At 49.9% G+C, this 51,348-nt stretch overlaps 5 protein-coding genes and 1 long non-coding RNA gene across 11 annotated transcripts; 4 read left to right on the top strand and 2 right to left on the bottom strand.

Annotated features, from left to right (window-relative positions):
• The first annotated feature begins 10,006 nt into the window (after positions 1-10,006).
• On the top strand, positions 10,007-11,172 carry LOC122376719. The gene is made up of 2 exons (XM_043356655.1): positions 10,007-10,089; positions 10,526-11,172. Exons 1-2 carry the CDS (start codon positions 10,076-10,078, stop codon positions 10,932-10,934), a joined length of 423 nt encoding a protein of 140 aa, XP_043212590.1. The 5' UTR covers positions 10,007-10,075; the 3' UTR covers positions 10,935-11,172.
• An 878-nt stretch (positions 11,173-12,050) lies between these two features.
• On the top strand, positions 12,051-32,035 carry LOC122376717 (ciliary rootlet coiled-coil protein 2-like). 6 transcript variants are annotated; one of them, XM_043356653.1, is made up of 2 exons: positions 12,051-12,101; positions 29,247-32,035. In XM_043356653.1, the coding sequence occupies exon 2, from the start codon at positions 29,308-29,310 to the stop codon at positions 31,639-31,641; it is 2,334 nt and encodes a 777-aa protein (XP_043212588.1). In that variant the 5' UTR covers positions 12,051-12,101; positions 29,247-29,307; the 3' UTR covers positions 31,642-32,035. The 6 variants fall into 6 exon arrangements, with proteins under 6 accessions (XP_043212588.1, XP_043212584.1, XP_043212585.1 ...); XM_043356649.1 differs by lacking the exon at positions 12,051-12,101 and adding an exon at positions 12,193-12,211; XM_043356650.1 differs by lacking the exon at positions 12,051-12,101 and adding an exon at positions 27,459-27,493.
• Positions 14,465-18,462, bottom strand: LOC122376718. Its single transcript, XR_006255689.1, has 2 exons — positions 18,278-18,462; positions 14,465-15,775 (listed from the first exon to the last, which is right to left on the bottom strand). It is a non-coding gene; the product is annotated as an uncharacterized LOC122376718 (long non-coding RNA).
• LOC122376720 (uncharacterized protein K02A2.6-like) lies at positions 20,794-24,068 on the top strand. The gene is made up of 3 exons (XM_043356656.1): positions 20,794-21,111; positions 21,361-23,760; positions 24,030-24,068. Exons 1-3 carry the CDS (start codon positions 20,794-20,796, stop codon positions 24,066-24,068), a joined length of 2,757 nt encoding a protein of 918 aa, XP_043212591.1.
• A 1,044-nt stretch (positions 32,036-33,079) lies between the features above and the next one.
• On the top strand, positions 33,080-40,738 carry LOC122376721 (ADP-ribosylation factor-related protein 1-like). Its single transcript, XM_043356658.1, has 6 exons — positions 33,080-33,212; positions 36,965-37,079; positions 37,230-37,400; positions 37,770-37,851; positions 38,366-38,537; positions 39,554-40,738. The coding sequence occupies exons 2-6, from the start codon at positions 36,987-36,989 to the stop codon at positions 39,642-39,644; spliced, it is 609 nt and encodes a 202-aa protein (XP_043212593.1). The 5' UTR covers positions 33,080-33,212; positions 36,965-36,986; the 3' UTR covers positions 39,645-40,738.
• LOC122376722 lies at positions 34,882-36,198 on the bottom strand. Its single transcript, XM_043356659.1, has 4 exons — positions 36,151-36,198; positions 35,828-35,980; positions 35,411-35,530; positions 34,882-35,220 (listed from the first exon to the last, which is right to left on the bottom strand). The coding sequence occupies exons 2-4, from the start codon at positions 35,837-35,839 to the stop codon at positions 34,951-34,953; spliced, it is 402 nt and encodes a 133-aa protein (XP_043212594.1). The 5' UTR covers positions 35,840-35,980; positions 36,151-36,198; the 3' UTR covers positions 34,882-34,950.
• Positions 40,739-51,348: the final 10,610 nt, after the last annotated feature.

The following is a 51,348-nucleotide window of genomic DNA, read 5'->3' on the forward strand; positions in this document are numbered from 1 at the left end:
GCCATACTTGCCCAACCATGCATGGGAAGTTTCATCACGATCCATCAACCGATGTCCGTACCACCGGCAGGAAACCTCGGGCGTTGGCACTCAGTTTGTGAAAATCCGGCCGGAGGCTGTTCCCTTTGTGACGTCATAACTCCGTGACCTGACATGACCCGGTCAAATTTTTTTATCAAAAGATGCGCAAGGTTTGCCCCATAAGGTACCCAAAATTTGGCGGCGCTGCGCGCCGCCGTTTTTGCACTATTTCCGAAAAGCTTCAGGGGGGGTTGCACCAACCCCCCCCCTACATAGGCGAGGGTTAATAATTGCTTAGCTGACTTCCAAGATAAGGAAGTGGCTGGGCATTCGGTATCCAGAACCGCAGTCCAGGCGAATAGATCGTCGGGTCAGTTCAAAAGGTCATATATGAATCGGATCTATAAATGATCAATAGCGCCTTTACATAGAGATTGTTGACAAACAGCAACTTAGTGAGACGAAATACCTTTCAAATGAAACCGTACGGCATCGAATCCGCAATCAGTTGGTCTGTTGTGCACCTTTAACCCGCGCCCTGCTGGGGGGGGGGTGTTTGAACACCCCCCCCCCCCTTGTAGTTTTTCGCGAATATCTCAAAAACGGCGGCGCGGAGCGCCGCCGTTTTCCTCATTATGTTTGACGCTCTTTCGAACGCCGCCTTCCGCGTATCGCTACGTGGCACAGGAGCCGAATTAGAAGGGGGGTGTTCAAACACCCCCCCCCCCCCCCCCCCCCCAGCAGGGCTCAGAAATCCAGGACCCCCAGCCGGGCTCGGGTTAATCGATCGCATGTTTCTGTTATTAAAAAGAGAAATATCTTTTATACTATTTGTATTTGCTTACGAATACTGAGGCAACCACCACCTGAAAGTCCTGCACAGGCTGCAGACACTGTGAGGGACTTATGTTGCTACGAATTATATTCAAGGTCAGGGCACGACGAGAGTAAGGTGCATGCTCAAGGGGCTCTCGAGTCTACTTCTTCAGCAGCGGCATAACGAAGGCGTTGTTTCTGAGAATGCTGGACCTCAACGGCATGCTGTACAGGATCGTTGACTCGTCGGCACTCTGGTCAGCGATGAGATCCCTCTTCTTCCTCCAGAGAAACGGCGAGTAAATGCTGGAGCTTATGGGCAGGGAGGAGTATACAAGCAGCGCGGGATCAGCCTGCTGGTCCATCTCGGCAGCGCCGACATCCCTCTTTCTCCTCCAGATTAGCGGCGACTGGACGATCGGCGACTGGACGATCGGCAGGCCGGCGAGGCCGACCGCCGACGGCACGGCTGACGAGTAGAGCAGTAGGGACGGGTCGGCCCGCTGGTCGGCAGAGGACACCTGTCGACGGGCGCGCGGCAGCGACAGCGTGCTGGCCGCCGACGCCGCGAATAGCACGCACAAAAACTGAAATAAAGATGCGAATGGGTCGTAACAAGTCGATATTCTAACATTTACAGTAGTTACTTGACCTGTAGCTTTACAATCAAGAAGAATAGGTAATTACAGACATAAAATAATCATGTCAGTTGAGTAGTAGCTGATATGGCAGCTGATAAAAAAAAGTGTTTATAGCGTCTAGCGACAAACTGCATGGACTGCCGATAGCACATTTCATTTTAAATCACATTTCCCGGGAAGACCGATAATATGAAAACAGCCGATTTCTACTGTTGAAACCTTACCGCGCTCTTCATGCCGCTGTCGTTTTTTTTTTTTTTTTTTGCGAGATATAGTACGACTGTAGCTGAGAAGTGCGGATACTAACTGCATCTGGTCCCTTTTATATGGGTCTGCTTCTTAGCTATGGGTGTGGCCAGGCTCGGACTTCATCACGAAAACTGAGCTGTGAACGGAATCATCCTCTTCTGTCCCCTCTACCGACCGGTCTGTGTGTGGGGGCGGAGTTTTGTGTTATCTACCCATCTCACGTCAGACAAGACACAGACAGGTTTTCGTTCGGCGAGCTTGTTTCGTACTGACGACCGGGGTCTCCCGGGTATATCCGTGGATATTCGTGTGGTGAATGAAGAGTTTTGAGCCTGGCATAGTTACAGGTGATGCAGATTTACACGCAACCTGTTGGCCGTTGGGGGAGGTGGGAGGGCCCCTGTGGTTTTTCGCAGGTAAATCAGAAATGGCTGCGAACTTTGACTTTAAACTTTTAGTAGGTATACTTCTCCAAGCATCAATTTTACACAACCCCTCAAAATAGGTCCTAGGTCATCTCAGATCACGAGTTATAGAGTTCAAGCTAAGGTCATGTTTGACCATTTTTTCGTCGAAACAGTTGGTTACGGAGAAAAACTGCAGAAAATCAGACTTGTAATCTAGAGGCTCACAATCGGAGGTATAAAAAGGCATGCCAAGCAAAATGCTATCTCGAAATTTCCAAAATATAAACACAAGATCTAGAGATTTTCTAACCAAAAAAATATATTTCTTGAGATATTTCTAAAATTTGGGTACCTAGCAAAAAACCGGAATGAATGTCAGAGAGCCCCTTACTGGCCTTACACATGCCAAAAATCAACAACATATCTCTAAAACTGCCGGAGATATAGCCAATGAATGACTAAAAAACATCGACTTTTCTTATGAGTTTATGACGTCACCTTTTTTAGTATTTGCGCTTAAAATCAGTCTAGGGTAATATGAATGATACTTCTACACCTCTTCCTTACTGAATATGATCTTTTACGTTATAAAGGTCACTTGAACGTAATAAAATATTTTTCATTGTAAACCGATACGATTTGACCTTTTTACCTCCCTGTGACGGCATAGGTCCAAGAAAAATGGTCAAGGAGGTTGCTGTGGATGTATAATGTATGACATACCTTCATAAATACTTGAATATTCACGCCATTCAGCATGCCGTTCCCTACGATTCACGCAAGTGTCTTCTGATTGGTCGAGGCTGACCTCTCTTGTGATGTCATAGGTCATCATCCATTCAGGTGACTATCCATGTGTCAGATCTATCATATCCATCATATCTCAGCTCATTTTAGAAATCTAGATTTAGTTCATCACCGACTTCTAGTCATTGTAAATTGGACTGATTTTACTTTGCTTGACCTTTCTGCGACGTCACAGGTCAAATATCGAGGTCATTGATACCGTAGCTCGCACATCACAATGAGCGCTTTCGAATGCCGTTTGATTTTTTCCGACCCGAGGATTAGTTCCGGAGATACGACGAGGGCCCTTTGGGCCCCAGCCCAACAGTACGTGGAACCTGCCAGACCTCAACGGGGCGTGAGTTAATGAGACTTTGGTCACATATTATGCCTATGCTTATGTGACCACATTCGCCGCCACTGATCCGGATGACTGGGGCCGTTTCCATGGGCAAACCCGGTACTGACCGGGATCAGTGAAAGAAGGGCTCACGGCCACTAGTGATCGGCTTCTATTAGGGGAGACGAGTATTGCGCACTTCGACGATTAATAAAAACAAGCATGGTCATGCCTACTTTCAGAGTTTCTGAAAAATGAGTTCTCTTGGTTATTTTAATGTGCCCGCCTCCCCTGACATATAATATCAGCGCGAATACATCAGTTTATCTGCATAGTGCACTGCACACCTATTACTTACATTGACGACGCTCAAATGTGTAGTGTTGAATGTGATTGAGGTATATGGTTATGAATAAGTAGGTGCGATCAGTTGTGGTTCTGTATAAAGGAGCGTTTCCTGCTTTTCATGTAAACTTAAATAAGTATTCTAGTTTTCAATGCTATTCCGAGGTGTCCTGATCTTTTAAAACAAATAAAAAAGATACATGCCTGACATCGTGCTTGTAAACGATCTGTCATATTAAACATCATAGCAATCCATTAAACCATAAATATGTATGCACACGTTTATCCTTGTATTGCACATCAAAGACGTGTTGAACCACCACATATGGCTTAAGGTTTTATATTGGGGGGGGGGGGGGGATTTCGAGGCATTTCCTATGTGTAAAAAGTCAGCCATAGCTCAGTTCGAGTCCTGCATAGTTCCTGCTTATTGCTGCCTTTATCACAGTACAGCTGTAACGCGTGTAGTTCAGACGCCGATGCCGATTCTGACGCACGCGGGCGTAACACCCTTAGCGCCACCAACTCATTCCGCAATCAGGCAGGCAAGATTTTATTGGCTAAAGCGACGACATATCAGGGTACGGCGATCTTCCAGACGAAGTTTGCCGTAAATCTGCTACTTTTTATAGTGTTTAGTATTTACTACAGTGCTTTAGATATTATGTATACTGCCCTGTGAAGATTCAGGTAGTAACTGTACATACGTGTCCTACGAGGTAGACCTAAGAGCTAGGGTGAATAGGTCAAAAACGCCCCCCTTAAGCGCGAAACCTTCTGACACTCAACCCAACACAGATAACTTAAACCTTTGGGCACCATCGTGTAGCTCATTCTTTTTACTACGCTTTGAGACCAAGAAAAGACACCTGCGTGTGGTATTAACCCTCGCCGGCCGAGGGGGGGCGGGTGCCGCCCCCCCATAGGGTTTTTTCGCGATAGCTCCGAACACGCTGGCGATAGAGAGCTGAAACTTGGCATACCTGACCTTTGATCCAAGCCGCATCTTTTGACACCAACCGCATTTTTGGGTCAGGTCAGGTCACTGACCTATGACGTCATAAGTGAACCTCTGCACGGTCTTCAGATGTCGCAACTTCGCAACGCCCTCACTGCCAGAGGAGATGTCACAGGGAAATGAAACTTGCAGGATCTAGTATCCATTATGAGTCTCACAACTTGTATATCTCGGATTTTTCCTAAAGGTCATATGAGGTCAGGTCATTTTCGTGACCTCACCATTATAAGTCAATGGGGAAAAATTCAAACTGCTATTCTGGCGCCGGGAACGATCTCCAACTATCTCAAGCACACAGAATCGTGATTTGATGCACTCCTTGCAAGGTTAGATGCGTCACTTTTGCAATGTTTACCTTCCGTGACGTCATTTATGACGTCATCAAGGTCATATTAGTTTTTCGTCAATAACTCCCGATCAAATTGAGCTAGCGAGTCGGGAAAGCCACCAATGGACTCAGGAAGACCTGCCGAATCGAATGATATGCGACATGACCTCTTTCGACCAACTTCGTGACCTGGGGGTGCTGACCTGACCTTGACCTGAGGTCAACACCCTAAGTTGACCTGACCCGAACAAAAAGTATATCATTCGACGCGCCTGGTCAAGGCGAACACGATGCTGCCAAAATCGCGGCTCTGCGGCCGTTTTTTGCGAAGTTATTCACCAAAAACTGAACCGTACCCTGGGGCACTTGACCTGACCTCAGAGGTCACCGGTTGACCTAGGACCTTAAAATCGGGTACTAATCTCTGCGTCTCGTAACGGCGCACACGCTCGTTTTTTCCGCGACGCGCTAGCTCCACCAGGGGCGAAACGGCGAGGGGGGGTCGTACCCGCCCCCCCCCCCTCGTCCGGCGCGTATGTAGAAAACCAATAGGTCCGGCGAGGGTTAACCCCCCAAAAAGGTTTTCGCATACCCTTACAAAAGGGCGTTTTGCCCCATACCCTGGGTAATACGCCCACACCCATGTGCAAAGCGCCCCCACCCCATCCATCAACAGAAAATGATGAACATGGCAGAACTTGACGTCATTCTGACGTCATTTGTGGTCAACCTATCATAGCCTTTGGAATAAAATTTTGTTGCAATATGTAAAATGGATGCCCGGAGGAGTCCTGAAAGTTTGGTGACGATATCTGCAGTCGTTTAGGATATATCAGCAAAAAAGGACAGGGAGAGGCCTTTTCGGCCCCGACCTACAGGGCGCTACCCTGCACTCTCACCACCGTGCAAAATGCCCCCCTTTCAGAAAACTGGGGGCGTCTTGCCCCATGCATCGAGTAGGCGTCTTCCCCCATCCACTCCATTTCCGGTCAACAAAATATTGACAAAAAAAAACGCGCCACTAACGCCGCAGCATAATACATTCAACAGAATGACAATAAAACGCAGTTTTGAGTGATGTGCACAATAGCAAGTTTTGTGATATAAAGAGGGCATCAAAATCTTAGGAATCTTCTGTAAAAACAACAAAAACAACACCCAAAACCAACATCAGCACCTACCCATGCTGCTCCTCAAGACGCAGAACCGGAAATAGAGACCTACGTAAACAAGCAGCTGACTGTTCTGAAAGACAGGATAAAACACCTATCCGTCGATAAGAAATACGATTTTTTAGGGGAGGCGTTTAACCCAGGGGTGCGTTTTCCCCACAGTTACCCTAAGAGCTAGGACAGACCACAGGGACAGACTAAGATCTCGTAAGTCCGCTTCTACAATAACCCATGCTTAAACTAACTTATACCATATGCTCTCATACTACATAAGCTGTTTCAATAAATATGACAAAGGTAGTTCAAAATTAACCAATTCCAGCTTAATTTTTAGCATAAAGCCAGTTCAAAACGAATTAAGCTATAAAAGGCTGGACAGGAACGTCACAGACCATATGCTGCAAAGCGTACCCCGAGTTTAAGTCATAATTAACTTCCCCGACGTACAATAGTTTCTTCTGGACTCTTCCAGCAGGTAGAACCACAAAGAACCCTACTCCTTCCGTGAACTCTGCAATCGAGAACGGCACTCTGGATCCATTTGCATTCAGTGGCGACAAATTGAAAGCCGAACGTCGGACTCCGATCCATTCTTCCGTATCCGGACGTGCTGGGTCCTCCCATAGAAAATTCAACTGGTTGATCGTGAAGATACTGGCCAGGTCACCTCCAGGGAGAAGCACGCCACAGTGGTAGCTGGCTTGTTGGTAAGTCATGGGCTCAGGAGCGGTGATACGGCGATAGAAGCGGTTGTCGATGATTCTCCCGAAGGAGTTTTGAGAGGAAAGAAGGATGGGGGTTGTTGTGGTTGTTATCGTTATTGTCGTTGTCGTTGCTGTCGCTGTCGTTGTTGTCGTTGTGGTGGCGTTGACAGAGGTGATTGTGGTGGAGCCTTCTATTTCTTTTCCTACATCAGCTGCTAGGCCCTCCAAACTTCTCGTCTGATTTGCCATGCTGATAGTTTGATTTTCCATGCTGAAAGTTTTATTGTCAAAGTTGATAGTTTGATTTTCCATTGCGGTGGTTGGGTTTTCGGCTGCGGTTGTCTGGTTATCAAGGTTTGTCGAGTTTTTGACGGAAGCTGTTTGGTTTTCGGTGGCAGTTGGTCGGCTTGATGTGCTGCTTATGCTTGTTGTTGGATTTTCTGTGGTCATTGCTGGATTTTCAGAACCCATTGTTGAGATCCCGGACGTGACTTCTTGGATTTCAAGGGTGTCCGAGTTCCCTGGGACAGTCGTTTGATTTTCCATGCTGGTCCTTTCAGTTGCTGTCTGCTGTGCTTCATAAATACCGGTCGTACTGTCCACCGTAGGTCTTGCCATGGGCTTCGCCGTAGTTTCAGTTGTGACAGCTCCCTCACCATAACTTCCTGCAGGCTCTCCATGATCTCCAACAAGACGTGTCCCTTCGTCAACCACTTTTCTGTACATATCAACAGGCTGAGTGTCTTGAGAGTCGTTCCCAACAACCCCAAACAATATACACTCGTTCTCCCAGACCAGTGATCGACATCCGGTCTCCCTAGCACAGAAGATAGCACAGAAAGTGACCGAACTTGCTGAAGGACTTGACAGAGCAGTCGTGGGCAGTGGAGACGTCACGAACTCGAATCGATCCTCAGCCAGTGAACATGGGATGGCCAGCAAGGACATCAGCTTCACTGACTTCATGATGGAAGGGTTGGTGGAGCTTCTGGAGAGCGTGATGACCGACGGGACGGCTAACTGGAATGTCAGCAAGGTGTCCAACATCGTGGGTAACATGCTGAGCAACATGTTGAGCAGCATGCTGACCAAGATGCTGAACCAAACGTTGACTGCTAGCTAGCTGGGCTGCTGGAAACAAAAGGCTCGGTATGGATTAGCTGAAGTTTGACCACCGAATGAGGGCCCTTCAAGGTTGGCGGGGATTCAAATACTGGTTGCATGTAAGGATCAGGGAATGGATGCTGGGTACTCCAAATCAACTGCGATGCATACTCATCGCTTTGTATACAAATGATAAATTCATGCTCCATTTCATCAAATACCCAAACCCATGAGCCGTTACTTGCAACTTATATAGTCCCCAAAGAATGTTGCAAGCATTGCATACCACCGTATTTCACATTCGCTCATGGGCAACTTGCCATTCACGGATTCACAAGCTCCCCTTTCAACCCTCTGAGTGCAATGTTAATGGATGATCGGCAGGCCGGCGAGGCCGACCGCGGCTCGCCGGCTCCTGTATAGTAACAATATTGTTACTATGTGGTCCGCTTTCATTGGCAGCCTTTGCAGCGTACAACTGCAAATAAAGATTCTCAACTCATTTTTCAACTCAACGAGACAGATTTATCATTCAGCAAAGAGCTAACTAATAGGCACAAATTATGACCTGAGAACTACTGTGAGTACTGCCGCTAACGCAAGCCAATGGACCCCCTGAAACACATCAATAGTCGCCGGTTGGAATTGCGTCTGAAATACTCCAATAGACGAAACAGCTGTAGGTCGCAAAGTAGGACTTAAGCTTGGCTTAAACATAATGATGAGTAGGTACCTACTGAATGAATATTGGATATCGACAAAAGATGCCTGAATTTTCTTGCCAATAAAGCGATGATTTTTTATCTTCATTAGCACTATTTGTCATACATATATGAGCTATGAGCTATAGTATAGGATCATAAATCCTAACTCCTACAAAGGGGATTTTTGTAATATGATCTGCATGATCCGTGTATGAACTATGTGATCTGTAGGGGAGAGTGGGGCAAGACTCCCCCTCGGACGTAAGGCACCCAGCATAACCCTCTAGTGTCAAAAGTAGCAACGTTTATGTGTTTTTCATGTTTCTGCGTAAAGCAAAACCAAATATCGGTTGCTTATCAAACGTCTTCAGTGAAATTCGCGACGCGGATGGACAAAATGTCTTTTTGCTAGATTTGTATTTTATTTTGTCCTATGATATACAGCAATTAATCGTTCAGTAAATTGAGTACCCTTTTTCTTTGGTTTTGTAAGTGCATGTAAAGTGCTGTTGTGGTTTTGTGCATCTTTTCTCACGGGAGGCATTTTTGGTCCCTTACAGTGAATTTATGATACTCTCACAACCAGTTTTTGCTAAAACGGATTGTTATTGATATTTATCTTTTGGCTGACTGGCTGAAATATGGGCCATGGGCGGGTCGGATTCTGAAATTCAAAGACTAAGACGGATAATGGGCGAACCTGGATATGACTTGCTGGATGTGGGCCGGGCTGGATCTTGAAAAGCCTATCCGTGAAGTGCTCTATGTCCCGTTACTGTGAGCCGAGGGTAGATTCAAGATTATTGAAGGATTAAATACAGCACGCTCATTGACGTTCTTTATTTAACATGATACGCACAACGTATGTATGTATAATGTATATAAACTATACGGGTCGGTATCATCAAGCATCCTGTCCTTATAATGGGTATTCACTTCGTCGGTAGCCTATGAGTGCTAGTACAATTTCATTAGCCTATTTTAAAGCAATCAATTTCCATAGGCACGGATACCTATGATGTAGGCAGGAAACACATCAGACACATTTTCAATAGATTTTACTTCGGACCCATTCTGTGACAAATCATGTCCTTGAAATGGCGTGCACGGTTCAAACTTGCAAAATCTGCATCACAGTCTTGCAAGTTGCAACATTTATTCCCTTGCCTTGTTCCAGAGACTGGTTAGGTAAACACACGCACGAATCAATGCAAAAATGCCTCCTATAGTTGTCTGGCGCTGCAACGGGGGTGCAGATGAAAACAAAGATGTTACGAGATAAAACCAGTTTACACCACGCCCCAAAAGATGATCACTCGGTGTCACGTGACCTGAGCACGTCCTCTAATTTCGTATAAAAGGGTGCATAGGATATCAGGAGACGCACCCGGACTGCAGTCGCAGGTGTGTCTGTTGACGCACCAACGACGAACAAACGCCATGAAGCTGACGGTAAGTCGTCTGCGGGACGAGTTTTTGGAGTCTTGGACCTTCAGGGTGGAGAACAGAAAGGTGATAACTTATGGATTATTTTCGAAATTTGCTGACCGAGCGTATCGCCAAAGTGTCGCCAAAGTATGGACTGGAACATTAATAGTTTGGCTTCAAAAATTAATTGTGTAAAGAAATAATCATAGAAACTGAATTGATAAGCGTTTAACAATTGATAAGCATGTGAACTATTTCTCGTTATCGGTTGTAGCATGCCTACCTCTTTATCGAATTGAAGTTTTCTGCAATCAGTTGCAATCACCAATCACCTGAGAGGGACGGCACGGTTAACCGTCAGCAGTGATACAAAAAAGCCAACGAGTATATTTAATGTCACTGCCAGAATATCCTATCTCGTCACGGGGTATTTTGTTACGACCCATTCCCATCTTTATTTCAGTTGTGCGTGCTATTCGTGGTGTCGGCGGCCAGCACGCTGTCGCTGCCGCGCGCCCGTCGAGAGGTGTCCCCTGCCGACCAGCGGGCCGACCCGTCCCTGCTGCTCTACTCGTCAGCCGTGCCGTCGGCGGTCGGCCTCGCCGGCATGCCGATCGTCCAGTCGCCGATCGTCCAGTCGCCGCTAATTTGGAGGAAAAAGAGGGATGTCGAGATGGACCAGCAGGCCGACCCCGCTCTGTTGGTATACTCCTCCCTGCCCATAAGTTCCAGTATTTACTCGCCGTTTCTCTGGAGAAAGAAGAGGGACATCGGCGCCGGTGAGCGCAAAAGACCGTGCCGAATTCTGTATAGAATGCCGCTAGGCTCCGATCTCCTTGCAGACAATGCGTTCATGATGCCGCTGCTGTAGAGGAAGATTCGTCCTGGGTCGGTCACTCACCTATCGCTAATATAGTGACCTAAGAGCTGCTGAACGAAAGGAACGGCCGACTCACGAAGCAGTGCATGAAGAGATCGGGAGCATTCGCAAGATGTACCGACTCGCATTATTCATTTTTGTTTTGCTTTGTTTTGTGTGTACGGCATGATTTTTTTTATAAGATGCAGAACAACAAAGAATACATCAAACATACGCCGACCTATAACAAGTGTTTGTAAAAAGAGCATTTTCTCGTAGTAAGGTGCTCAGCTTTCTAGACCTGCCGCCAGGTGTCTTGCAGTTGGAGCAGGGTATATAGAACAACAGTTGGAGCGCGGTAGCGGCAGTGCACGCTACAGCACGCACATAACCGCCTATACGGCCCGTCCCTGTCACTGACCTTTGCTGGCTGCGGTCTGGCGGCAACCACAACTATACCAGCCAGAAGCCTCTTAGACATCGAGCCTCGAACCTCCTCGGACTTTTGTAACCTGGAAGTGTGCTCTCACTACACTGCACGGAGTCCAGTGCTCTACCTACTGACTGAGCTAATATACCTACCTGCCTATATATAGGCTGGTAATGCGTTATAAAAGATGATGAAACCGTGATGTCGAATGCTTACAATAGGACAAGATTTGGATATATGAGCACTAAAGCTGTAGAATACCTAATGAATATTGAATACCTATGCCTAAAGGTGAGGTAGAACGATGTCACGTGACCGATGTGACCTCAAACTCTCCTAGGTCTGGCTAAGCAATTATTTGAAATGAAAGAAAGTTGATTGTATTTATAGTCACCGTGGTTGATTGAACATGAGGGTTTGAAAATGGCATTCAATAATGAATCAAATCTCTTATGGAAAAGAGGGCGAGGCGATGGGAGGGATGGTATAACGTAAGGTAAAAATTTGCCACTATGCAGTGTTTTAGTGAAGTCACAAAGAAATTGTATACCTAAGTAGTCATAAATTTAGTGATAAAGAAAAATAATAGGTAGAAAATATCTCTTTAATTTGAATGACGTCATTGGACCAGCGACGGTAGCTAGTAGAATATAACGCGGGAATTTCTAATGGAGTTAAAATTGTTGCGTATGTGGCGCGTTTTGTCACGCGTTGCCTGAATGATTACAATTACGGAGGAGAAGATATTGGTAAATGTTTTTATTTTACGCTAAATGCCTTTGTTTTCTTACTTGTGGTTTCCTTTTATGTTTGCTTGTTTACTTAAATTGTATAATTTGTTTTTATATTTGCTTTCATGGTATTCCTTGCATTAGAAAGGCGGTTAGCTTGCCTTCTCCAATTTCCAGACTCAAGGACAGTCGGTGACACACCAGGGAAATAAGCTAAAATTAGAGCGCTCTATTTATTGCTCCCGCTACTTCACCGTCTCCCATAGGGTCCTGTGTTGAGCTGGTGTCGAGGCTCTAAAAATGACGCCGATTTTTGCACCCTTCTCACGAAAACCGCTCGGACCGCCTGGAAACCAATTGTTCCGCTCTAAAAATTTCATAATCGACGGGAAAATGAATGAGGAAAAGATTGGTCCTGAAATAATTCTGAACTCCCTGTAGAACATATCGAAATATGGCTGCAAACTAGGAGCATGTCAAAATCGACAAAACAATACAAATAAACTTACCGGGATTTTTTATTTTCCATGCATCTGTGTATGAAATCAGTCGGTTTTTCGGAAAGATCATCTTCTGTTTAATAAATAATTCCACAATTGCAATCGAGAAAAAAAAACATTTCCGCTGTGACAGCAGTTTTGGCATTGTGCCAGTGGTGTGGCGTGCGCGGTGCTGCGTGGTCGTCGGGACGGAGTTGTGAGTATTTTCGGTGTTTTAAATGGTTGATGGCCATTTGAACCAGCTTCATATTATTTCCCACAAATTTTTGCATCAAATTATTGCTTTGAAAGACCATTGAAACCCCTTATCTCTTCATGAAACACGATCATATTCATCGTCGACGAAAATGGCGCAGGAGTCCATGTGCATTCCGATCGAAATAAATCGTAAATTAAATAATATTCGATGATAAGTATCATATTCTAGTGACACATTTTCATAAAATAAGGCATAAACTTTGCAAGGAAGTCAACATTGGATAATTGGATTCTTATTTTGCTCACATATCCTTGTAGTAGTCAAATGGCTCAATTGTTAGATAGATGTAAGTATATGTTTTGGCTTGATGTTTGCTGTGAAACCACCCAGCCACTTGCTGGTTGAGTGGTTTTCTGATAATTACCTGATAATCATTTCTCCTTTTCCTTAAAAGAAACTAAAATTCCTTTCAAAGTAATCCATTTTAAGGAAAGGCGGCTTGCTCATTGGCATTTCATGTTCTTGTTTTGTTATTGCTGGCAGTATTTTGATACAATAATGCAATATGAATTTTTTGCAATAATAAAAGCTAAGACAAACTTAGTTAATGCGTCAATCAAACACCCAACAGAAAGATTGTGAGTCCTTGTGACGTGAAGTAGAATATTCTATGAATGTGTTATATAGAATATGCCAAATATTAAATTAATTATTATTTGATACTGATAGCTGAGCAGGTGAATTATGCCACAATATAATTTCATTTTCTGGTTTTGAAATAGCCGGCAGTATTTTACTTCAACAAATGTAATATACATGGAATACATGTTGTTATGTTACCTATGTTAAAAGTTTAATAACAGCCAACAGAAGGAGCTGTTTCAGCAGATAATGTTTGTACTGTGGTGTCGCGAGCTGCTCCCCCCCTGCCCCGGGGCCTGGCGACGCCAGTTGCTCCCCCCTGCCTGGGGGCCTGGCGACGCCATTGGCGGCGCCGGCGCGCAGACGCGGGGTTCGAGAGCAGTCGGCCGCCGGCCCGCGCGGAGCAGGGAGGCACCGGTTCTGACGTCACACGAAAATATCAGTCGGCTGGTTGTGGCACTGCCCCCTGCCGGCGCGACTGTGCTGCCACCTAGCTAAGCCTAGTCAGCCTAGGACGGGACGGTTTTACTTTTTCTCGTCGAGTGGGGCAGCTTGCGACGACACTCGGTCGACATAGCTGCGCTGCAACATACCCCAGGTTCGGAGTCTCTCGGACGGCCAATCCTGTTCCATAACCACAGCTAAGTCCCCGCTGACCTTAACCAGGATTGGCCGGACGACGTTGAATCTTCGTAGTTCGAGAGACACCGAACCCGCGGATAGTCTGTCGAAGCCTTGGCGGCTGAAGAAAGGCTAGACATATCTCACTTGATTTTGGCGTGGCCAGCCTCACTTCTGTAGTTTTGCTTCACAGCATTCCACGTCCTATTGAGTTTCCGGTTGCGTAGTACACGACCACGTTCAGAAACTTGATGTCTTTTAGATACATCACGCAATGACAAACTTTTGGCAGCATTTACATTTGTTGCCTGCATATTTTGGTGAGGAAAAATCACTATCGCAGTAGTACAATCAAGACATACCACAAAGGATCAGAGCTAAAGCAGTATTATTAATCAAAAGTGTATTGCATTGATCACCAGCATGTTCGTAAAATAAAATAAATCACGAATAAAGATGACAACCAAGCCGGACCAGGACACTTATGACAAACATGAACGCTAAAGTGGCAACACAAATGAAAGAGAGAAGATGAATCTGCCCTTCGCAATCGTCAACCTAAAATAAAACTTCAAATATACAACAGACTTCTGTGCATTAAAAGAACATGAATATACTCGCTTCGTCGTCGACACATAATGGGAACATCCTGCCGGCCCAGCCAAACAGCGCGCCCGCCTTCGAGTGGGAAATGGCAGCGGCCGCAGAAGTGGCCAACAGATACATTGTTCGTCACGCCACCTGCACTGAAACGTACCAGCTATTTAATCGTGAAATGTAGCTAGCCATCCAAAAATGTTGCACTACACCAGCACTACCGCACGGTTAGCAGATAGGTACGGACCGCAGGTCCTGGTCTCTGTCTCTTCCGAGTACGGTCTCCGGACCGGTCACCAGCGCCACCATCTCCGCGCGGTAGCTATATCACAGCTCTCCGGCCGGGGCCCGCAGTTCCTCGACCTCTTCGTCCAGCCAGACCAGCACGGCTCCCGCCCAGCGCCTGAAGACTCCGCCCTCCACAGATCCGTCCGTCCAAAGCCGGACAGCACACAGGGGCAGGAACGCGAGGTGCAGCGTAGCCACGCTTTCCCTTTCCGCCGCCGTGACCCCAGCCCGGATCGGGCACACGTCCAACCGGAAGGTGACGCCAGCCGTCTGTTGCGGTGTTGCCACGGTGAGATTCTCGCTCTCGCCCAGGCCTGGCGGCCTCGCAATCTCCAGCCTCGGACCGAAGGCAGGCGCGCCGGTGCCGAGGCCTCGGCGGTCGCGCGCAGGGGGTCCCCTGATGGCAGACCCAGCGCCCTCCCCAGCAGCCTGGCAGCCAGCGTCCAGCTTCTCTCCTCCATCGGAGAAAGTCGGGCTTCCGCCATTAGTGCGTGGCACGGTGTTGAGCGCGGACACAGGTGATGATGCGGCCGCCTCCCGCAGTCCTCGCTCCAGGAGATTCACGTGCGAGGGGGCGGCCGCCGGCAGCCACGCGACGGCAGCGTGTTCGAGCGCCCCTCGGACGTAACCGATCGACCACCGTACTAAGGGCACCCTCGTCCAGGCCCCAGCTATTCAACCAGGTCGACGGCGCCGTAGCCGTCAGAACCTGGTGATCACTCGAGCCACGCCACAGAGCTCACGCCTAAAAGCGGTTGGCTCTCCGGTCCTCGGCATCCGGCATCCGCAGTGATTTGGCGTAGCCAGGACACGTGAGATGCTGGCCTCAGTCATAACCGGAAAGCCTGTAAAAAAAAAACAATATGTGATTGACAAATGGAAATATATTGTATGCATAGAGTTGAGAAATCATGACGCACACTGCATTGTGACAGTAGATAGTTTAGTGTGATTGGCAGAGGAGGGACTTATTGTAATAAAACAATAAACAATTGAGGCATTGATTTGATTTTGTAGGTAGCTACCTACCCTTCTCATATGAATCTGGATGATTTGTACCATTAAGGAAAAAAACATAGGCCTAGGATCGGGGGGGGATGTCCCCACTTTTCAGCTATGCTAATTTTTAAAGTAAAATATTTATTTTTCATTTAAATTCAAAACTAAGAGCAAGAAATTGTTCTGCAAGGTGAGATAAGCACGAAACTGCAAAGAATTTGTTCATAGGGGTATTGGGGTTCCCACAAAGTGACATTGAAGTTCTCTGCCCCCTCACCCCCCCACACTTTACGTGAGGTTCCTGCGCCCATGGAAAAAAACACATTGCATTATGTGCATCAACACTTAACCCTTGCACTTAGAGAGGGCCACAAAGCCCACTATAAAGCCCACAAGACACACCACCTGAAATCAAAGCATGACAAATGATAGCATGTAGGCACCTGACCTACTCAGTGGCGGATCCAGGGGGGGGGCAAAATGGGCATTTGCCCCCCCCCCAAACGGCATAATTTTAACATTACGCCTATGGACGATGCATGGAAAGAATCGATAAATTGTTATGGTATGCCCCCCCCCCCCCAAAAAAAAAACTCTGAGCTGGATCCGCCTCTGGACCTACTATACCCTACTGAACCAAACATACCCCATATATCAATATGTATGTGTAGATAAAGTACGAATGGTATGTTGATACCAAGGCTGTTTAGTAGGTTGTAGGCATGCTGAAAGGATGAAAGATGGGTATTTGTTCAAAAAATATCTGATCTACGGTTCATATGAATATGCAACATGGGGTCCAGACTGGAAAAAAATACACGTTAAGCCGAATATGTCCGGCGTAGTGGCGGGATTGCGCCGAAAATTTAAGCGCACGTCCGGCGTAACTTGGCATGCGCCGAATTCAGCGCATGGCGGCGGACGAATTTTTCGGTGTAGGGCGGTTGCATAATTTTTTGGCGAAAGACAGTCACCAAATTTATGCGGTACGCTGGTCAATCTAGCAGCAGATTCGCCCCGTGGGCAGCCCTGGAGAGGTTGCGGGACGAGACGTCCCCGCCCCGGTCGTCGCGTGCTCGAACTGGCGAGCCGCCCTGAGTCTACTCAGCGGAGGAACGGCCGCCCAGGTGAGGCCTCAACCTTCGGCGTAGAGATAGGCATGGAAAACCTTGTTGAACGTCGCCAAGCGTCGTTAAGCAATAGCAGTGGGTTCCTGCCCACTGCAGTATCGAGGGGAATGAGAGCGTGGACGATCTGGCAAAACTGGCGGCCGCCCTGCCCTCAAACGCCCGATCGCTGACCAGGGCGGTTCATTGTGCGGCCTCGCATCAGTGGCGCGACAACTGCTCAGAATCACTATTCAAGGCACTCCTTGGGAGCACGCCGCCGCTCCCTCTCCCCGGAGAGGACCGAGAGGATGCCATTTCGGTACACCAGATGAGGGCGGGCCACCGGGGCAGCTCGCTCCAATACGGCACCGAATCGGCTGTCTCCACTCCGCCGCGTGTCAGCAGTGCCCAGACAAGCGGTGCCCAGCGGCGCTCTGCAGCGTGAGCCGAGAAGAGGCTGATGTGCCGGAGCACGTGCTGCTCCGCTGCCGGGCCCTCGCTGGCTCCCACCGAGGTATTGGGTTTACGTGGAAATAAAAACCAATTCGGACGCTCAAACATGGGATAGCGTACAAAGCCCCGAAACACTCTGCCTGGTTGATATAGCCTTGATCAGTATATGTGCACATGTGCTTTATATGAAAAGGGCTTAATTTTCGCACAAATAGGCACCTAATTTTTGGCTCAAATCACTCAGAAATTTCGGCGCAAAATCGCTTGCGCCGAATTTCGGCGCAAGATGGTCTCACGGGCATCCGGCGTAGTGTATGGATGTTTTCCAGTCTGGCATGGGGTTAGGTAAGGTTTGATTTTTGTTTTGTATTTGTATCACATGTAAATATCATATCTGGATTCAGGATGTCAAATAGTGCAAGAATGTACAAAATGTATGCCTGAAAAGTGAATCACTCTTTCTGAACATTTACCAAAAGTGGTAGTTTAGTACCTACGCAAAGGTTAGGCTAGGGTAGATGATATTTTTTATCTTCACCATAGTTTATCTACACAGTAACCGAGAAACCCTCATCCAGACATAGCAATAGGTAGGCATGGCAAATCGTCAAAAAGTTAATATTTTTCTGCTCATCAGCATTTGACCAAAATAAGGGTTCTAGCATGTCTGGTTATTTCAGGTTATGTTAGGTTATATGTAGGTGAGGTTAAAACTTCAACAAGCTCTAAGACATATATACGGGCTTCATCTGAGATTAATATTGAGCTAGGGGTCTGGGTACCCACCTTCCTGTCAGGCCATGATACCTACTTGACACACAATCCTGCTATCTGAGGCGGCCCAGGAACCATCTCAAGCAATTACAATGAAAGTCAACAGTCGTGCGGGCACTACACCACTCCCCATTAAAATATATCAAGTAATTAGTTAATGACGATAATCCCGCCACCACAAATCTTATGAAACAATCAACATTGACCTTTGATATTCCGAAAAGAAATACCCATGATTTAAAGCGAAGGTGTTCTTACGCAACTGTGACATAAGCTGCGCATACGAAAAACACCCGCTAGACCAATTGATGGCGAATAAACCTGTTGATGAAGAAATACTTGTCTCCCATTGGTCTGTGAACACAATCTGCAGGAAACGCAGCTTAAACTACAGTAAAATTTTGCAGGAAAATCTGCAGAAAGTAAGAAAAATGCAATTTAAACATATTTAGCCAATGAGTCTGGCCAATCTGTTGATATATTCCGATAGATATTGAGCACGATCAGTCATTTTGAAAGAATTACGGTCCGACTCTCTTTATTTTTAAAGCAATGACGCATAATATGATTATTGAAAAATTGACAAATATATTTTCTTGGAGGGAAAAGTGGGACTAGCGTTAAGTTAAAAATCAAAATTAATACACTGATCGAGACCTCGCTTTCAAAAGTATATATCAGTGCATTTTCGCATCGAATCTCTCTCAATCATGAACAAACTTGGGCAAAAACAGCCAGATTGCCTGTTTTGTCAATTCACACATTTTCATATTTGGGGGCAATTTTAAAGTTGATGGCCAATGTTTTCAAAGTCAACATTTCCACAGGAAAAAATGCAGCTACTTTTCTTACAAATTCATTCATTTGTAGAGTCCGACTCTCTCTTGTTTTCTCGCAGTTTCCGTTGTGATCTGAGAGAAACGATCATGTGTATCATAAGCGTTTGGCTCACTTCAAGACGGCAGAATTTGCACTTGCATTTTCTGCCGTGTGGAAGACCAGAGGGAGTCAGCTAATTTATGACAGAATGTGCTTAAAAAATGACTAGTAAATAATATCTTTTGTCAGTGCCTGACAAATATTTATATTTTAAATCACGCTCTTCAGCTGTCAAGTGAGCTCCAAATGGCCTAAAATGTCAGCTGTTTATCATCCTAGGTCAGCTCAAGGTCACAGACGTCAGCTGAAGAAAGTGGTGACCATTGGCCCTGTGTTGAGCGGACAAACCGGTGTTACCTAGTATTCTATGTACCGTGGCGCGGAGCGCGGTTGTGGTAGTAGCGATCGGTGTTTGGCGCTCTAGGAAGTTTAACGCAATGCGGCTTTGGTTGTGAATAAAGAGCTCACGTTATAACATCCTGGCGACGAGGATCAGATCAAGGTGAAGCCTTGGAGCTGTGATTGCGAGTGATGGCGAAACGGGCCAGTGATCAGTGCGCGGTGGTCAGCGAGGGCGGACAGGCCACGGACGGTGAGGGCGCAAACGTTGCTTAGTACGAATGCTTAGTGCTTAGTATTGCTTAGTATTTTTATTTTCGCGCTGCTGCTGGTAGTGTGCCTGTCGCGCGGCGGCCGTTGTCCTGGCAGGGTTTCCCATGTGATCGCCGAAATTCGTGGCGGCCATGATGCCTCGGCAGTGTGGTGTGCGTGGCGCATGCGTCGGCGTCCTGCACGCTGATTGGTCGGCCGGGGGTGACGCGCAGCTGTGGTAGCGCGTGTGATTGGCCGATCGGTGCGGCGGAGAGGGCCTCAATGCGGTTTGAGGCGCCTGGTCCCCGAAGCGGGCAATTTCGGCGGGAAGCTGGCGCGCGGCCGGGCGGTGTGGGGCGAGTGCGCATGCGCGCGCGGTGACGTGCGTGTGACGTCACTACCACGTGACGCCCCCGTCGAGAAAAGCGCGGGAAACCGCAGCTGCAGCGCCAAGTACAGGCGCAGGGCGGCGCGGTGAGCGGTGACCGGTCGGCGTGAGCGGTGGCCGACCGGCGTGTGCGGTGACCGACCGGCGTGTGCGGTGACCGGCCGGTGTGAGCGGTGACCGGCCGGTGTGAGCGGTGACGCCCGGCTGCGGGCCGACCGGTGGAGCGGCTGCGGGCCGCCGGTGGAGCGGCTGCGGGCCGACGGTGGAGCGGCCGCGGGCCGACGGTGGAGCGGCTGCGGGCCGACGGTGGAGCGGCGGCGAGCCGACCGGAGAAACGACGTGCTGGTGAGAGGGCGGCGGCACGATGGATCCAACGGGGATGCAGATAGTGTCTGCGGTGCCGTACCGTCCAGGCACGGACTTTGAAAAGTGGCTCCGGGCATTGGAGCGGTATATGATCGCTGTTGACATTCAAGGGCCTGCGAGACGGTGTGCAGTCCTGTTGCACCTGGTGGGCCCGGACCTCGCCGATGTCAGCGATTCACTGCCTGAGGAGGACGCCGAGAGACAGGGAGAAGACGAGTTTGCTCGCCTGAAAAGGAAGCTAACACGGTATCTGGTGCCGAAGAATAATGTGGTGGCGGAAAGAGGAAAGTTTCAAGGGATGAAAATGGAGCAGGAAGAGAGTCTGGAGGAGTTCCTGGGCAGACTACGGACGCAAATCCTGCGCTGCGGCTACGAGCCGGCGCAGGTGGACCGTGAGTTGAGAGACCGATGCGTCCTGGGCAGCCGAGGTGAGCTACAGAGGAAGCTGGTCCGGGAGGCGGCGCTAAAGGGTGACGACCTCTCTCTGGAGGACGTCCGGCGGACGGCACGGGCGCACAGGGACGTGATGGATCTGACGACGCGGCTGTCAGGGGCGCCGGCGCCGGCCGAGACGGACGGGGAGGCAGTTCACCTGGTGCGACGCCCGCAGCGGACGGAGAGGGTCAGGCCGACCGAGCCCCCGGGGCCAGACACGTGCTTCCGCTGTGGCGGCCGGGGCCACTGGCGGCGCCACTGTCCCAGCGCGCAGTCGCGGCAGGCCGGCGCGCGGCCCCGGCAGGACGGTGCGCAGCCGCGGCAGGACAGCGGGCAGCCACGGCAGGACAGCGGGCAGCCGCGGCAGGCCGGCGCGCGGCCATGGCGGGCCGGCGCGCCGCGCTGCTATCGGTGCGGAGAGCGTGGGCATCTGCAGCGTGACTGCGGCAAACAGCGAACTGGCGTGAAGCTGGTTCAGGACGGCGACCAGGCTGACTGGCAAGTCAGCGCCGTGCAGCCAGCCGCAGCTGAGTGGGCGACGGTCAGGGTGAACGGCCAGGAGTTCACCATGCTGATCGACACTGGCTCACCGGTGACTATAATCAGCGCGGAGACTCACATCCCCGGTCTGACGCTGCGGCCGAGTGAGCTGCACCTCACGTCATTCACCGGCCAGCAAATCCGTCTGCGAGGCGAGGCCGACGTCAACGTGGAGACGGACGGCCGAGCGACACGGCTGCGACTCGTCGTGTCCGACATGGGCTCTCACCGACCTCTCATGGGACGAGAGTGGATCAAGGCGCTGAGGACGGCGTCGGGTCTGGAGACGCTGAACGTGTGCCCGGTGGCGACTCAGCCGACGCTGAAGGAGGTGATGGACAAACACCGTGAGGTGTTCAAAGAAGAACTGGGCAGAATCCCGGTGAAGGTGGCGCTCAGACTGAAGGAAGGCGCCAAACCGGTCTATCGACGCGCCAGACCGGTGCCGTTTGCGCTACAGCAAGATATCGAGCGGGAGCTCGACAAGTGGCTGGATCAAGGGATCGCCGAGAAGGTGCCTCCTGGACACTTCTCCGGATGGGGTACGCCGCTCGTACCCATCCCCAAGAAGGACGGCGTGCGGCTGTGCGCGGACTATCGGATCACGGTGAACCCGCAGCTGCAGCCTCTGAAGTATCCGATGCGCACGCCGGAGGAGCTATTCGCCAGCATACGAGGGAAAAAGTTCTGCAAGCTGGACTGCAGGAACGCCTATCTCCAGTGTGAGCTGGACGAAGAGAGCCGAGAGATGACCACCGTGACCACACACCGTGGTGCGATGCGGATGAACCGTCTCCCGTACGGGATCAGCACCTGTGGAGCGCAGTTCCAGGCGATCATGGACCAGGTGCTGGATGGTCTTCCAGGAGTCGTCTGTTACCTGGACGACGTGCTGATCGGCGCCGACAGTGACCGTGAGCTGATGGACAGGCTGGACCGGGTGCTGGAGCGGCTGAAGGACAACGGCGTCCGCCTCAAGAAAGAGAAGTGCCAGTTCGGAGTCCGAGAAGTGGTGTATCTCGGTTGGCGACTGTCTGAGGCGGGTCTGCGCCCGGTGCAAGAGAAGACGGCGGCCGTCACAGCAGCACCTGACCCTCGGAACGTGCAGGAGCTGCGATCTCTGATCGGGTCAGTCAGCTATTATCAGCGGCTGCTGCCCAACCTGTCTACCGTGCTAGCGCCGCTCTACGCGCTACTGAAGACGGGCGTCAAATGGGCATGGACGGCGGAGTGCGCCGCGGCAGTGCGCCGTGTGAAGGACATGCTGTCCACGGCGCCGGTCCTGATGCGGTACGACCCCGTGCTGCCGCTGCGGCTCGTCACGGACGCCAGTGCGACAGGAGTCGGAGCGGCTCTGATGCAAGTGACGCCCGAGGGGCTCGAGAGGCCGGTACAGTACGCCTCCCGAACGCTCACTCCGACGGAGAGGAAGTACGCCCAAGTGGAGAGGGAAGCCGCAGCCGTCTCGTTCGGAGTGCGGCGGTTCCACCAGTTCCTGTTTGGTCGGCCGTTCACCCTGGTGGTCGACAACAGGACGCTCTCCAGGATCCTAAACCCGGACCGTGAGCTGCCATCTCTGGCGGCGGCTCGCATGCAAAGGTATGCGCTGCAGCTCGCGGCGTATCAGTACAAGATCGAGCTGCGCCGGACGGAGGACATGAGGCTGGCGGACACGATGTCCCGTCTGTCGGTGCCGGACGAGGCGGAGAACCGGCTGTCGGCAGAAGAGGAGGCGGCGTACGGCGGAGGCGGCGTAATGTTCATCGCCGAGCAGGGGCCGTGTCTGACCGCGCAGCAGATAGCAGTGGCCACGCGCCGAGACCCGGCGCTCGCCCGCGCTCTGGCGGCGGTGCGATCGGGCTGGCCGGCGGTGGTGGACCCGGACCTGGCTCCCTTCAAGAATCGCCGAGAGGAGCTGACGACTGAGGCCGACTGTCTGCTCTGGGGCGGCCGAGTCGTCATCCCGAGCAGCCTGCGCGACACCGTCAAGCGGGAGCTGCATGAGGGTCACTTCGGCTGCACTCGCATGAAGCAGCTGGCGAGGCGCTTTGTGTGGTGGCCGGGACTCGATGCTGAGCTGGAGGCGCTGGCTCGCGGGTGTCAGGCGTGCGTCTCAAAGCGAGCTGAGCCGCCGCAGGCGACACGGCACCCGTGGGAGCCGACGGACGGCCCGTGGCAGCGGGTGCATGCCGATTTTGCCGGACCTCTGAAGGGCACCTGGTTCCTGGTGATGGTGGATAGTTTCTCCAAGTGGGCTGAAATGATCCCAATGAAGACGACCACGTCCGAGCGGACCGTAGCGGTGATGAGGACGGTTTTTGCTCGTCTCGGACTACCACTGGTGCTGGTAACGGACAATGGCCCACAGTTCACGAGCCAGGAATTCGCCCAGTTCGCCAGCTCTAACGGGATCCGACATGTCAGAGTGGCGCCCCATCACCCATCGTCTAATGGGATGGCGGAGCGAGCGGTCGGCTCGCTAAAAAACTCACTGAAGGCGACTCTGGCAGCAGACGACAGCGGAGGCATGGAACTGGCGCTCGCCCGAGTTCTGATGGCGTACAGAGTGACGCCCCACGCCGCGACCGCACGGACTCCCGCTGAGATGCTGTTCGGGCGGAACCTCCGCACTCGTATGAACCTCATGGTTCCGAGCGCCGAGACAGCTCTGCAGGCGGCTCGGGACCGGCAGCGTGAGACGGCCGGCGGACGGAGCAGGGAATTCGCCGTGGGAGCTACAGTGTGGGCCCGCTCGTATGACGGTCGTCAGAAGTGGGTCCGCGGCACGGTGGTCGCCCGCCCCGGTCCCGTGTCGTATGAAGTGGACGTGGGACACGTGATCTGGTCGCGCCACGTTGACCAGCTGTTGGCGGCGGCGGCGGACCCAGGGAACAGCGTCGGCGGTGACGTCAGAGCGGCCACCGGCGGTAGTGTCCGAGCGGCGACCAGTGGTGACGTCAGAGCGACGACCGGCGGTGACGTCAGAGCGACGACCGGCGGTGACGTCAGAGCGACGACCGGCGGTGACGTCAGAGCGACGACCGGCGGTGACGTCAGAGCGACGACCGGCGGTGACCGGGCTGGTGGCGCCGGCGGCAGCGCCGGGCGCCCTGTCGGAGACGATCGCGCCAATGGCCTCGGTGACGGCAGCCGCGCCGGCGTCGCCGGTCAGGCCTGTGACCGGGGAGCAGTCGGCCTCGGCCGTGCCGGTGATCTCGGCGGCGGCGGGGATGCCGGTGACCCCGGTGGCTACGGCCGTGCTGGTGACCCCGGCGGCGGCGGTAGTGCCGGTGACCTCAGCGGCGGCGGTGATGCCGTCAGCAGCGGCGGTAGTGCCGGTGACCTCGGCGGCGGCGGTGATACCGGTGACCTCAGCGGCTACAGTCACACCGGCGGTGGCGGTGACGGCGGCGGCAGGGGCGGCGGGGACACTGAGGGCCCCTCGCAACGCCGTTCCGCTCGGCGCCGGAGGTGCCCGAGGCGACTGATCGCCGAGGTTTAAAATGTGTTTGTTTCCACGTTCCGACGCGTAATGTGTTTGTTTCCACGTTCCGACGCGTAATGTGTTTGTTTCCACGTTCCGGTTTAAAATGTGTTCCGTTTTAAGGGCGGCAGGTCAAAGTGAATGTGTTCCGTTTTAAGGGCGGCAGGGTGTGGTGTCGCGAGCTGCTCCCCCCCTGCCCCGGGGCCTGGCGACGCCAGTTGCTCCCCCCTGCCTGGGGGCCTGGCGACGCCATTGGCGGCGCCGGCGCGCAGACGCGGGGTTCGAGAGCAGTCGGCCGCCGGCCCGCGCGGAGCGCGGTTGTGGTAGTAGCGATCGGTGTTTGGCGCTCTAGGAAGTTTAACGCAATGCGGCTTTGGTTGTGAATAAAGAGCTCACGTTATAACATGTACCTTATGCATTACCTTTCTTTTCTGCAGGACCATGCTTCCGCTGGGTGGTCGACATTTGCCTCCTGAAGAAGTTGAGCAACATGAAGACCACCAGATGAGGTGTCTGCAGTTCATGTGGAACTCTGCAGACTACAAGTGTTATGCCAACCAAAACCAAAGTGCTGTGATCATGGAGGCATGAACCTCATGACAACACTTCAGATTTGCAGTTGAACCAAAGTGTGATTCAAACCACCTGTGGCATCTCACTCAATGTGTGAACAGTGTGATTATTGTGCAGTGTTCAGCTGCAACTAAGACATTTATTAGTGACTTGTTTTGCAATTAGCCACCAAAAGCATTTTTTGGGCTGGCTGCTGTAATTTGTTGTGCACTGCGCAATAGTGGTAGTGTTTTGTCACTTGTCAAGTTGTCAGTTGTGCATGTTGCATGTTTCTCTTCCCTCGGCCCTCATTATCAGTTAAGTGGTGAATTGGCATCACTCAGTCTCCCCAGATCTCCATTGACTGTCTGTCAACCACCTAACTTGAGATGGTATTTGCTAATAGTGTCAGAAAAGAAGTGATTGTAGACATTTTTAGGAATATGAGCTCCGTTTCATGCGTGTTCCAGTGGTCATTTTGTCACATGTCCCATAGTGTAATAAATGGAAACTGTTGTTCCCTTTTGAAGGTACTCGCGGATGCAGAAAGCGTTGGGCCTAATTATTAAACGCACCCTCCTATCAGCGACGCACGAAATCGACAAATATCATCCTTTTTAGAACAGGAGGAAACGAAAACTTGTGAACATAGCTGTACCTACAACAGTGCATAAGGAATTGAAATTCTGGGAGTTTTTGAAATTCGGAGAAACTCAAGTTGTCGACAGGTATGCCCCCTTGCACGTCAAAGACCGCCTAAAAGACAAACGTCTACAAATGAAGGCAGTATTCGTATGTTCGTTGTAATTGCAGCAGCCTAGCAACATGTATTGCGGTCCGATGGCGAATTACACTCGTGCTCAAAAACTATGCCGGTAACTGCCAATGCACTTAGGTCATAGGTGAGGAGAGGAAGGGTTATGTCATATGTCATGTCAACATCATAGAAATGGCTTCATCTGAGCTGTGCCTATTGTACATAATTCAACCCATCTATGCATTTCGTTTCTTGCAATCTACTCATGCTTTCACTCCAGCTTCAGAGTAATCATCCCATATTGTACGTCTTAACCCTCGCCGGACCTATTGGTTTTCTACATACGCGCCGGCCGAGGGGGGGGGGGCGGGTACGACCCCCCCTCGCCGTTTCGCCCCTGGTGGAGCTAGCGCGTCGCGGAAAAAACGAGCGTGTGCGCCGTTACGAGACGCAGAGATTGGTACCCGATTTTAAGGTCCTAGGTCAACCGGTGACCTCTGAGATCAGGTCAAGTGCCCCAAGGTACGGTTCAGTTTTTGGTGAATAACTTCGCAAAAAACGGCCGCAGAGCGCCGATTTTGGCAGCATCGTGTTCGTCTCGCTCAGGCGCGTCGAATGATATACTTTTTGTCCGGGTCAGGTCAATTTGGGGTGTTGACCTCAGGTCAAGGTCAGGTCAGCACCCCCAGGTCACGAAGTTGGTCGAAAGAGGTCATGTCGCATATCATTCGATTCGGCAGGTCTTCCTGCGTCCATTGGTGGCTTTCCCGACTCGCTAGTTCAATTTGATCAAGAGTTATTGACGAAAAACTAATATGACCTTGATGACGTCATAAATGACGTCACGCAAGGTCAACATTGCAAAAGTGACGCATCTAACCTTGCAAGGAGTGCATCAAATCACGATTCTGTGTGCTTGAGATAGTTGGAGATCGTTCCCGGCGCCAGAATAGCAGTTTGAATTTTTCCCCATTGACTTATAATGGTGAGGTCACGAAAATGACCTGACCTCATATGACCTTTAGGAAAAATCCGAGATATACAAGTTGTAGGACTCATAATGGATACTAGATCCTGCAAGTTTCATTTCCCTGTGACATCTCCTCTGGCAGTGAGGGCGTTGCGAAGTTGCGACATCTGAAGACCGTGCAGAGGTTCACTTATGACGTCATAGGTCAGTGACCTGACCTGACCCAAAAATGCGGTTGGTGTCAAAAGATCCGGCTTGGATCAAAGGTCAGGTATGCCAAGTTTCAGCTCTCTATCGCCAGCGTGTTCGGAGCTATCGCGAAAAAACCCTATGGGGGGGGCGGCACCCGCCCCCCCCTCGGCCGGCGAGGGTTAAGATATTGATTTCTATGGCGGTTTGCAATTACTAGCCACGTCTCACCTCAGTTTGGTGGCCCCGCATCGGCCCACTCGGCCGCTCTAAAATTGACTTACGGAGGAGGATGGTGGCTTTTATTTTAGCTTCTCCGCCGACTGCGGGGAGCGCCGTCGCCGAGGTAGGAGCAATAATTAGCTTATGTTTGGGACTAATTTCCACGCTTAATTAACATTTTAATGTTATTTTAATTAATTCATGTTAATCTTTGACGCATTCTCTTTCTATTGATACCATCCACCGGTCTGAGAATTACTGCCTTGCTGCGTAAGGGCCGATAAAAGATCACGCTTTTAGGGGTATCTCTTCAACATGGGGCAGGAGCAATAAATAGAGCGCTCTAATTTTAGCTTATTTCCCTGGTATGTCACCAACTGAGGAGGTCAAGGTTCTCCAATTCGAATCTCTGACAAACTTTACAATGTATCAATATGCTCCAACCAAATTTCATCAATTTCATATGTCAAAGTAGAGGCAAATGGTAGGCACTAACAGGCAACAGCTGCTGAGTGCTGTGTGAGCTGTGGTTCGGGTTAGGCTTTTTCTGAAACAAATTTAATCAAGTCAAGCTGTTAATTGTCAGCGTTCTGCAACTTGAGGTGTAAATATTACAGAATTACAAATAAAAAAAGCCACCTTACTTGCTTTGCGATCATGTAATGAATTATTAAATTGTCTTGCTTTCTATAAAGTATGCATTCTGCATCAATAGTGACCTGGCAATGCTCAGACAGTCAACACTGACTTGACAGGTACACTATACAGGGGTTCTGCCACCTGGGGAGGGGAGAGTCTGTGGTCAGTGGTGGGGTCTGGACTGGACCCCCAATAATTTTGCTTCTGTAATGCAGCCTAATGTTATGTATGAGAGTGGGTACTCTCTTAGCAGACGTCACCCGAGCTGCCATATCTACGTCTCACGTGCGCAACAATTGTCTTTTCACGGTTAAATATATAACAAAACATAATCTAACCTGACCTAACCTTACCTACAACCTACAACCTACAACCTAACCTACCAGCCTACAACCTACAACCTAACCTACAAACCTACAACCTAACCTACAAACCTACAACCTAACCTACCTAACTGGATATGGCAGCTCGGGTGACGTCTGCTAAGAGAATACCTGAGAGTGTACATTTTGGGGTTGGACCCCCTGACCCCTAATACCTAGACAGTTGCAGAGCCCCTGCTCAGATGTGTTGCTTATTTGAATCTTAGTGCAGTCCTGCTGAAAATAGATTGATAAACAGCCAAAACAGGCCTCATTAATTGGTGTATATGATGATGCTGTCATGCTGAATTGCTCCAGTTATACCTACCTATGAAAACTGTTTCAAACTGGTGTCTCTACTTTGTAGGGCTCATTCATGATCTGAATGATATGTTCAGTATATACCTACTTAGCTGGTTCTCAATTCTCATTAGGCTCCATTAAGCTACAGTTCAGATCAGGTATCTGTTTCATAAAAAATTCCATTTTGTATAACTCACATTTTTAGGATAACAGATCCATTTCGTTAGGAAAAAAACTCCATTAAGTCTTCCATTTAACACTACTTACCTATGGCTATAACACTGGTTGTTTTTGTGTTTTTCAGATAATTCAAATTTTGATGGTCAAATTTTTACTTAAGGGACTGCATATGACAAGGGTTGGTGATGGACCATGACAGTTTGATTCAGTTGTTACCACAGCTCCTGAATAAGGGGGCTGTGAAACCTGCATCAAGTGATCCTAAACACACACAACAGTCAAACAACTGGTATGAAGAGCAGGCCAGTTCTGACCGAACCTCAAACCAGACTCAGTCTGATACAGACCAGTCATCGGAGACCGCCAGCTCAGATGAAGACGAATCCGAGGAAAGTGAACAACAGGCGAAGCAGCAAGAGAGACTTTCTCCCAAGCCTGTTGATTTGGATGAAATTGAAAAGTTCCTGGATGGTATTTCGAGGACCGCCACGCCAAGGCTCACTCAGGGGCGGCCCCGCGACATGGCGCATATCCTGCGCGAGGTCGACGAGCTGGGAAGGCGCACTCTCTCCTCCAGCTCCCTACCGGACCGCGATGGGGCGGGTCGACCGCCTCCTAGTCCGCGCCGGCCGCCGGAGGCATGCAGTCCGGCCACCCCCGTCCCCGCCTCCGGGGCCGCCTCAGAGTCCGCGCTGCTGAAGGAAGGGGAGTCGGCAAACCGACGTGTGCGTTTCTCTCGAACGCAAAAGGCTGTCGATAGGGACGAACCAACATCACTGGTGGCACGCAGCGGCGGCGGCGGAAAGCTCAGCGTGTCTGAGCCGGCGCTAGGCTACACTCTGCAGAGTTTGATGTCGGAGGAAAGGAAGAAGTATCTGAATCTCACAGCTGATATGATCTTGTTAAAACAGAGCAGCTTGGAAAGTGAGATACAAATGAAGACACAATGGGAAGAACACGTACGAGATCTCATGGCGGAGAATTCCTCGTTAAAGTTGCAACTTGAGGAGCTCCGCTCGCGACCGTCGCCGGACCTTCGTGGCAGTCTGAGCGAGCGTTCGCGAGTGAAGAACCTCGAACACCGAGTGGAGGAGCAGAACCGACTGCTGGACGGCTTCAACGCCGAGAACGCCCGGCTGTATCGCGAGCTCAAGCAGCTGAAGACAGAGCGCGCAGACCTGGAGACCGTGGTGGACGACCTGCAGTGTGAGCAGCGGCTGCTGCGGGCGCAGCTGCAGGCGGCGCAGCGGGCGGCACCTGCCGCCGCGCCGGTTGCCGGAGAACAGCGACACCAAGAGCAGCAGCTGCGCCGGCGCGAACTCGAGCTGGAACACCGCTGGCAGGAGGTGCAGCGTGCCGGCAACGAGGTGGCGCGTCTGCACGAGCTGGTCGCGCAACGCCAGGCTGCTCCGTGCGCCCGCTGCAGCAGCACGGTCACCGCCGGTGCTCCCAGACAGAGTGAGCGCACGGCTCGTCCTCAAGTGGCGACCGTCTCCTGTCAGACAGTCGCTCCCGCTTCGCCGACGCGCTCCCCCGCCGTCTCCCCAGCGCGCCCTCCGACCCGCTCCCCAGAGCACGTGGCAGCTGCAGCCACCGCAGAGCTCCGCTCGCTGCGCGCGGCGCTGGTCCAGGCGGAACAGCGTCTGGACCAGGAGATTCAGGCGGCCTCCATTCGCGAGGCTGACCTCCGGCGGGCCTGCGATGCCAAGGTTCGCGCTGCGGAGGGTCGTCTGCGGCGGCTGCAGGCGTCCAGCTCACCGAGCCGACCCGACCCGGAGCTGATGGCGGCTCTGCGCCGACTGAAGGCACAGCTGGCTGACAAGGAGCGCGCGCTGACGCAGAGCCGCCGTCAGCTGGAGAAGAGCCAGCGCACGGTGACCGGCCTGCAGCGCGAGCGGGAGAAGCTGCTGGTGTCGGTCGCGGCGGCTCGCAGCCCGGCCGAGCCGCGCTCGCGGAGAGGCAGCCCCAGCCGTTCACAGCGGGCCAGTCCGTCTCGGCGAGCCTCTGTGGCCTCTGCCGCGGCGGAGGCCCGCTGTGTGGACGAGACGCTGCTGTCTGAGCTGCAGACCGCCATCGCCGCCGTGGAGGAGGAGAACGTGCACCTGAAGGACCAGCTGGGTCAGATGAAGGTCTACATGGAGGAGGAGGTGAGCCGGCGCGACTGCCAGATCGCGGCTCTGCGGAGAGAGAACGATGAGCTGCGCGCCAAGCTCGCTGTCCTGCCGTCGCCGTCACCGTCCGCCGCCGTGTCGGAAGAAGACGCCGTCCTCTCCGCCAGGAAGGATTCGCTGATGCTCGAGATGGGCTCGCACATGGAGGCGCAGGAACATGTGATTGTCCACCTGCGGGAGACGATTCGACGATTTCAGGAGCAGACGCGACTCATTGCTGGATTGGAGGAGGAAAATCGCGCCCTGCGGGGGACGATAGAGACTCTCAACTGGCGCACGGACTCGGCCGGCGGCCGGCAGTTGAGTCCGGACGCGGCGCAGGACTCGAACCGCACCTGGGCGAGTTGATGGACGCGAGACTGCGTGTGGCGGCTGAGGCATTACCTGCTGTTTGACAGTGTCTTCGATGGCTGCAATGTTACCTGATGTGGTAGGTATTTCGACAGTGCGAGAGTTGAACTCGCGATTAGTTTCGTGGTAACTACCTTTGATAGATGACTGATAGAGGATAGATAGATGATAGATGCTGCGGTGATGCGAGAAACACGAACGAATATCATCATAGCGACACTAGTGAGTTTAGGATTTCACGACACCTAGCATCTGTTCAACAGGTGCATTGATCTGATCGCTATCCAGTACAAATTGCAACGCATGCTTCCAAAGTGTTTTGTTATATGTGACTGACATTGTTCATGTTGAACCGCGTGTCATAAATATGAAATATATTTAAATTTGACTATTTTTGTCAGTAGGTATTATATAAGTGCCCGTTACACTATTTACATTAGGTATGACAAATATCTTGCTTCAAGTGCTCTGATCTCCGAGGTTATCAAAATATTGTCAAAATGAAGTTCGGTTATCAGCACCCATGGGCAGCATGAGATTGATGCTCACCCGTGTTGCGTCGAACGTGGAATGATTTCACTGATTGGAGGAGTGAGGACATCCTTCCAGCAAGGCAGCAAAGGCTATCTCTGCAAGTGCAGTTTAAAGGCAACTATCCCTATCAGTTGTTAAGCTTTCATTCTACGCAATGGAAACGATGAAATTGTTCAATTTTGGAACCCCGAGGAAATGGTACCGCCCTCCCCCCCCCCCCCCATCGAGCTGATGGTGGACGGCCCCCGACTTGAGAGGCTCGGTAGATGAGAGTTGTGTTGAGTGGTACTCTCTGTCTGTTGGATCAAATCCATGTAGGCTTTGAAATATTATGTACAGTCTTATAATATGGCTGCTGAACCTTCATTCGTCAGTTTCAGAAAAAAGTTCATTCTGCGACCAGTAGCGGCGGAACACCTTCAATCAAGGGGGGGGGGGCACTGCCGACTTTTGGTCCCATTCTTTCAATGCAACGCCCATAGGGCTAATGTTAAAATGTCAAAATCAAAGATGGGCACGGTGCCCCGGTGCCCTCCCCGCTCCGCCGCCTATGTCTGCGACAGGAGTACCTTGGGGGAACCTTAGTCGAGTGTTGGTATCAGTTATGGGTCGTATTTGTATTTCCCACTGAACTGCATTTCCCCACCTCCGTTTAAAAATTAGTAAGCCGTTCTCTTCTGTTTTGTTTCAAATATGACATGGTAGAGATAAAAGCATGGCGCAGTTGAAAGAGAAAAGTGTTCTAAACATAAAATATTGAGAATATTTTCTGCTAGTAAGTAAAACTGACGTTTCTATTCGCGTAGATTCGCACTGCCAGCAGTTTTGAGCTGTCACTGATATTTATGAATAGGCGTGAGTAAAGTGACAGGTAAAGGGTAAAGGGTATAGCTGTGTATTTAGGGCCTTGGGTATAGCAATCAGAGTATATAGAACACCATAGATAGGATAGCAATTAGCAATATAGGTATCTTGAGCAATATAGCCTTGGTATAGCAGCAGCTGCACGATTTTCTTCTTGAAAGCTGAGTGTGGTGAGTGGTTTAACGATTTTACCGATTTTACCATGCTGCTGATGATTTGGCATTTGATGTTTGTCGTCCCACACATCTTATCTTCTTATAACGTTGAGAGGGTAGCCAGCCGCCAGGGTGCTGTACCTACGCGGTACCTAGTAGTAGCAAAGAAGGTGTCACACTTTGACCTGTTTTTTTTTTCAACCAAGGAGCGTGTAGTTTGCATTCTTATAGCAGGCGTCGACTTTTCACAAGCGGTGGCAGCATGTGAGACGCCTGCTATAATAATACCGTGTAGTTCGTCTTCGCGTTGTTCAGTGGAGTCACTCCACTGAACTGCACCAATTTGTTTTGCCGGAGTGGCTTGGTTTGGTTTGGCTCGATCCGACTTGTTTCTTTTTGTTTGAATTGCTCAGCCTATCATGTCTCACGATGTTAGTTTGTGCTAATTTTGTTATGAAAATGCTCATTGGCAGTTCCAGAGAGGTGGTGTTGGATGCTGTCGTTGGGGGCATACCCCAAAAAGCCTGAGAATTAAAAAAAACTCATCAGATTTTGATTCCCTATGCACTGCTGTGCATTTCAAAACCAGCTTTTTCCCATAAAAATTTTTAAGTGTTCATTTTATCCTAGAAAAGCATCAACTTTCTTTAATTTCTGGTGCTATGGGGGAAGTGGGCTGGGGCTTTGCCCCAAATGCCCCCTGGATCCGCCACTGAAAATGTATATGTAATCTGTGAAGATGAAGTCAGAGTGGTACCAATTACCATGTGGTATTGGTAGGTAGTAGGTTTGAGCCTTGAGGTATTGTTTGATTAGATTGTGTTTTTAATCTACTAGGACTTCATCCTCACATTTACTGAAAATGGTGCTTTGAATATCCATATCCCTACTCTTCTCCCCAGGGTCTCAAACATCCCCCAGCATTATAATTGTGGTTAAATTAGGTATAGAGCATGAGATCAAGTTGTTCTGGTGCTTGAGCTGATGGGGATGGTCTGCGTAATGTGGTAGCGGCTGTAGCTTGAAGTCAGTTGGGTGGGCCAGACAGGCAGTGTCCTGATTTGATGAGGATATTAGGCTCTGGTATTTCAAATTCTAAATTCTGCTGTTACCCATAGTTGTTCAATTGAGCAGTAGGTATTGGTCTGAGACTAAGCAGGCAGCAACTAGCAAGCTCTGCTTAGCATGGTCTCTTGCTCTGTTAATCTGCCCATTCAAACATTCAACCTTGTTTAAATAAATCAATGTTTTTTTTTTCTTCAGCTCATAGTGAAAATCATGCACAGAATTCAACATTTTGAGCTGATTGATTTGGAGTGCCTCAAATATTAAGTTTACAGCAATATATAGGCAAACAAGATCTAGCATGTTTCAGCTGGTGTTGAAAAGAAAATCAGTAAAAAAAGGCAAACTTCATCCAGATGTTTGAAATAGGTAGTCATGGGACATGAAAAACTAGGATGATGCTGGCAAAAGGTTCTTGCCTGTCTTTGTTTGAGATATAGATGTTTTGTGTTTTGAAACAAAGTAACCTTAAGTAGGCTCAACCAATAAGTAAATCCTCCCCTTGTTAAAAGATTGTGTTGCTGACAAGTGCCAGCCCATGGCCCCATCATGAGTTATTTGTCCTGTCTGAGCATCCCTACAGATGCTCTAACCTGCCTGGCAGTGTACAATCAACCCATTTTTTGTGCATTGTCAACTGTATTTATCCGAGTTCAGTCAGCGTAGGCATTACACGTTCTATCATACATCAGTAGTACCCAAATCTCCGCGAGGAATACGTATTACGGTTGATATACTGCCGGCGGGAGTAGCGAGAAAAGGAGAAATCGGTGCCGGCGGCGACCTGATCGAGATCCCTCTTCTTGCGGAAGATGTGCGGGTACCCGAGACCGGCGTACCCGAAGTTGGAGTACGCCAGGGGGCTGTAGTACAGGGCAGTCTCGGCAGCGGCCTGATCCAGCTCCCTTCTCTGACGGAGGGTCTCCGCGGGGCTCACATCGCGCCTCTTGCGGAGAAACTGTGGAAGGAAATACGGCGGTGAATACCTGGGCAAGAGCGTTACTATTTTATTGGAATCATTGTACCTCTATAATAGTGAGTTACATTGCCATTTGATCGATCAGTATTGCACGTTTCCTACAAAACGACTTTGTTTATACCCATGCATACCGCCTATGCACACGAACAGGCCTCCATCCGCCACTCACCGCGTAAGGAAGTCCCGTTTTGAGCGAGTAGAGTCCGTCGGCCGGGTTGGCCGTGTACAGAGTACTGGTGATTGGGGAGGCGGTCAGGGTACGCGCCGCTACCGCACACAGCAGGAGAATCTGAAACAGACGGTACAGGGTGTCAGGGGGCGGGATTTGTGGCGGGGAGTTAGCCAGCTCTCCAACAAAGGACACTAGCTCGGCTGGTAGGTACACGTAGAAACAGCTCCTAAGAGGTTTGTGAATATGATTTTGTCATACCGCAATGCTGATTGTAATTTGTGAGAACTAAAATGAGTGATGTTCGAGTATTACTGTCTCAAAAACTGAGAAGCTTTGCCAACGAGCAGCTACCATCAAACACTCTAAAGTATATTGAAGCAGAATTGATCAATATCTCCGACGGCTGTGCCTTACCGCACACTTCATCTTCTCTGAGCGTGGATGGTACCCTGTTGTCGTGGCTGTTGCTGTCCTCAGCTGCCTGGCTCATCTGCCGCCTGCCGCCACCTTTATACGCCGAGTGATGTGGGTGCGGTCCGTCCCACCCTGCAGTCCCACCGGCCAAACCTGAAACGGCACACACGTCGAGATGAGAGGGACGGGTCTTGTTCACCGGATGGTATCAATTGATCTCGAGAGAGGATGGACAGACGGCTCACGGGTTACTAGTCTATTGGCATAAATTATTTGTAAAGCTTAAAACAAATCGTAGTGCTTTAAACGGAATTCCTGAGCACTTTGAACATGTGGCAGCGGTCACGGGTCATAGTAGTCGTGTTTTTCGCAAATGAATAGCCAAAAGGAACTCTGGATACCTACACAAAATGCAAAGCTCATTTCACCGCGTAAAAGTCACCTAGTTATCATTTTATATTTTCCCCCGACTATTTTTAGTTCCGAGCTCCGACCCTTTCAACTCTTGTACCTATTATGAATTCCGCCAGTGTCTGCACTCTGCTCTATCACGTTTGCTTTCTTTGTTTTTCATTCCTGATCCCCCGCCTCTGTGGCCTTGCTCTTGACCGTGCAGAGATAGGAGCGGTCCACCTTCAGTCTGCGTTATCGGTCCGTGTCCCCAGCTGCCCCCTCCCTCCGCCTTGCGTATGGTCGGGGGGAGGGGACAGTGAACTGACCCGTCGACCAGTTTTTGTTGGTGTCGCAGACGTGCTGTCGTTCCACGGAGGAGGGATTCTTTGTTGTTTTCCATCGATATGGGAAGACGAATAATAAGCATAGCTTCAATACATATCGACGGGACAGCGGAACATATGGGAAGCCAAAAACGGAATGTCTTGCTATTGTAGTCGGATGACAGAGTCTTGGGACGAGCATGAACTTATTGCTGAATGCTGTAGCATATGTTGCGTGATCAACGGTTCGATATTTTATCAATTGTATGATTTGCTACCTACTACATACTGCAGTGCTTATAAATGTGATATTTACAAATTTGCCTCCTCGAGAAGCTCATCTAAGGCTTAGCCTCTCATCTTGTCCCCAGCTTGCTTACCTCTTTTTGCTTGACCTCTGACAAAATACGATCTTTCTCAGGCACTGACCAGCGTTAAACACAATGTATACGCTTCTCAGTGGGTTGTACAAACATCTGGTGCAGAAAGATGACTATTTCCTCCTCATCCTTGGACTGGATAATGCTGGAAAGTCGGTAAGATATAATAAAGCTCGGTGACCGAGTTTTCTTTGTTCGCTGATCTGTTTTTTTTTTTATATTTTCATGTCTATTATTTCCAATGTTCATGCATTCTCTGCCACATTCTGTCATGTTACATCTAACAGTGTTCTTCCCTGACCGCAGACCTACTTGGAGGCGGCCAAGACAAAGTTCAAGAAGGACTACAAGAGTCTGAACGCGTCCAAGATCACTACCACAGTGGGTCTGAATATTGGACAGGTGGATGTCTCTGGAATCCGAATCAACTTCTGGGACCTGGGCGGCCAGGAGGACCTCCAGAGTCTCTGGGACAAGGTGGGAACGGCTGATGTGAGGGGTGGGACAGGCTGATGGGACGAGGTGGGACAGGGTGGAGCGGGCCGACGGTACACGGTGCGACGGGCTGATGAGAAGTTTGGGACGTCCCGAATTGACACTGTGTGACTGTGGGAATGGGCTAGGGGTTTCAAGTGGCTGATCATAAATATTTTATCAATAAAATCAGAATCGGATCAAGCGAGGAAAATGTATGTAAGTTATTTAACTCCATCATGTGGCGAGTTCGCGGCCGGCGAGCATCGCCTTTTTAACGCTTTCTCCGAGTATGACGGTTGCCTCTGTTTCCAGTATTACGCCGAGTGTCACGCTGTGATTTACGTCGTGACTCTTTGTCTGTGTTTTCAGTATTACGCCGAGTGTCACGCCGTGATTTACGTGGTGGACTCGGCTGACCGGGAGCGAATGGACGAGTCCAAAGAGGTGTTTGGTGAGTGAGGGCGCTCGATAGAAAAGGGACTTTTACTGACATTTCTAGTGTTGCCATTTGCTACACTTCAGAGCCAACGTTCAGTGAACATGATTTTTGATATCATTGACTTTTTGGTTCATTTGTTATATTATTCTCTTAGAGTATTTTCTGAAAACATAAACACAGGGCATTCTCATTTGGTATTGTCATCTAGTGTTCAACAGTGATAAATTTACTGTATTCTTGCATTCCTGCTACATGTCGCCCAATGACCTTGAACGATCGGTGAACTCTTGTCCCGATTTCTTTCCTCCTCGGCCCTCAGACCGAGTGATCGGCTCGGAGCACCTGATCGGCGTGCCGCTGTTCTACACATGTGACCCCTCCTTTGACCTCTGACCCGTGACCTCTCCCCTCCCCGGCCCTCAGACCGAGTGATCGGCTCGGAGCACCTGAGCGGCGTGCCGCTGTTCTACATATGTGACCCGTCCTTTGACCTCAGACCTGTGACCTTCCCCTCCCCGGCCCTCAGACCGAGTGATCGGCTCGGAGCACCTGATCGGCGTGCCGCTGCTCGTGCTGGCCAACAAACAGGATATTCCCGACTGTATGGGCGTGCGGGAGGTGAAGCCCATCTTCAACCAGAGCGCCCACCTGATCGGACGCAGGGACTGCATGGTGATGCCCGTCTCGGCGCTCCACGGGTGAGTGGGGTTTTGCTTTGTTAGGACTTTAGGTTCTTTCGGCCTAAAGAGACCATTGCAGAGCTGTGGGATGATAGGATAGAGTGTAGACATTAGGCTGTGCGATCCACTGACAGTGAGCCGCGGAGGCGGGACCGTCCCGGTGGAACCGGATTACCCCGTTGGGACAGTCCGCCCGCCTCCAAAACAGTCACCTCGGAGAGGGTTTACAGGTCCTGGTATGGACCTTCCCTCATTCACCGGTGGTCTGGTGGGGTGACCGCCAGTCCGGAAAGGACGTGTGAGGGGATGCGGAAGGGTTTGTTCTGAAGATAGTGAGGACGGATGTGAGGAGGGGGGGGGGGCTAGAGATAGGGCGCTGCCGTGGGGAGAGGTGATAGAGGGTTGGAGAGCGCAACCGCCATCTGGTAGCAGAAGGTTCACCGATGAGATTCCGGAATGCTTTGGATCTATCCTCGCTTTGATGACTACATCAGTAATATACGTGACGTGTATCTTGTATTTATTTAGATGCAGTTGGTGATGCTACATAGATGATGTATGCTGAAACAGGAAAGTTTGCATTTTACTGCTGTGAGCTAAGTTCTTATACACATGCCGTTCTACAGTCGAAAGCTCGAAACTATTTCACCGTAGCCAGATGGCTCTACGTGTCTCGCACAGTTCCCGTGTTTCCCGGTAGGGGGATAAGGCGTAGCGGGCAGCAGCTCAGTCCGACATTTACTTGTGCCAGTCTGAATTGATTTGATAGGCGAATGATATCTCACTGGTCTTCTGTATTGTTGTAGGATCATCTGCTTTCATTTATGGACCGATTAAGTCTTCAACATTCTCAGCACAGCTACCACGATGTGTCGGACAAGTTTCACCCCTACTGCCTGATCCACCCCCATACCTTCTCCTCCACCTGACCTTACGGTGGTAAATTATATCTGTAAAAGTCATCTGTTGCTGCTCCCCTCATGTTCCTCCAACTGACCGTACCCCACGGGCGGCTACCCCGGCCACCTCTGCAGGGATGGCGTCCACGAGGGGATCGACTGGCTGGTGGAGTGTGTCAAACGAAACGCGGCCAACCGACCTCCGAAGGACGCAGACTTCTCATAGTGAGGCGTGAGGACCGGGGAATATGGGGAGGGATGATTTATAAACACTGAACTATGTGGTTGGAGTGAACCATGGGTGTATGCTTGGAATATTCTATATGTATGTATGGGTGCGTCGGTCTCCATGTGTGTGAATGCCATGCGTGGATTTTTTCAAGGAGGCAAGGCTGCTCGTGTGTGGCGAAGAGATGAATGAAAATATTTTAATGTGCATATTTATTCACTGATTTGTGCTGTTCGTCAAATCAGTATTGTATCTCATGCTGGTGAGTTGTTATTACGTGCATCATGCATGCACTCGTCGTTAGTTTCACTGTCGTTTTGTGTATTGGTGACCGTTCAGTTGGTTTGTGCCCAACACATGGTGTTCAATGCGTATGATAAGTGACATGAGCTCGTTTTAATTCGAGTTAGTATTTATTTTATTGTCCTCGAAATTATCTGCGCACTAGGACATATTTGTTTTGCCATGGTCGGCGGACCTTGTGGCATGTTACCGTAAGCATGCAATTTATTCCATAAGTAACAAAGATACGCCAGCGTACCTGGGTAACTGTCGTGCATGACATTGACTGCTTGTATGTATTTGTACATCCGTATATTCTCTTGGCGTTTCTCTTTGTGAACTTCGTGGATTTCGCGAATGCTTCGATATCGTACCAGCAAAAATGCAAAAAATGGCTTATTTATTCTCGTCATTAATAGGGCTTCACAAACTCAATCCGTTACGATGATCTGATAATCGTCATAATTTTTGTTTACCTAAATATGAACGGAACCCGCTTTTATGTCGTCTGGTAAAGGAAGGGGTCCAGCTTTACATTGCTATTGGAGGGACACGGGGTTATTTTAGTGATTCAAAAGCCGCCGCCTTTCTATCACCTCACTGGTGCACATGGTGCAATCGTTCACCAACAGATAATGGCACGTCATAGCTGACCCTGGAGGATAATGCGCTCTTAGCGTGCATTCTGTACGTTCACCGTTGTATTTATACGGAGAATGCAAGCCACGAGGAACCGACGTTTGATAACATGGATACGTTGGTCTGTCGTTAGATGTGCATGTGAAAAATACATGTATTTTTGTACGGCTGCTGGTGTGTGTCCTTTGGATAGTCGTTTCGATACTGAGAAGTGATGGTGATTGGTGGTGACTGGGTTGAGACTTGAGAGGGGAAGGCGGGTGGGATGGCCGGGTGAAATGACCGATATAGTATACTGAACGATGCATGCTATATTTTATCCAGTTCCGTGCAGATAAATATCGTGAATAGTATTCATATTGGGGCATGCCCGTTACCTTTATCTTCTACCCATCCACCGATCGCCATTCTGGCTACTAATCGAAGCTCTGTGGCGAAAGTTTATTGTGCCCTAACCGGGAGCGGGGTCCACCCAAGAACCAATGACGTCAGATGACCTGTTTACTCCGACTCGGCTATTATAGCAGCGCAGATCGTACCGATAGTGGATGATCGACCTGAGCAGCGGCCCGGTTCGAGCTGCCGCGCCCGGGTGGGTGGGCCGGGGCCGCATCAGTGGCGCTGCGGTGGTACCGGGATATCGGGGGTCTGGGAGTCCGACTTGACTGGGAAAGGATTTGTCAAACTTAGGGGACTTGCTTTATGCTCATCCAGCGGATGTTTGAGAGGTGTGTCTGATGTAAACGTGGAGATTATTGATGAGTGGTGGAGGTCAAAGGAACAATTGAAAATCGTCGGGCCGGCGATTTTTTCATGCTATTTTTTCGGGATAATTGACGCCGGGAGCACCCTGTTCCCTAAAATCGGCGAGGCGCCAGCGAACGACTCTTTAATATCTTATTTATGGAACTGATGCAGAAACACACCGGATATTTGAATCAATTTAATTAATTTATTTATCTAGGTATTTTAACAGGCATTTCTACCATCTGGAATTGTAGGTGAATGAATTTGACTGATACGCTTAACAACACACCTCCCCAGGGGCGCGGGAACTACTTTCCGACTGGGGGGGGGGGGGGGGCACACCATAATAAAGATCAACCTAGGGTACCCCCAAATTTAGTTTTCTCACCGGTTTTAGGCCACTTATTTTTCACCCCTCGGCTTTTTCAACAAAAAAGAAAACATTTGCAAAAAAAAGTGTAGTATTCTGTCTCAAAGCTGTGGGGGCACCGCCCCCCCCCCCCACGGCCCCAGAGTTGGGGAGGGGGGCAAGCTGCCCCCACTGTCCCCCGGCTCCCGCGCCTATGCACCTCCCAACTTTCCATGAGTGTGATGCCGCCCTCCACGCGACATGCTTCGGCAGTCTGCACGTGCGCGTTGACCTCACGCACCTCATCCCTGACCTACGGCAACCTTTCGATGTTCGGTTCGTCCACTCCACCGGCACCGCACATGCCGTTCCATCCCTTCCCTGCAGTGCATGGCTCACTCTCCTGCATCCAACCGACTCCACTCGGGTCAGCTCTCTGACCTCCCCGGCCCAGCTTCTCACCTCACACGATCACCACACTCTGTCCCTCCCCTCCTCTCTCCTCCCGCCGCGCTCGCCAACAATAAACCCCACCAACCCCGGCCCGACTGCGGCGGCGGCCGGCCGGCGAAGGCGACGATCCCGTTGTATTGCCTGACTTGCCAAGTTGGTGCGGTGCGTGCGCGGGGTCGCAGTGGCTATTCGTCGTTCAGTAGATGGTGTTTTCAGTGATAGTGACGATTATATGCGTGTATGTGCGTGTGTGAGCGTGGTGTGCGATTTTACGAAGCGCGTTTCCCGCCGGAGGCAGCGGCTCTGGACTGAGGGATCAGCTGATCGCAGGTAGGTGACCGCGCCGTGGTGCGCCCCAGTTCCGAACCGGCAGGTCAGGCCGTGTCCGGTCGGCCGGTCGGTCGCTCGGTCAGGCAACTGCTAGGCCCCAGAGTCAGACTGCTAACCCCGCAGAGGTCACACATGCCGTACTCTGCTAGACAGGAAGTCGGGGTGACGGCTGTGCACGGGGTGGGCTATTTGCGTGCCCCGTGCACCGTCTGTGTGTGCACTGTGCAGACAGACGCAGCGAGGCGCGAATTATGTTGCAGGGGTGGGGAGCGTCTCATGCCATGGGCGCATTCCCAGACACCTGGTCCCAGGGGCATCGCTTGTCTAGTTTGAAATTAGAGCGAGCAGCGTCGAGAAGCATCTCATTCTCGACGCTGCCTTTTCAATGCAGAAGCTCCTGTAAATGTCGCATGCAGCCAACAAAGACCAAATGGGTTCCAAAGCTCATTCTTGCCCTTCGCAGTATGGAGTGCGAAGAAAGACGCGCGATCCATCCGCGATCCAGTCCCTATGGAAACACCCACGGGCGTCACTACGAAATTTATTGTTAGGGCTCTAATGGCTAATTTCGGGATACCAAAGCCATTCTTACCATGCACCGCCATAGGGTTAATGTTAAAATTCTGAAATTGTTGCTAGGGCTCGGGACCTACCAAGCCTATGCAAAACGACACCCATGGAAACACCCCCTGTCAACCCTAAAACGCTCAACAGTGGGCTCAGGTCAAGGCCAACTCAACCTTTACAATCCTCTCGTTAAACGGGACAATTTTCGTTGGTCACGTGTAAATTACGGTCCGGGCCGGCTAAGCGATGCCTGGGAACCGGGGTCCTTGCAGTGTAATGGCTGCGATTATTAGGTGCCGGAAGGCCTGGAGATGGACCAAACCACAATGCGTGCCACCGTGACCGTGTCTTGCAATTTCCTTTGTTTGGTTTGCAATTGCATTCATATTGCATTCATATTGATTGTCTGTTATATGCCGATGATGTAAAGCTCTTCCACCGCGTAGAATCTACTGAAGATGTTGCCGCCCTACAGAGGGATATAGACCGACTATGTGGCTGGGCTAAAACCTGGAAGCTAAAACTCAACACGAGCAAATGTCAGTGTATAACATTTACACTCAAGTCATCTCCTGTTCGCGCCGTATACAGCCTGGATAGTCATGAGCTTACTCGCTGTCATGAGGTGCGTGATCTGGGTGTTATATTGGACGCGAAGCTTACGTTTGCTCAGCATGTCGATGTGACCGTGCGGAAATGCAAGAAAATGTTGGGGATGATTATGCGAGGTGTCCAACTGCCTCGGTGTCCCCGGCGGGTCAAGTTTGCTGTTTGACCATAGTGCGCTGATCGCCGCGTACAATGCCCATGTTCGCTCCATTGCTGAGTATGGCAGCGTTGTGTGGAGTGGCGCAGCAGTAACACATCTGGCGCGGCTCGAGCGCATGCAGCATCGCTTCTTGTCTTGGCTGGCATCCAACACCCACGGTCGCGACCTGCCCATGAGTTATGAGACGCTTCTTGTTCGATTTGGCATGTGTTCTTTGAAATCGCGCTTTATTCAAGCCGATCTCCGCCTGGTTTTGGGATTGCACCATGGACGGATCGACTGTCCTCACCTTCTGAGTCTGTTTGGTCTGGCGGTCCCTAACAGACGTTCTCGGCAGCCAGCACTGTTTCATGTCGCATTCGGCAGAGTGAACACTGTAAAGTCGGGACTTTTCATTCGCATTCCTGTGCTATGCAACAATTTTCTACAGAAAATTCCGAATGCAGATATGTTGGCTCCGTCGAACTGCATCCATTCTGATGTGTGTGATTTCGCTCGTTCTCAGGGTGCTTACATCTGAGACAATGTATCGTGCTTTGTAGTAGTATGTAGTGTTTTTTTTTTTTTAAATATTTTATGGGCATGACTGCCACTGTAAATGGGCCGCTGGGCTGGGTCTGTGGTTGGCTTGGCACAATACACAAATACACAAATACACAAATATTGCTGGCAAACGATGAAGGACCATGGAGCCTTGAAATGAAAACGCCACGGAGCTTGCTCGCATCGTCATGCTGGAAGGCTGACAGCCCTGAACGCATACATGAATGTTTTCGTGCAAGAAAACCTTGGATCTATATGAATTTCCGGTGTACCTGACATCCTGTGTCATGGAGTTACTGCCATTCGTCTGCAATTTGGTTCTGGTCGTCAGAACGGAGCTTCTGCCCCTCCCTCCCCCCCGCTGCAGTTGCAGGGGGAAATGCTAATCTTTGCTCTTGCCAGGCGCCAATAATTATAATGTTTGCCTTGTAAACGTTACGTTTACCTATGATGTCCTTCAAATTGTAGCGTAGAAGTTGAATCATGCTCTAAAATTGTTCAGTAGGGCTTCAAAGTGATGATATAAGAACTCCCTATTGTATTATATACCTCGCATATCATGTCAGCTCCACCTTATTTGCTGTTTCTATTACAATTCTCAAGACATTATGTTCGTCTGGCGCCACTAATCTTGACACCAGTCGTTTTGTTATTTGTAACGTCAATGCTCAGACTTGTTATTTAAATCGCGGCACTGCACAGATGTGTATCCAGGTTTAAAAGCCAGCATCAAGGCCGTCCTGTTTGGCTGCATTCCCGCTTCGTTGAAGGTTTCAGGTGGGGCGATACCGTTCCGTATCGGATACCGGGCGCACGCACGATATTATCACGTTCCTTTTCAGTACGACGGAATAAGTCACCCGCCCCTCTCTCCTCTCTCTCTCTCTCCCTCTCCCCCTCTCCCTCCCTCCATTCCTCTCTCGCACCCTCTCTTTCTTTCTTCCTCCCTTCCTCCCTTCCTCCCTTCCTCCCTCCCTCCCTCTCTCCCTCCCTCCCTCCATACCGTCCTCTCTCTCTCTCTTCTCTCTCTCTCTCTCTCTCTCTCTCTCTCTCTCTCTCTCTCTCTCTCTCTCTCTCTCTCTCTCTCGTGTTCCCTCTTTCTCCGCTTTTCAAATCATTCTTCATTGAGCCGTAGGTACTATCTACATAGACAGTACCTGGAAGGCCTACAAGTTGGTAGCCATCTTCGCATGCCGGGCCGTAGTATTTGAATAATTAATTACCCATAAACCCCTTCAACGGATGGCAGCATCGGTGCGTTTTGTTTCTGTTTGTCATTGCACATCTCAAACTATCAATCAACGCTTCGGCACACACCGGATTAGAAAGCATGGGAACGAGTACCATTAGTGGACAATTCATCTCTTCCACTCGTGGCCGCTCACCACACAGGTTATGCATTGAGCGGTCGACTGCGCGTTGTAACGGGAAATGGCTATTCATTTAGCATCATTAGGCTTCTCGCTATGTTACCCCCGTGGGACGGAGTGACCCGGGATGTGAGTAGATGACGACGGCTAACATCTCTATCGCGTGTTTGGACCGTTGTTCAGCCCGTCTTTTCTCGGTTGCTGATGTTACTTCCTCTTGGATTATGTGATGGATGGTCGTCGAAACTTTCGGTGTCCGCGGAACGACTGCTCATGGAAATCTCTTCATCGTTTTGAATGATGATGTGGATTGCTCTTTGTTCTGGGGATGTATGCTAGTCGTTGCTATGTTCAGGATGGTTTTACATGTCCGCCTGCTTGGTGTGTGTGTCCGCCGGAGCTCTGAGCACATATTTGCTCAATAGGCGGGCGAGAGCTTGTTTTATGTCATTTGTAACTGCTGTCTGCGATTACATCAACATACATATGCCGACATGCTGACTTGGACGGTAGCATTTGAAATACTCCATTTTAAACCCGCCTTCCTGAATTTGATAACTGGTTTCGCGCGGCCTTGCCATGGCCGTCACCCACGTCAAACCCTGGCCACGTTTCTCACGGTAATGCTGCCCACATCACGACTCCCGTCTGATAGATGACTGGAGCTCGGAATATATCACGGCGCGTGGGAGGACGCCCGCACGCCACAGCGCAAACACGAACATCGGATTTACCCTTGCCTTGAGGCATGTCAAGCGCATACACACGTGCCCTTAACCCGGCAGTTGCTGGGGCATTCCGCCACCCACCGTTTGCTGGGGGGGGGGGGCGTTAAACGCCCCCAGCCGATAACTCGGTCAAAACGGTGCACAATCCATCATATAAGGCCTACAAGAGTGTCAGCTCCATGTAGGGGTCAGTCAAGCATAGGTCAGGGTCAAGGTCAGGTCAACCGGGTAAGCACATATCCCCGAAAATCGAAACTGATATTCGCAGCCTGTGACACATGTTTAATGGGTAATTTGGGGCGTAGAACACGATGGTGACATTCATTTTATCAAATGTGTACGTGTTTGGCTCAAAAAGTTCAATTTAAGAAATGCATGTATCATGGTCGTGAAGAAGTCACGAGAAATTGCCAAGATTCAGTTCAAGATTTTGGAAAATGCGGAACGGTAATCAATAATCGAAGATAGCCATTTGATTGTTCATGGTATTGGCAGTCTAATGGCGTTTACGGCATGTCTGTATGTCTATTCTGTGATTTTATATGATTTTTTGAACATATGCCGTTTTTGGTCGAAAACTCATAAATCATGACGTCACTAAAACCTCGATATCTCAAAAATTTTCCGACCGATTTTTTTGAAACTTTGTCACAATAAACTTCAATCAATTCCCTACAGGTACCCAAAATTTGGCGCGCCTTCGGCGCGCCATTTTTATGCTATGGCCCGGCGAAAAAAGTGGAGGCGTTTAACGCCCCCCCCCCAGCAACTCGCTGGTTAAGTTCCAATAAACAAGCCAATAAATGCCTTCACATATGGCTGCTTGTTCTGATGTTACCGACTCGCCTCCTTTCTCTTGTTGGCCGGTAATATCAGGCTGCAGTTCGCGATCGGTTATAGACATTGCGGGACAAAGATGTGAAGCGAAAACGTTCCGGGTCGAGAGTATCAATCCCAGGCGTGGTCCAGAGTGTCGACAACGACTTCCTGGATGTGACCCGGCGGCTTGGGTCACCGATCCTGGGAGCTGCTCGACAGAGACAATGGGGCTCTAACGCGCTCTTTGTGGGCTCGTAAGTGAGTGGTTATGTAGTGATTGCTCTGTGATTTTGTGGTGAGTGCCCCCTGGGGGTCCGGAAGCGGTGGGGAGTATGTTTTCAAAAAAAATATGTTTAAATAAAATTTCGTTCATCGGGGGTGTTTTCTGTCCGAGATGGTTGCCGACCTGCGCCGTGCTCTGGAACGACCTCAGGTGAGTGTTTTCGGCTGGTAGATCCTCAAATGGTTGATTAATGAGTTGATTTTCTTGCTGTTTGATTTCTCTCTTGTTCAAACGTAATTACACACCCATTTCCAATTGCTGGTCGGTCCGTTGGTTTCAAGCGGACCGATTCCTTTCCGCCACCGTTCCTTGCGCCTGGGGCTCGTCACAAACGATATTTATAATGAGGCTGGCTTGTCGCTTGTCAACATATAGTCTTCACTGCCTAGGATGGTATCTGTCTCATAAGGAATTTGGGACACGGAAGTCTCCCCAAAGCATATAATTTTGATGCCTCCCTTGAGGACATAACCTGAAGCCACCATCTGATACCTGATAGCTACCCACCATTCTCTCCCTTTCTTATGCCTATCATCCCAAAGATAATCGAGTACATCCTCATTTAATGTCGCCCTCAATGCTGAGATTAGATCTCCCGTTGGTCCTTACACTATATGACGCATACCTCAATCTCCCTCAGACTCACTCTCTTTGTCATACCTCTCTCATCCCACTACAATAAAGTTGATCCCGCGTCGACCTCTCAGTCCCTCCCAGCAATTGTTCTAACTCCCTCCAGCGGTACATATCAGGGACAATAAACGCAATTTGTTCAATAGACTCCGTGATTAGTGTAAATTTCATCTAAGCTTACTCTTACCTCCCAACGACTTATCGCGCCCCATTCCAACATGGGAATTGTGTGTGCTCTTCCTAGCACCTCTTGGGCTCCCTGGCCCAATATCCTCGAACACCTACATCACTTGACCCTGATTACTTGTCTAAAGGTGCAACGCAGGTAGCGATTACATTATTAGCGTTCGTCGAGGGTGTGATTGGTTCAATCAATCTCTGCCGGCCCACTCTCTTCGAACACCTACATCATTTGACCCCGATTACTTGTCTAAAGATCGACGCGGGTAGCGTCAGTTATTAGCGTTCCTCGGTGGCTTATGATTGGTCCGTCAACCTCTGCCGCTCACGGCACATCTCTGTTTCCCTACTAAAATCCCGCGGCCGGACGTTGGTTACTGACCCTTGCAGCCCTTCTGTGAGAGACCGTCTTACGCGTTTTCACCTAACGAACCGGTGGACACAAGCCTGCTACCCCGACGACCGCAGTCTCACCGGGCTCATAGACAGGTACCTACTCAGTACTCTCATGCAGTCATGGCACCCGCAAGTGGCGCCTTTGAATCATTGACCGGTGTGACTCGAAGACTCCATGACTGAATCTATCCTGCAATTTTATCCGACGCCGTGGAATTCTGTCCTGCAGATGTGTGTTCAAGCGCGTTAGCGTCATGAATGATGCATGCTGCGATATTTCCGACGGTGGACTTTCACTTACCTCATCCCGGCGGTATACTCCTCGCCTTTCCTCTATCATCTTCGTATTTGTCACTCACCTTCGGCGGTGTGCTCCCTCGTCCGTTTCTCTCTCTCTCTGACTCACCTCTCAGCTTGGGCGTCGTATGGCGTTCTTTGTTCTGATATCTGCCTAACATATTTACTTACTTCTTCCGTAACGTGAGACGGTTCCAATCCTAGCAGACTTAGACGTATCAGCAGAGTCAAAAACACATGAAAGTGTTGCAACATACCTCCTCGTCGGCTAGCATCCATCCTTAGATCTTTTCCTCCTTGTGTAATTCCGGTTCAATATCTATCGACCACTTCAAAGTCACTCCTTCTGTATCTCCTTACCTGTCTGATCCGTAGAATCCCTTCAGTCCATGTGCGCACCGCTGCGCGGTACGAATCAATTGTTACCCGCGACATGAACAACAGAAAAAAAAAATCATTGGATAGAGAAATCTGCGCCGCCAAATACTCAGACCATCTACTATTCCTTTCATCTACACGATATTTACGCCTACCAGCCGAAACGTCTCCACCGCAGCTTGCTATATTCACTCAGTGACGTCATATTCCAGGAAACAGACTGTGTTTACACTTGTTGATCAGTAATGACGTCATAAGATCGTGTCGTCGGCGGGTTGGTACATCATCGTCTAACCTTGGACACGCCAACTTTTGGTCGGAATTTCAACTCGACTCTCTTGTGTTCCCCGTGGTTTCAATGAAGGAATTCTCGGTAGTGCTCAATCATTTGTGATCATGAATATTTTTTTTATGTGGATTGTTGTCTGGCGTCCCTCGCCACGCTGTCGCAAATTTCTCTGGGGTCGTAAGTATTTGCATCAAGGGAACTCTAAGGTAGTGCGCCGGATTAGTCTCAATTCGGCATTTCGGTTCAAAGACAATCCAAATCATGTGATTTCATGTTATGCCACTGAACCGATTTTTAGAATCAATTTCATAATGCAGATTTTTATTGACATACTGGTCCAGATGATTTATTTAATTTGCAATGGACAATCAACTTGTGATGTTCTAATTTAAGGTAGCTCTGTTTGCCGATTGCTATGGTGTTGAAGGTATACAGATTTGGCAAATTTGGTATCCAATTATTCAAATGGGGGACATCAGCAATGGGAAATGGCTATATCAAATCAGAGACAGGAGCAGTAAATTGCAATAAGCTAATGGGGAACTGACCATTGGAGAATGATGCTAAATTTTAAACTTAATTGATGGCTCGGCAAAGACTGGTGTAATCAATAGTACGCTCATTGCCATTTCTCCAGTGTTAATGGTAATTTGATTTGTTCACCTAGTGGGTACTTTTGCTGGCAAACCTGCTATTATAATTTCAGTCAAGGTAGCTGTCCCGGATAGAGGACAATCCGATAGACAGCCCTTTGTTGTATCTGTTCCGCCATCTGACAAAGTTTGTCATGTTCAATGATGCCTTATAAATTTCAATTCCAGGATATCCCTTTTAAGTGAAACCGCACTGGTCTGAAACTGTTGCTAGCATCCAAGGCCAGATATGAGATTAGTGTGACCTGAGGGGTCAATGGTCATTGACATTGAAATTCCATGTTCAATAGATCATGTCAATAGAAAGAGATCAACTAACGGATGTTACTGGGAATAATATGACTTGAATTGTTGCATGTTACTGATTTATCATCTGAATTCATTAATTTCAGCGTGTCCCTCCAAAACTTTGTAAGTACAGTTGTCAGTAGCTTTTCACACCACGTTTGACATGAGATGACTGTTCTCCTAGGCTTGGGGTGCCAATGTCAAAGTTTTAGTGATGCGCGCTCAATCATAACACAAGTAATTCCCCATCCTGCCTTTAGCCTATAATTGTCTGCTAATCTGAGTCGGTAGCATGCCTCGCGAGGTAGAGTTTGGTTTCGACTGACAAAGGGAACCAGTTTCTCCCAGAATTAGACCGTAGAGTTGTTCACCAAGATTTGCTAAAATTTGATCATATGCGACTGCTGTCTATTTCTCCCCTTTTTGACCACCCACAATTTTGTCCGTCTTTTCTACTGAGGTCATCGTGGGTCAATCGTTAAAAGAAGGGTTCGTCCAGCTGTCTTAACAGATAATTTGTTTCTCTCAGCAGGTCCATATTGGTGCATTGTTCGCGGTGCAGCTGAGGGCCGGTGACCAGCGCTCTTTCCGATCCAGCGGCGAGGGACCGGGTTGTACTCGAGATTCAACTGCCCTTGCCGTGGCCTTATCGGGTTATATTAACATGACGGTCACTTGCCTGCTGGTTAAATGAGTTATCACGCCTTA

Source organism: Amphibalanus amphitrite, unplaced genomic scaffold (genome assembly GCF_019059575.1).
Source record: "Amphibalanus amphitrite isolate SeventyFive unplaced genomic scaffold, NRLGWU_Aamphi_draft 002259F_arrow, whole genome shotgun sequence".
NCBI lineage: Eukaryota > Metazoa > Arthropoda > Thecostraca > Balanomorpha > Balanidae > Amphibalanus > Amphibalanus amphitrite.

Excerpts from the sequence above, each read along its gene's own strand:
- LOC122376722 (XM_043356659.1), bottom strand. Across the intron at positions 35,221-35,410 it reads AAACGGGACTTCCTTACGCG|TTTCTCCGCAAGAGGCGCGA; the intron begins GTGAGTGGCGGA and ends TTCCTTCCACAG.
- LOC122376721 (XM_043356658.1), top strand. The coding sequence starts at position 36,987 with ATGTATACGCTTCTCAGTGGGTTGTACAAACATCTGGTGCAGAAAGAT. Across the intron at positions 37,080-37,229 it reads TGGATAATGCTGGAAAGTCG|ACCTACTTGGAGGCGGCCAA; the intron begins GTAAGATATAAT and ends CCCTGACCGCAG. Across the intron at positions 38,538-39,553 it reads CCCGTCTCGGCGCTCCACGG|GGATGGCGTCCACGAGGGGA; the intron begins GTGAGTGGGGTT and ends CCACCTCTGCAG.
- LOC122376720 (XM_043356656.1), top strand. The coding sequence starts at position 20,794 with ATGGAGCAGGAAGAGAGTCTGGAGGAGTTCCTGGGCAGACTACGGACG. Across the intron at positions 21,112-21,360 it reads GCCCGCAGCGGACGGAGAGG|CGTGACTGCGGCAAACAGCG; the intron begins GTCAGGCCGACC and ends GGGCATCTGCAG. Across the intron at positions 23,761-24,029 it reads CGACCACGTCCGAGCGGACC|AGTGACGCCCCACGCCGCGA; the intron begins GTAGCGGTGATG and ends GATGGCGTACAG.
- LOC122376717 (XM_043356653.1), top strand. The coding sequence starts at position 29,308 with ATGGACCATGACAGTTTGATTCAGTTGTTACCACAGCTCCTGAATAAG.